This window comes from Triticum urartu, chromosome 5A (assembly GCF_056163025.1).
Source record: "Triticum urartu cultivar PI428250 chromosome 5A, HENAU_Tu73, whole genome shotgun sequence".
NCBI lineage: Eukaryota > Viridiplantae > Streptophyta > Magnoliopsida > Poales > Poaceae > Triticum > Triticum urartu.
In genome coordinates, this window is record NC_141877.1 from 19,638,539 (window position 1) to 19,710,627 (window position 72,089).

The window sequence follows — 72,089 nt, forward strand, 5'->3', positions numbered from 1 at the left end:
AGCTTGAGAGCTTTTCATGGTTTTCTTCCAATTTCCCATAATTGCTAGATAGCAACTCAAGTTGAGCCCAAAGCTCAACATTCTCCTTCAAAATGGATGCTTCACAAGAGATAGAGTTAGTAGCACAAGCATCATCATTAGCAACAAGAGGAGAAGATAACTTGGCAAGCTCTTTAGAATATGAAGCTTTAAGTTGAGCATGAGACTCGGTGAGTTTGATGAGCTCACTCTTAATGACCCTTGAGCCATTTTCGAGGTGCTCAAAGTCCTCAAGGAGTTTAGCATGTGCAACTTCAAGCTCCTCATTTTTAGTTTCAAAATCATTAGCCACCTCAAGAGCTCTATCACGAGATTCCCTCACTCTAGATAATTCTAGAGCAAAAGTCTCCTCAAGAGATTCCTTGGTGGTTTGTTCAAGTTCAAGAGCTTGAGAGAGGTCCGCAATTTCATTAGCGTAATCACGCTCATAACCTTCCATTTTATCAATGGTGACCTCATGCTCCTCAAGATCGAGATTCCAACTCATCAATATACTTCTTGCCCTCAATGGCAATGGACATGATTTCCATGAAGTTGGAACGAGCAATTTTATTTTTATGAAGAGCTTTAAAAACCATTTCCCCCTTAATTTCTAAGGCGGCAACATTATCATTCTCTTCATCATTATCCTCATCATCGTTAGTATCAACATCATCATAAAGAGACATATTGGGTTTCAAAGTAGGAGATACCTTTGAAGCCTTAGCCATAAGGAAAAAAGCAATAGATGATGATGTAGGATCCCTTGAAGCACCATTAAACACCACATCTTGTTCCATGTAGTGTTGGGTTTCCTCTACATTGTTAGCACAACAATTCAAGGAAATATATGTATTTTTATCATGGCAACAAGACATAGTACACATATCATCATGAGATTTAGTCAAGCAATTTCTACATGATATGCAAGGACTATCAACACAAGCATGTGAAACATTTGGAGTGCTCGAAGTGTTAAAGCCCAAAGAAGGATCATTGCAATAAGATAGTGATGAAGGATCATCCACAATAAGCATACTATCATCATTGCAATGACCAACACTACTCACCATATCATTACCTTGTGGCAAACCACATGTAGGTGAAGTAAAAGAAGTTGAGAAGACTATACGACCGGAGGTGGAGGGAGAACAATCATCCCCACAAATCTTGGACACACCATATTTATCTTGAAGCTTCGTCCACAACTCATGAGCATCCCGGAACGGCATGAGTTGAAATATAACTATATTGCTCAAAGCATCGAAAAGCACATTAGAAGCTTGAGCATTGAGATAAGAGTTTTTCTCATCCTCTAAAGATAATCTTTGGGGATCCTTTGGAGGAGAAAAACCCATATCTATAATTCGCTCTAAATTTGGGTCCATGACCCTAAAGAGATTAAGCATGCGAATTACCCAAACATCAAAATTTGTGCCATCGAAACTAAGAGTGTCAGAGAATCCTAATCCCCTAGTCGACATCTTTACTCTCTAGGCGGTTAAGCCTAACAAAGAGAGACGAGGCTCTGATACCAATTGAAAGATCGTGGATGTCGCCTAGAGGGGGGGTGAATAGGCGCTTTTAAAATAATTACGGTTTAGGCTTGAACAAATGCGGAATAAACCTAGCGGTTAATTTATCAAGCACAAAACCTACAACAACTAGGCTCACCTATGTGCACCAACAACTTATGCTAAGCAAGATAAACTACTAGGTGATAGCAAGATATATGACAAGAAACAATATGGCTATCACAAAGTAAAGTGCATAAGTAAAGAGCTCGGGTAAGAGATAACCGAGGCACGCGGAGACGACGATGTATCCCGAAGTTCACACCCTTGCGGATGCTAATCTCCGTTTGGAGCGGTGTGGAGGCACAATGCTCGCCAAGAAGCCACTAGGGCCACCGTAATCTCCTCACGCCCTCGCACAATGCAAGATGCCGTGATTCCACTAAGGGACCCTTGAGGGCGGTCACCGAACCCGTACAAATGGCAACCCTTGGGGGCGGTCACCGAACCCGTACACTTTGGCAACCCTTGGGGGCGGTCACCGAAACCCGTCAAATTGCTCGGGGCAATATCCACAACCTAATTGGAGACCCCGACGCTTGCCCGGAGCTTTGCACCACAATGATTGAGCTCCGAACACCAACAACCGTCTAGGGCGCCCAAGCACCCAAGAGGAACAAGCTCAAGGGTACCAAGCACCCAAGAGTAATAAGCTTCTCAACTTGTAACTTCCACGTATCACCATGGAGAACTCAAACCGATGCACCAAATGCAATGGCAAGGGCACACGGAGTGCCCAAGTCCTTCTCTCTCAAATCCCACTGAAGCAACTAATGCTAGGGAGGAAAATGAGAGGAAGAACAAGAAAGAGAACACCAAGAACTCCAATATCTAGATCCAAGGGGTTCCCCTCACATAGAGGAGAAAGTGATTGGTGGAAATGTGGATCTAGATCTCCTCTCTCTTCTCCCTCAAAAACTAGCAAGAATCCATGTAGGGATTAAGAGTTAGCAAGCTCGAAGAAGGTCAACAATGGGGGAAGAACACGAGCTCAAAGGATAAGGTTCATTGGGGAAGAAGACCCCCTTTTATAGGTGGGGAAAATCCAACCGTTATGTGCTCAGCCCGCACACGAGCGGTACTACCGCTCCACGAGCGGTACTACCGCTCAGGTGGAAGAAACAGGGAAAAGGAGCAACAAAACATGAACCTTAGGGCAGTAGTACCGCAAGAGACAGCGGTACTACCGCTGGGTTAAGCGGTACTACCGCTCCCTTCGGCGGTACTGCTGCGCAGAACGAAGGGTAAAGGGAAAGAGGGAACCGGGCGGTACTACCCCGGAGGAAGGGCGGTACTGCCGCTAAGGAGCGGTACTGCCGCACTACTGCCGAAGTGAGGTACCGCACAATCCGACACAGAAAAAGACCCCTCGAATCGATGCGGTAGGGACCTGGTAAGCCAGCGGTAGTACTGCTGCGGAGTCACCGCCGGTACTACCGCTGCGGAGCGGTACTGCCGCTTGTGACCCCTCAGCGGTACTACCGCTGGATGAAGGAAATATGCCCTAGAGGCAATAATGAAGTTATTATTTATTTCCTCATATCATGATAAATGTTTATTATTCATGCTAGAATTGTATTAACCGGAAACATAATACATGTGTGAATACATAGACAAACAGAGTGTCACTAGTATGCCTCTACTTGACTAGCTTGTTAATCAAAGATGGTTATGTTTCCTAACCATGAACAAAGAGTTGTTATTTGATTAAGGGGATCACATCATTAGGTGAATGATCTGATTGACATGACCCATTCCATTAGCTTAACACCCGATCGTTTAGTATGTTGCTATTGCTTTCTTCATGACTTATACATGTTCCTATGACTATGAGATTATGCAACTCCCGTTTGCCAGAGGAACACTTTGTGTGCTACCAAACGTCACAACGTAAATGGGTGATTATAAAGGTGCTCTACAGGTGTCTCCAAAGGTAAATGTTGGGTTGGCGTATTTCGAGATTAGGATTTGTCACTCCGATTGTCGGAGAGGTATCACTGGGCCCTCTCGGTAATGCACATCACATAAGCCTTGCAAGCATTGCAACTAATGAGTTAGATGCGAGATGATGTATTACAGAACGAGTAAAGAGACTTGCCGGTAACGAGATTGAACTAGGTATTGAGATACCGACGATCGAATCTCGGGCAAATAACATACCGACGACAAAGGGAACAACGTATGTTGTTATGCGGTCTGACCGATAAAAATCTTCGTAGAATATGTAGGAGCCAATATGAGCATCCAGGTTCCGCTATTGGTTATTGACTGGAGATGTGTCTCGGTCATGTCTACATTGTTCTCGAACCCGTAGGGTCCGCACGCTTAAGGTTTCGATGACAGTTATATTATGAGTTTATGAGTTTTGATGTACCGAAGTTAGTTCGGAGTCCCGGATGTGATCACGGACATGACGAGGAGTCTCGAAATGGTCGAGACATAAAGATTGATATATTGGACGGCTATATTCGGACACCGGAAGTGTTCCGGGGAAGTTTCGGATAAAACCGGAGCACCGGGGGGTTACCGGAACCCCCCGGGGGGTAATGGGCCTCATGGGACTAAAGTGGAGAAGAGGAGGGGCTGCCAGGGCAGGCCACGCGCCCCCTCTCCCCCTAGTCCGAATTGGACAAGGAGGGAGGGGCGGCGCCCCCCCTCTCCTCTCTCCCTTCCTTCCCCCTCTCCTACTTGGACAAGGAAAGGGAGGGGAGTCCTACTCCCGGTAGGAGTAGGACTCCTCCTGCATGCGCGCCTCCTACTAGGGCCGGCCGCACCCCCCCTTGGATCCTTTATATACGGAGGCAAGAGGCACCCCATAGACACAAGTTGATCCACGTGATCATATTCTTAGCCGTGTGCGGTGCCCCCTTCCACCATAGTCCTCGATAATATTTTAGCGGTGCTTAGGCGAAGCCCTGCGACGGTAGAACATCAAGATCGTCACCACGCCGTCGTGCTGACACAACTCTTCCCCGACACTTTGCTGGATCAGAGTCCGGGGATCGTCATCGAGCTGAACGTGTGCTAGAACTCGGAGGTGCCGTAGTTTCGGTGCTTGATCGGTCGGGCCGTGGAGACGTACGACTACATCAACCAAGTTAACACTTCCGTTGTCGATCTACATGGGTACGTAGGTCACACTCTCCCCCTCTCGTTGCTATGCATCACATGATCTTGCGTGTGCGTAGGAAATTTTTTGAAATTACTACGAAACCCAACAGTGGTATCAGAGCCAGGTTTTATGTGTTGATGTTATATGCACGAGTAGAACACAAGTGAGTTATGGGCGATATAAGTCATACTGCTTACCAGCATGTCATACTTTGGTTCGGCGGTATTGTTGGACGAAGCGGCCCGAACCGACATTACGCGTACGCTTACGTGAGACCAGTTCTCCCGACGTGCTTTGCACAAAGGTGGCTAGCGGGTGACAGTTTCTCCAACTTTTGTTGAACCGAGTGTGGCTACGCCCGGTCCTTGCGAAGGTTAAAACAGCACCAACTTGACAAACTATCGTTGTGGTTTTGATGCGTAGGTAAGATTGGTTCTTGCTTAAGCCCGTAGCAGCCACGTAAAACTTGCAACAACAAAGTAGAGGACGTCTAACTTGTTTTTGCAGGGCATGTTGTGATGTGATATGGTCAAGACATGATGCTAAATTTTATTGTATGAGATGATCATGTTTTGTAACCGAGTTATCAGCAACTGACAGGAGCCATATGGTTGTCACTTTATTGTATGCAATGCAATCGTGCTGTAATACGTTACTTTATCACTAAGCGGTAGCGATAGTCGTGGAAGCATGAGATTGGCGAGACGACAACGATGCTACGATGGAGATCAAGGTGTCGCGCCGGTGACGATGGTGATCACGACGGTGCTTCGAGGATGGAGATCACAAGCACAAGATGATGATGGCCATATCATATCACTTATATTGATTGCATGTGATGTTTATCTTTTATGCATCTTATCTTGCTTTGATTGACGGTAGCATTATAAGATGATCTCTCACTAATTATCAAGAAGTGTTCTCCCTGAGTATGCACCGTTGCGAAAGTTCTTCGTGCTGAGACACCACGTGATGATCGGGTGTGATAGGCTCTACGTCAAATACAAGGGTGCAAAACAGTTGCACACGCGGAATACTCAGGTTATACTTGACGAGCCAAGCATATACAGATATGGCCTCGGAACACGGAGACCGGAAGGTCGAGCGTGAATCATATAGTAGATATGATCAACATAGTGATGTTCACCAATGAAACTACTCAATCTCACGTGATGATCGGACATGGTTTAGTTGATTTGGATCACGTAATCACTTAGAGGATTAGAGGGATGTCTATCTAAGTGGGAGTTCTTAAGTAATATGATTAATTGAACTTAAATTTATCATGAACTTAGTCCTGGTAGTATTTTGCAAATTATGTTGTAGATCAATAGCTCGCGTTGTTGCTTCCCTGTGTTTATTTTGATATGTTCCTAGAGAAAATTGTGTTGAAAGATGTTAGTAGCAATGATGCGGATTGGATCCGTGATCTGAGGTTTATCCTCATTGCTGCACAGAAGAATTATGTCCTTGATGCACCGCTAGGTGACGGACCTATTGCAGGAGCAGATGCAGACGTTATGAACCTTTGGCTAGCTCAATATGATGACTACTTGATAGTTTAGTGCACCATGCTTAATGGCTTAGAATCGGGACTTCAAAGACGTTTTGAACGTCATGGAGCATATGAGATGTTCCAGGAGTTGAAGTTAATATTTCAAGCAAATACCCGAGTTGAGAGATATGAAGTCTATAACAAGTTCTATAGCTAAAAGATGGAGGAGAATCGCTCAACTAGTGAGCATGTGCCCAGATTGTCTGAGTACTACAATCGCTTGAATCAAGTGGGAGTTAATCTTCCAGATAAGATAGTGATTGACAGAATTCTCTAGTCACCATCACCAAGTTAGTAGAACTTCGTGATGAACTATGATATGCAAGGGATAACGGAAACGATTCCCAAGCTCTTCATAATGCGGAAATTGACGAAGGTAGAAATCGAGAAAAACATCAAGTGTTGATGGTAGACAAGACCACTAGTTTCAAGAAAAGGGCAGAGGGAAGAAGGGGAACTTCAAGAAGAACAGCAAGCAAGTTGCTGCTCAAGTGAAGAAGCCCAAGTCTGGTCCTAAGCCTGAGACTAAGTGTTTCTACTGCAAAGGGACTGGTCATTGGAAGCGGAACTACCCCAAGTGATTGGCAGATAAGAAGGATGGCAAAGTGAACATAAGTATATTTGATATACATGTTATTGATGTGTACTTTACTACTGTTTATAGCAACCCCTCAGTATTTGATACTAGTTCAGTTGCTAAGATTAGTAACTCGAAACGGGAGTTGCAGAATAAGCAGAGACTAGTTAAGGGTGAAGTGACGATGTGTGTTGGAAGTGGTTCCAAGATTGATATGATCATCATCGCACACTCCCTATACTTTCGGGATTAGTGTTGAACCTGAATAAGTGTTATTTGGTGTTTGCGTTAAGCATGAATATGATTTGATCATGTTTATTGTAATACGGTTATTCATTTAAGTAAGAGAATAAATTGTTGTTCTGTTTACACGAATAAAACCTTATATGGTTACACACCCAATGAAAATAGTTCGTTGGATCTCGATCGTAGTGATACACATAATCATAATATTGAAACCAAAAGATGCAAAGTTAATAATGATAGTGCAACTTATTTGTAGCACTGCCGTTTAGGTCATATTGGTGTAAAGCGCATGAAGAAACTCCATGCTGATGGGATTTTGGAATCACTTGATTATGAATCACTTGATGCTTGCGAACCATGCCTCATGGGCAAGATGACTAAGACTCCGTTCTCCGGAGCGAGCAACTGACTTATTGGAAATAATACATACTGATGTATGCGGTCCGATGAGTGTTAAGGCTCACGACAAGTATCGTTATTTTCTGAACTTCACAGATGATTTGAGCAGATATGGGTATATCTACTTGATGAAACATAAGTCTGAAACATTTGAAAAGTTCAAAGAATTTCAGAGTGAAGTGGAAAATCATTGTGACAAGAAAATAAAGTTTCTATGATCTGATCGTGGAGACAAATATTTGAGTTACGAGTTTGGTCTTCAATTAAAACAATGTGGAATAGTTTCACAAACTCATGCCACATGGAACACCACAACATAATGGTGTGTCCGAACGTCATAACCGTACTTTATTGTATATAGTGCAATCTATGATGTCTCTTACCGATCTACCACCATCTTTTGGGGTTATGCATTAGAGACAGCTGCATTCACGTTAAAAGGGCACCATCTAAATCTGTTGAGACGACACCGTATGAATTGTGGTTTGGCAAGAAACCAAAGTTGTCGTTTCTTAAAGTTTGGGGTTGCAATGCTTATGTGAAAAAGTTTCATCCTGATAAGCTCAAACCCAAATCGGAAAAGTGTGTCTTCATAGGATACCCAAAAAGTTACTGTTGGGTACACCTTCTATCACAGATCCAAAGGCAAGACATTCGTTGCTAAGAATGGATCGTTTCTAGAGAAGGAGGTTCTCTCGAAAGAAGTGAGTGGGAGGAAAATAGAACTTGATAAGGTAATTGTACCTTCTACCTTATTGGAAAGTAGTTCATCACAGAAATCTGTTCCTGTGACTACTACACCAATTAGTGAGGAAGCTAATGATGATGATCGTGTAACTTCAGATCAAGTTACTACCGAATCTCATAGGTAAACCAGAGTGAGATCCGCACCAGAGTGGTACGGTAATCCTGTTCTGGAGGTCATGCTACTTGACCATGACCAACCTACGAACTATGAAGAAGCGATGGTGAGCCCAGATTCCGCAAAATGGCTTGAGGCCATGAAATCTGAGATGGGATCCATATATGAGAACAAAGTATGGACTTTGGTTGACTTGCCCGATGATCGGCAAGCAATTGAGAATAAATGGATCTTCAAGAGGAAGACGGACGCTGATAGTAGTGTTACTATCTACAAAGCTAGAATTGTCGCAAAAGGTTTTCGACAAGTTCAAGGTGTTGACTACGATGAGAGTTTCTCACTCGTATCTATGCTTAAGTCTGTCCGAATCATGTTAGCAATTGCCGCATTTTATGAAATCTGGCACATGGATAAATAAAACTGCATTCCTTAATAGATTTATTAAAGAAGAGTTGTATATGATACAACCAGAAGGTTTTGTCAATCCTAAAGGTGCTAACAAAATATGCAAGCTCCAGCGATCCATCTATGGACTGGTGCAAGCATCTCGGAGTTGGAATATACGCTTTGATAAGTTAATCAAAGCATATAGTTTTATACAGACTTGCGATGAAGCCTGTATTTACAAGAAAGTGAGTGGGAGCACTACAACATTTCTGATAAGTATATGTGAATGACATATTGTTGATCGGAAATAATGTAGAATTATTCTGCAAAGCATAAAGGAGTGTTTGAAAGGAATTTTCCAAAGAAAGACCTCGGTGAAGCTGCTGACATATTGAACATCAAGATCTATAGAGATAGATCAAGATGCTTGATAAGTTTTTTTCAATGAGTACATACCTTGACAAGATTTTGAAGTAGTTCAAAATAGAACAGTCAAAGAAAGAGTTCTTGTCTGTGTTACAAGGTGTGAAATTGAGTAAGACTCAAAACCCGACCACGACAGAAGATAGAAAGAGAATGAAAGTCATTCCGTATGCCTCAGCCATAGGTTCTATAGAGTATGCCATGCTATGTACCAGATCTATTGTATACCCTACACTGATTTTGGCAAGGTAGTACAATAGTGATCTAGGAGTAGATCACTGGACAGTGGTCAAAATTATCCTTAGTGGAATAAGGATATGTTTCTCGATTACGGAGGTGACAAAAAGGTTCGTCGTAAAGGGTTACGTCGATGCAAGTTTTGACACTAAATCCAGATGACTCTAAGTCTCAATCTGGATACATATTGAAAGTGGGAGCAATTAGCTAGAGTAGCTCTGTGCAGAGCATTGTTGACATAGAAATTTGCAAAATACATACGGATCTGAATGTGGCAGACCCGTTGACGAAACTTCTCTCACAAGCAAAACATGATCACACCTTAGTACTCTTTGGGTGTTAATCGCATAGCGATGTGGACTAGATTACTGAATCTAGTAAACCCTTTGGGTGTTGGTCACATGAAGATGTGAACTAATCACATAAAGATGTGAACTATTAGTATTAAATCACATGGTGATGTGAACTAGATTATTGACTCTAGTGCAAGTGGGAGACTGAAGGAAATATGCCCTAGAGGCAATAATAAAGTTATTATTTATTTCCTTATATCATGATAAATGTTTATTATTCATGCTAGAATTGTATTAACCGGAAACATAATACATGTGTGAATACATAGACAAACAGAGTGTCACTAGTATGCCTCTATTTGACTAGATCGTTAATCAAAGATGGTTATGTTTCCTAACCATGAACAAAGAGTTGTTATTTGATTAACGGGATCACATCATTAGGTGAATGATCTGATTGACATGACCCATTCCATTAGCTTAACACCCGATCGTTTAGTATGTTGCTATTGCTTTCTTCATGACTTATACATGTTCCTATGACTATGAGATTATGCAACTCCCGTTTGCCAGAGGAACACTTTGTGTGCTACCAAATGTCACAACGTAAATGGGTGATTATAAAGGTTCTCTACAGGTGTCTCCAAAGGTACATGTTGGGTTGGCGTATTTCGAGATTAGGATTTGTCACTCCGATTGTCGGAGAGGTATCACTGGGCCCTCTCGGTAATGCACATCACATAAGCCTTGCAAGCATTGCAACTAATGAGTTAGATGCGAGATGATGTATTACGGAACGAGTAAAGAGACTTGCCGGTAACGAGATTGAACTAGGTATTGAGATACCGATGATCGAATCTCGGGCAAGTAACCTACCGATGACAAAGGGAACAACGTATGTTGTTATGCTGTCTGACCGATAAAGATCTTCGTAGAATATGTAGGAGCCAATATGATCGTCCTGGTTCCGCTATTGGTTATTGACCGGAGACGTGTCTCGGTCATGTCTACATTGTTCTCGAACCCGTAGGGTCCGCACGCTTAAGGTTTCGATGACAGTTATATTATGAGTTTATGAGTTTTGATGTACCGAAGTTAGTTCGGAGTCCCGGATGTGACCACGGACATGACGAGGAGTCTCGAAATGGTCGAGACATAAAGATTGATATATTGGACGGCTATATTCGGACACCGGAAGTGTTCCGGGGAAGTTTCGGATAAAACCGGAGCACCGGGGGGTTAATGGGCCTCATGGGCCTAAAGTGGAGAAGAGGAGGGGCTGCCAGGGCAGGCCGCGCGCCCCCTCTCCCCCTAGTCCGAATTGGACAAGGAGGGAGGGGCGGCGCCCCCCTCTCCTCTTTCCCTTCCTTCCCCCTCTCCTACTTGGACAAGGAAAGGGAGGGGAGTCCTACTCCCGGTAGGAGTAGGACTCCTCCTGCGCGCCTCCTACTAGGGCCGGCCGCACCCCCCCTTGGATCCTTTATATACGGAGGCAAGAGGCACCCCATAGACACAAGTTGATCCACGTGATCATATTCTTAGCCGTGTGCGGTGCCCCCTTCCACCATAGTCCTCGATAATATTGTAGCGGTGCTTAGGCGAAGCCCTGCGACGGTAGAACATCAAGATCGTCACCACGCCGTCGTGCTGACGCAACTCTTCCCCGACACTTTGCTGGATCGGAGTCCGGGGATCGTCATCGAGCTGAACGTGTGCTAGAACTCGGAGGTGCCGTAGTTTCAGTGCTTGATCGGTCGGGTCGTGGAGACGTACGACTACATCAACCAAGTTAACGCTTCCGTTGTCGATCTACAAGCTTCCGTTGTCGATCTACAAGGGTACGTAGATCACACTCTCCCCCTCTCGTTGCTATGCATCACCATGATCTTGCGTATGCGTAGGAATTTTTTTGAAATTACTACGAAACCCAACACTGGATACCACGGTACTACCGCTGGGACCCTGACAAAACCACACTCAAGAAAACAAGAACTGCCATAACTTCTGCATATGAGCTCCGAATTGAGCAAACTCAAACTTGTTGGAAACAAGACGACGAGTAGCATCAAAACAGCGACTGGTTATAGTAAGAAGAGGCAGGGGAGGTATGCCTAACAAAAAGAGGAGAGAAACCTCCAACCGAGAAGAATCGGCAAAACCTCCAACAACGAAAACATCATAGAAGAAGCATGTGAACTCCGTTTTCGATGAACTCAAGCTTGTCAACAAGATGACCATAAGCTCTAAGACTCTCAAAGAGAACCAAATAAGAACCAAGAAAGATGATGCAAGGATGCAATGGTTTGAGCTCTCAGTGAACGATACGATTAAGCTACTCATCGAGAGCCCCCCTTGATAGTACGGCAATCGATCCTATAACCCGATCTCCCAACTACCATCATGAGACCGGTAAAATAGAAAACCTATCAAGGGCAAACCTTTGCCTTGCACATGGTCCACTTGAGTTAGATGATGACGATCTTGACTCCCTCAAGTTGGACCACCTTTCTTGATTGGGTTGACTCGATGAAGACTAGTTGATTGCTCCCCCATACTCCACTATGGGTGAGCCACTCTTCCGCACATCTTCACAAGTCCATTGTCACCACAAAGGACGACAAGCTTCAAGCATTTGATCCCTTCGTGATGCTCCACTTGAACTTGCACACCGCAACCTTTCTTGATTGTGTTGACTTGATGAAGACTAGTTGATTGCTCCCCTATACTCCACTATGGGTGAGCCACTCTTCCGCACATCTTCACAAGTCCATTGTTACCACAAAGGACGGCAAGCTTCAAGCATTTGATCTCTTCGTGATGCTCCACTTGAACTTGCACACCGCAACCTAACCCCACAAAGAACCCTCACGAAGACCATGGGTTAGTACACAAAGCGTAATTAACAATGCTTACCATATCATGGGATCACTTGATCCCTCTCGGTACATCCTCTATACTTTGTGGGTTGGTCAACTTGATTCACTCTTTGACTTAGTCTTGATCAACTTCTCACAAGACCACTCTTTAGGTAATTCCTTGAATAGCACCTTGGTCGACACAAACTCTTCTTGAAACCAATACATGTACTCCAAGAAAAGTCTATGGACAAAAACCTTCAAATATAACTCAAGGCAACCATTAGTCCATAGAGATTGTCATCAATGACCAAAACCAAACATGGGGGCACCGCATGTTCTTTCAACAACCATGCCTCTCGCGGAAGAACAACCGTACCTCTCGTGAAAAAAACCTGAAAACATGTTTTTTTTACATTTTTGAGAGGCACGGCCGTGCCTCTCGTGAAAGCACAACCGTGCCTCTCTCGGGAGGAAAAAAACAAAAAACATGTTTTTTCCGTTTTCGAGAAGCACGGCCGTGTCTCTCGCGAAAGTAAAAAAAGCAGAAACACGTTTTTTTGTTTCCGAGAAGCACGGCCGTGCCTCTCGTGAAAGCATAACCATGCCTCTCTCGAAGAAAAAAAAAACAAAAAACACGTTTTTTTCGTTTTCGAGAGGCACAGCTGTGTCTCTCGTGAAAGCACAACCGTGTCTTTCTCAGAAGCAAAATCATGCCTCTCGCGGAAAAAAAGAAACAAAAAACGTGTTTTTTTTCGTTTTCGAGAGGCATGGCCGTGAATCTCGCGAAAGTAAAACCGTCCCTCTCACGAAAAAAAAATGAAAACACGTTTTCTTGTGAAAAGAAAGTCGATTTTTTGGTCCAATAGTTAAGGAAGACCGATGAAAAACCGAAACATCGAAAAAACCCCCAAAAAACTGTTTTAAAAGCCAAAAACGCGTGTGAAAGAATAAAAAACCAAAATCTAAAAGGAGCCTAGTGCGCGACACGTGGCGTACGGCTGAGAGCGCGCCAAATAACACTGATTGTTACGAGGCTCCCGAAGAAGCGCTCGTTAACTAGCGGCTCTCCATAAGTTCACGACATGTACGATAGTGACATATAGGGGAGCTACTATACGGCGCTGCAGGCGCCCATTTGCGTTCCTGATGCTCAAAGACGTGGCGAGTGGGCCGGCCCAGAAAACGCACAGAGCAGTGAACGTAAATCTCACAAAAAACAACAAAAAGAAGAGATCCTTACAGGTTTCGAACTCACGTGCATCCACTTCACATACAAGACCGAGTAGCGAGTCGAGCTACCTGACGTTAGTCACAGCGGCAAGAGCATGATAACAATGTCGTCACGCTATTTTATTGCATAGAGCCATCCATCTATTATATCACTTAAGTTTTTTGAATTATTTAGAAAAAAACCTGAATTTGGGAAAGTTCATCGATTTTGCGAAAAGTTCACAAACATGAAAAAAGTTCATTGATTTTCAGAAAAAAAACATCGAATTTGAAAAAAAGTTCACCAAATTTGAAAAAAAGTACATCGAATTTGAAAAAAGATCATCAGATTTGAAAATTTTCATCGATTTCGAAAAAAGACTTAAAATTTGACAAAAGTTCACCGAATTTTAAAAAAAATTCACCAAATTTGGAAAAAAGTTCACCGATTTGAAAAAAGTTCATTGATTTTCAAAAAAACAGGTTCATCGATTTTGAACATTGGTTCATGATTTTTGAAGAAAATTCGATCAATTTAGCAAAAGGAAAAAAATAATTAAAACCGAACAAAAAGAAAAACGAAAAAGGAAAAAAGAAATAGAAGTACGAAGAAAAGACTAAAGAAAATCTAATTTAGCATATGAGGTGAGGCCGGTGGGGTGGTTAGTACAGGGAAGTAACGACCGGGAGGTCACTGGTTTGAATACGATGGGATCTGGCCAGCTCGCGAAGGGAAAGTGTAGTGAACAAAAATTGACAGAAAAGAGCAAAAAAAGAGTTGCTTCAAACATCAACCCCGCATCGCTCGTGAAGTTAGGCCTTGTTCAACCTTAGCGAACCACCATAATAATTGGACAACTGTGATTTTAATAGCGCTAACAGTACATGAACTACTATAGCCGTGTGATTTATTTATCATTTAGATTTTTTATCATTTTTTAAAATTGTTAATTTAAAATCGTTCATTGATGTTGAGACAAAAGTTAATAAACTTTAAAAAGGTTCATCGATTTTGAGAAATAGTTCATCATTTTTTAAGAAAAGTTCACAAACATAAAAAAGTTCATCAATTTTGAAAAAAGTTTAAAAAGTTCATTGTTTTTTTTAAAAGTTCATCACTTTCGACAAAAGTCATCAGTTTTGAAAAAAGTTCATCAATTTTGAAAAATGTCCACAAATTTGAAGGAACAATTCATCAATCTTGAAAAAAGTTCATCGGATTTGGAAAAAGTTCATCGAATTTGGAAAAAAAGTTTATCAAAGTTGAAAAAAGTTCATTGAATTAGAAATTTTTTCATCAAATTTTAAAAATGTTGATGGATTTGAAAAAACATCAAACATTTAAAAAGGTTCATTGATTTTGAGACAAAAGTTAATAAACTTTAAAAAGGTTCATCAATTTTGAGAAATAGTTCATCATTTTTTAAGTAAAGTTCACAAACAAAAAAAAGTTCATCAAATTTTAAAAATGTTTAAAAAGTTCATCGTTTTTGAAAAAAAAAGTTCATCACTTTTGACAAAAAGTTCATCACTTTTGAAAAAAGTTCATCGAGTTTGAAAAAATAGTTCATCGAGTTTGAAAAATGTCCACAAATTTGAAGGGACAATTCATCAATCTTGAAAAAAGTTCATCCGATTTGGAAAAAGTTCATCGAATTGGAAAAAAATTATCAAAGTTTAAAAAAGTTCATTGAATTAGAAAAAATTTCATCAAATTTTAAAAATGTGGATGGATTTGAAAAAACATCAAACGAGGAAGAAGGAAAAATAGAAAAAGTAAATAGAAAACAGAAAAAACAGAAAACAAGAAACAAAAAAAAGATAAGATAAGATAATAAGTAAAGGAAGTGATAGAACTTAGCACATCAAGATTGTGTGGTGGGGTGGTTACCAATGTGCACCTTGAACCAACGAGTCCTTGGTTTGGTTCCTAGATATCGCTGAATGTTTGCCCTTTCAATACGCGAACGAAAGGGCTAGAAACCGGTGCCTGCAGCGTCAAATATGTTTTGCCAGCATAGAGATACAAATGCTTCAAGACAAAAAGTAGGTTGAGGCATCTATATTGATGTTTTCTCCCAATGCAAGCTACTACTAGTGGGCATCATCAAATAATAGAAAAAATAGACTCCCACTACACATGCGTCCTTACTCTTCACTTCAACTTCTTCAGCGGACCACACTTTTTCTTCCCAAGCATCCGCCTCCTGCAGAGGATCCCACTGCTCCATCCAAACCTACTTTTTCTAACATCTGATCCTACATGACGTATGGGGCATCACCCTGGGCTATGCATTGTGCATGCCCTCATAAGCCCTAATGAATGAGAGATCTGACTTATGAGAAAAGCTGGGGAGGAGGTAGCTTATTTTTTAAAGCCGGTAAAAGAACTGGCCCTTGTTATCGTTCGGCTCGGTGACATGTCATTCCTTGTTTGGAGGTCCAAACAGTCCTAACAACATTTACAGTCGGGCGCCTCTCAAACAAACCTCAAATGTTCGAAAGGACGGGCGGACCGCTGACTGACTGGTCGAAAAAAACAACCCACCCGGGCATCTTAAACCGACCTCAAACGTCCAGTTTCTCCTGCTAGCTAGTGTCTGCTACTAGTTTTTGTAGAACACTCACTGGGCTCTAAGGGATCACAGGTCGGTCCCATCGTCATGGTGGCCTGCCGGGGTGGCTGACCTGGGCTGTTGAGCTCTCAGATAGGCCTTGATGTTCGACTGTATTGTTGTTGCTGTTCGGCTCTGACATGGGCCAAGCTAACAATCCTAACCCAACATTGAAAAGGAGGAATGTATTTAAAAGAAAATAAACTCCGCGAGGGGCTATATCTCACTTACTGCAAGACCGCCCACACAAGACGCCCCACCTGTGTCGGTCCAATTAGCTCCAGTTTTAAAAGCCTTCTATCCCTCCAGTCCACAATCAGCAAACTTTCTGCTGGTTCTTTTTTATTTTCCTATGTTAGGTTTCCAGTTTTGTCGCTTTCTCTATTTCTCTTTTTCATTTTCAAATTCATAATTTTTTTAATCAACCAAGTTTTAGTGAACGGGAACTTTCATGATCAATTTTTTAAAAGTTGTGTCAATGCATTCCTATATTTTTTTATTTACATTTTTATTAAATTTCAACTACCATTTTTAAGCATCTAAATATTTCTGTTAAATGGTACCAATATATTTGAAATGCCACAAACATTTTATTAAAATGTGTAAACAATTTCGTTTTTCATGAAAAAGTCCTAATGTGTGAAACATTTTCAAAAATTTCAAGACTAGTTTTTAAAATTGCATGGGCACTACTTTGAATTCCATGTAAAAAGAATTAAAACTTGTGGACACTTTTTTGAATTGCATGAAAATTTAACATAAAAACTAAGTTTCTAGAAAATATATATTTTGATGAATAGGGAAAAAATAAATAAGTAAATAATAAGGTGGAAACAAATGTGTGTACCTTGTGCTATACGCTGGTTCAGGTGAGCGCTAGGTGAGCGCGAACTTGGGCCTGACCCTTTTATCTTGCGTTGTAGGGAAGCATCATGTTCGCCTCACAACAAGCGAGGTATAGATGCTCCAGCATTTTTTTTGTCTTTCGAGAGCATTAAATAAAATATTACAGAAAATTTTCTTTGCTTTGTTCCTTTAAAGCCAAATGGATAGATAGTGCCACAAAACAAGATTCATATTTCTAATGTTTGTTCTTCACTTCTCCTTCTAACCGGGGTGCTGGGCTGGGTTGGGGCTGGGCTGGTGATAGTTTGTTGGGCTTGTTGACAACACATGAGGTGCCCTTCCCCATACTAACGGAAAGGGGCCGCGGCCTCACAGGTCAAGAGGCAACCGCGCGCACGATGCCTCGAACGGTGGCTCATGATGCAGCTGGCGCGATGCTATTGAACGAATAGCAATGACTGCTGGACGAACAATATGTAATTAACACCACCTGCTTGTGAATAAAAAACAGTTGGCTGAATTTATATAAAATTCAAATAGTGGCAAATTCTTTCTGGGTGCTTAGAAGTCTTCGGTCGTTGACAAAATCCTTTATATTGCAGACAAATAGTTGATTCGTTCTATTGAAAAGACAATTTGTTAATCAAGTATCACAAACCAGTAAAGTATCATACGAAAACTCAAAACAGAAGCAAGCAGCAAGCGACAGAGAACCACCCTGCAAACAAAAAAAGCAAGCGAGATAGAGAGAGAACAGATCGTGCGTCCTCGACTTTATAGAGTGCAACCAACTCATGGAAGAATTGAGATAATGACTCCTCCCCTGCCCTCCCTTCTTCTTTTTTGGAGACCACAAACAAAGAATTGAGATAATGAGGCTCGAACACAAGCTACACTCCTTACGGGCCTACCCAATAGGGTGACACCCCGTTCTCACCGGTCACTCCAACCAAGGATGGATGCATGCTTGCAAATCGTGCTTCATCATGACCGTCCAAGCGAAAACAATGGCCACCCTAACTATGTAGAAGCAAATTTTCAAACCCTTTTTCTTGTTTTCTTACATGTCATTTTATTTTTGCGAGTGCCCTTTTCTAGATTACTAAAAAAGACATAATGTCTCATCTTCTCGATGTCACCATAATATGAAAAAGGAATGGCACAATTAGGATTTCTATAATGAACCAACACAACATAGGCAACTCAGGAACACATGCTTTTGCAAACAAAACCAAAAAAACTCATGCATACATATACCATCACAATTTTATCTATGTTTCAAATCTTTCGAAATATATGCAATTTTCATGTCTAATAAATATCTTATAAAGACTTTTAATTCGGACGGGGATACAAGTTTCTCTTTCCCTGAATGTTCAAGACTCACAACTACATAACAGTTCATTCTTGTGTTGTTGCCAGCAAAGAGAACCAAAGAAAAGGCTTAATAGTATTTCATTCCTTACTTTTCTGTCACGGTACCACAAATACAAAGATTGCAAGCCATTAATACTACGGTAATGAATCTTCCACATAGGTAGATGGATCATCACCTGCAAGCACGATGAATAATACAACTAGATTGGCAATGAACTAAGAGATCGACATCCATCCATGCATACGATGCGTCAATGGATAGTTTAACTCGGACAGACTCAGACCCTCACTCTCGGACTCGCACTCGTACTCAGAACTCGATATGGATCTTGTCTTCTTCTCTTCAATATGGGAACCCCATGTTCGTCCCGGCCGCCTGCCGCATCATCTCTGTCCCAGCGGCTATCCCCATAGGTGGCGGCATCTCCATATCAGCAAGGAACTCCGGCGGCGGCATCGCCATAGTCACCTGGTGCTTCTCCGTCCCGGCGGCGAACTCTGGTTGAGGCGACATCACCATAACCATCTGTTGCATCTCCATCCCAGCGCCAAACTCGGGCGGTGGAGGAACCGACACAAGAATCTGCTGCATATTCATGTCGTAGGCCAAGCTCGGCGGAGGCATCGCCATTGGCATATGGTGCATATCCATCCCTATGGAGAATCCTTGAGTTGGAGGCATTGCCATATGCATCTGCTGCATCTCCATCCCAGTGTTGGTGCTGGTGCTACCAAACTCAAAGGTACTTCCACCGAAGAGCTGTTGTGGCAGTGGCATCCCAGGCACCTGGAGCGCGCGAAGGATGTTCTCCATTCCGAGATTCAGGAGTACCTGGTTTGCGCATTCAGAGACAGCGACCCGCACCGGCATTAGCTTGGTGGTGAAGGCCATCATCTCCTCCCCCATGTCACCTAGTTTGGGGTTAAGCCACACCGCAATCTGGTCCCCCACAGCGCGCTTCTTTGCCATGGCCTCCTCCATGCACTCTTTCCGCATCTTCACCTCCTTGAGCTATGTGCATAACTCACCATGCTGCAGGTGCAACTTCTTCAGCTTCTTATTGTCGGTGGCGCTCAGGACTCCCGTCGCGCTGCCCGCTAGGAAGCGGTCTATGACGGCCTCAGCAGAGGGGTGACTGAGGGAGTCCTGGATTAGGGGGTCTCCGGACAGCCGGACTATCTCCATTGGCCGGACTGATAGACTATGAAGATACAAGGTTGAAGACTTCGTCTCATGTTCGGATGGGACTCTACTTGGCGTGGAAGGCAAGCTAGGCAATACGTATATGGATATCTCCTCCTTTGTAACCGACCTTGTGTAACCCTAACCCTCTCCATTGTCTATATAAACCGAAGGGTTTTAGTCCGTAGGACAACAATCACAACATACAATCATACCGTAGGCTAGCTTCTAGGGTTTAGCCTCTCTGATCTCGTGGTAGATCCACTCTTGTAACACCCATATCTTCAGTATTAATCAAGCAGGACGTAGGGTTTTACCTCCATCAAGAGGGCCCGAACCTGGGTAAAACTTCGTGTCCCTTGACTCCTGTTAGCATCCGGCCTAGAGGCACAGTTCGGGACCCCCTACTCGAGATCCGCCGGTTTTGACACCGACATTGGTGCTTTCATTGAGAGTTTCGTTGTGCCGTCGCCACAAGGAAGGATGTCTCGTCCCGTCTTCAAAGACGGCTATCGCTGAGGGAGTTCTGGCTATCGGCCAAACTCTCCGGCTAGGTGGTTTTCTTATGATCGCCTGTTCGGCCGCTGCGCCGACGATGACTTCTCGGGTCATCGAAAGCAATCTTCACATCAACTCGGAACTCGCCGAGCAGTTAGATCCAATGGAGATCTCTTCCCTGAACGAGCTCTTGGATCGTATCGCCGCCCTGGGAGTCGCTACAGACTACGATCAGATTGGACCTAAACCCGATCTAAGAGAAATTAACTCTCCCAGGTCACCCATCACGTTGCAGTGGTGGAAGAACAATGCGGCAAAACTTCATCTATCTTAAGGACTAGCTACGTCCGGATTCCCGATCCTTCCAAGCCGGATACCCGCGGAGGGGAGGATGTCACTCAAGGCCTGAACCCAGAATCGGGCAGCGGGCCAGATTTACCGAAAAACATCCAAGAATCCAAACTTTCGAGTCCGGAAACTCCTTGGCCACTGAGCCTCAGATTGGGTGAGGATTCAGATTCAATTCCACCCACCCACCCAAACATACGCGGTCTATCCCAAATTAGGCAAGAGCCAGCAAAAACAGTACACCATTACTGGGCCAGATTCCTCCTGGTCAAGAACAGGATAAAGGACTGCCGCGAGGAAGACGCAATTTCACTCTTCTGCAATAATTGCACGGACAAGGAAATCCTCAACGCCATAAGTCGTCGCGAAATCACTCGCTTTGCCGACTTGGTGTCCATAGTACGAAAGTACTGTGCGATGGAAAGCGTCTGGAAAACCGAAATAAAATTTTGGGATAATCCGGCCCTGAATACAAACCCAGTCCGAAATAAAAGGGTGCATTATCACAACACACCTGGGTTAACTACCAAAAAGCAAAAGCCCTCTACGGGGTAAGGAACCGTACTGGAGGGATGGCTCAACGGACCCTGCAAAATTCATAGTACAGCGGATGCGATACCAACGCACAGCCTTAGAGCATGCTGGATACTCCGGCAGGTAGCCAAAAGTGGTGAGTACCTACTCCTCCCAAAAACCACAGAGCACCACCCTGAGGACAACAGTACGGTCTTAACGGTCTTCGAGACCTTCGCGTCAAATAAAAGACGGAAGCGAACACTCCGCAGCACGTCCGAAATCTGCCACATAGCAGAAACAAATCCTTGGAGCGACACGGCTATTACCTTCAATGCCAGTGACGAACCTAAATTCCGAACAGCCCGAGTACCAGCCGCACTGGTCCTCAGTCCAATCGTGGACGGCTTTTGACTGACCAAGGTACTCATGGATGGCGGCAGCGGATTAAACCTCATCTAGGAGGAAATTCTTCAAAAGATGGAAATAGACTGGAGCCGCATTAAGCAAAGTAGCACAACCTTTAGAGGAATCATCCCCAATCGGGAAGCACGCTGCGCCGGAAAAATCACACTAGACGTGGTATTCGGCACGTCGGATAATTACAGGTCCGAAGAAATTACATTCCAAGTGGCCCCGTTCAGCAGCGGATACCACGGTCTATTAGGGCGGGAGGCGTTTACAATCTTCCAAGCCATACCCCACTATGGGTACATGAAGCTCAAAATGCCCGGGCCCAACGGAATCATCACTCTTGTTAGTGATCCGGACATAGCACTCTGCGCCGAAAATAAGACAGCTGCACTGGCCCTTGAGGCACTATCCGAAGCCCTAGCGGCCGAAGAACTAACTACGCTGCGCTCCACGGTGAACAGGGACGACGTGATACTCGATAAAAGATCCAAGGCCACCTCCTTTAAACCGGCGGACGAAATAGTCAAATTCCAAGTCCATCCAACGGACCCTACAAAAACAGCTTCCATCGGGGCACAACTAAACCCTGATGTTGACGCCGCACTGCGAGAGTTCCTACGCGAGAACTGGGACATTTTTGCCTGGCACCCTTCAGACATGCCAAGAATCCCACGCAGGCTGGCTGAACACAGCCTAAATATCCTAAAAGGATTCAAGCCAGTCAAGCAGGCTCTTCGACGTTTCTCCGAGCCTAAAAGACAAGCCATGGGAGAGGAACTAGCCAAGCTATTGGAGGCCGGATTCATCAGAGACATAAAACATCCAGACTGGCTAGCAAACCTGGTGATGGTGCCAAAGAAGGACAAATCCTGGCGCTTGTGCGTCGATTTTAAGGACCTTAATAAGGCATGCCCAAAGGATCCCTTCCACCTCCCCCGCATCGATCAAATCATCGATGCTACCGCAGGACACGATTCATTGTGTTTCCTCGACGCATACTCCGGATAGCATCAAATCAAAATGGCAGAGCCAGACCAAGCCGCAACGGCATTCATCACACCATACGACCCATTCTGCTTCAACACAATGCCCTTCGGGCTAAAAAAACGCCGATGCAACATATCAGCGCATGATTCAGACATGCCTGGCAAACCAGATCGGTAAAACAGTGGAGGCATACGTGGATGACGTGGTCGTTAAAACCAAGCATGTCGAAACCCTAGTACACGACTTGAGGGTCACATTCGACAACCTCCGAACATATGACATCAAGCTCAATCCGGAAAAATGCGTTTTCGGCGTACCAGTAGGAAAGCTCCTGGGATTCATCGTCTCCAGCAGAGGTATTGAAGCTAATCCGGCCAAAATCCGAGCGCTGTCACAGTTGGCTACCCCAACTGACCTCAAGCAAATACAAAAATTAACTGGATGCATGGCGGCTCTAAGCCGCTTTATCTCCCGCTTGGGAGAAAAGGCATTACCCCTTTATCGCCTCTTACGACGCACCGAACACTTCGAGTGGACGGACGCCACCACGGCCGGACTGAACGAAATAAAAGCCATATTGGAAACAAACCCAGTCCTGGCCGCGCCAAACACTGGCAAACCAATGCTATTATACATTGCGGCAACTCATCAAGTAGTAAGCGCAGTGCTTGTCGTCGAGCAAGAAGCGGACGGACACAAATTTCCCCTTCAAAAGCCAGTTTACTACGTGTCCACAGTCCTTACCCCATGCAAATCATGGTACCCGCATTATCAAAAGATAGCGTACGCGGTATTTATGGCATCCCGGAAGCTACGACACTACTTTCAAGAGTGTTCGATAACGGTAGCCTCGGAAGTACCACTTAACGATATTATAAACAACCGCGACGCGACGGGCCATATTGCCAAATGGGCCATTGAGCTCCTCTCGTTCGACATAACTTACAAACCACGGCGAGCTATTAAATCGCAAGTTTTGGCTGACTTTGTCGCTGAATGGACGGAAACCGAACTCCCTAAAGAGTACGACACATATTCAAACTGGATCATGCACTTCGACGGCTCCAAAATGCTGGCTGGTCTGGGGGCTGGCGTCGTTCGACATAACTTACAAACCACGGCGAGCTATTAAATCGCAAGTTTTGGCTGACTTTGTCGCTGAATGGACGGAAACCGAACTCCCTAAAGAGTACGACACATATTCAAACTGGATCATGCACTTCGACGGCTCCAAAATGCTGGCTGGTCTGGGGGCTGGCGTCGTTTTGACGTCCCCAACAGGAGACACCATTCAATACGTACTGCAGATAATGTATACAGACTCCAACAACGCAGCCGAATATGATGCTCTTCTCCATGGTCTCCGGATGGCAGTATCCATGGGCATTCAACACCTAGAGGTGCGCGGGGATTCAAACCTCGCGATATCCCAAATAAATGGAGATTTTGATGCCAAGGATCCAAAAATGGCCGCTTATCGCAATGTCGTCCTAAAAATGTCAGCTCGGTTCGAAGGGCTCGAATTTCACCATGTGGCTCGAGAAAACAATCAGGCGGCGGATATCCTTACCCGCATTGGCGCCAAACGCGACGTGGTCCCTCCCAACATTTTTCTGGAAAGGATGTTCAAGCCATCCGTAGCATGGGAAGGGGACACCGGTAACAACAGTCCGGACCCAGCCAAAATACCCGATACCGAACTCCCTGACACAATCGGAGGCTCCGCCACCGAAATAACACAATCAACCCACGAAATAATGGTCATTATTGCCCCATGGACAGAACCATTCCTGGCCTACTTAACTAGACAGGAACTCCCGGAGGACCAAAATGAGGCATGCTGCATAGTGCGGCGATCAAAGGCCTACAGGGTCCACGAGGGAGAATTGTACAATAAAAGCGCTACCGGAGTCCTCCAACGGTGCATCTCCGAAGAGGAGGGACGGAACCTTTTGGCAGAAATTCATGCAGGACTCGTCGGTCATCACGCCGCAGCCCGAGCTCTTGTGAGCAAGGCCTTCCGTACAGGATTCTATTGGCCAACGGCCCGGGCAGACGCACAGGACTTAGTCCAGCGCTGCGCCGGTTGCCAGCTCTTTGCAAATCAAAGCCATATGCCACCCACCGCCCTCCGAACAATCCCCATTACATGGCCCTTTGTGGTCTGGGGGCTCGACATGGTTGGACCCCTTAAAGGTGGAACCCACAAGAAAAAATACTTATTGGTTATGGTGGATAAATTAACCAAGTGGATAGAGGCCAAACCGGTTAAAACAGCCGAATCCGGACCGGTGATAGATTTTATATCCGGGGTTGTACATCGCTACGGCGTCCCCCACAGCATCATCACTGAGAACGGCACGAACTTCACGGCTGACGAGGTAAAACTCTGGTGCAGCAAAATGGGCATCAAGCTCGATTATGCTTCAGTCTACCACCCACAAACCAACGGTCAAGTCGAACGAGCAAATGGTCTTATAATGAGCGGCATTAGACCCAGACTAGTGCGCTCCTTAACAGAGTCTGACACGCACTGGGTTGAGGAGCTCGACTCCGTACTCTGGGGGCTGCAGACCACGCCGAATCGTAGTACCGGATACACACCATTTTTTATGGTGTACGGCGCAGAGGCAGTCCTGCCCTGTGACATAATTCATGACTCACCTCGAGTGCGCATGTACGAAGAAAGAGAAGCCGAGCTCGATCGGCAGGACAGTCTGGACACCTTGGAGGAAGAGCGCGACGTAGCCAAAGCCCGTTCTGCATTTTACCAGCAACAGGCTCGCAGATACCAAAGAAGAGACGTACAAGCCAAAACTTATAACGTTGGCGAACTAGTTCTCCGGCTGCCGGATAAGAAAAAGAACAAGCTAGAGCCCAAATGGGAAGGTCCCTTCATCATCGACCAAGTTCTGACCGGCGGAGCGTACTGACTGCGGGATGCATCGACTAGTCGAATCGAGCCGAACCCATGGAACGCAGCCAGGCTCCGAAGATTCTACGCCTAGCATCGGACTTTATGTTAGTCCCCTCCCTTTGTCCATTTTCTGCATATGCATCGTCTGTCTTGTTTCCCTTTCTTTCTTTTATTCCTCTAGACCTTCACGGGTCACCTTGTGCCTCACTTGTACATTACAGAGGCGCTAGCTGCACTATCTACACCTGGGGGCTTCTTTCACAGAAGCTTAAATTATTTACCTGGGCATCACGCCCAACACATGCGTTATACTTCCGCATGTACCTTTTTTCACCATTATATGCATCGATATGACTTAAGTTTTGGCCAAGCTGGGTTGCCTGGCTCTTGTATTTATGCCCTACGTTCCCGTTAATTCGGCTAGGGCATAAGGGGAGCACCTCTGCGATTGTTACCGCCGGGTCAGCCGGACGTGTACCTCAGACTGGGTGAAGCCGAAAGCTAGCGTTCTTAAGAGAATATTCGGTCGGTGAACAAAAGATGACTTTCTATTTATTAACCATATCTGCCCCCAGACGTTTTTACTGCGCTTCTTGTCGCAGTCCGGACATGCACTTTAGGGCATGCCTACCCAGGGAAAGGAACCCTTAACGGAACTATTCTCTCTGGAAGATGTTTCTTACTACCCATGTAATATAACATAACTAGTTGGGCACTTGTCTGATAAAGCACTAATGACCCCTACGCCTGGTCTCCACGCATGCCCCGGTTCTTATATAACCGAGAGGGTATTCGGATACACTCCGGACTGTCGGGTCCCGAGGTTGAAGCGAAAAGGTCCGCCACGACAAACGATCTACAATCCGGCTAGAAGACATCATATATGTCACTTTACAATTACATAGTCAATTTGATTGGTTGAATTCCTCTTCAATGCCCTCCAATAGGCTGTCTAGTCTACAGTCCTGTTGGGAATACTTTGCGGCCAATTCTACTTGGCCGTACACTAAATTCACAGGGATCTCCTTGCCGTCAGGCCCCATAGGTCCGACTTCGGCCATGTGGTTCGGGTCAGCCTTCGTGTACCGTGTCTTCACCATTGCCCAAGCCTCCCTGGCGCCCTGACGGCAGGCCGATATCTTCCATAATTGGAAACGCCGCCGTGCTCCCTTCAGCTTTTCTGCAAGCTCTCCAAGGCCTTCGGGTATGGAGACGGACGGCCACAAGGCCTGGGCAACGCCTTGCATCACCTGCCGAACTCGTTCGTGTAACTGTGCGAGCTCGGGAAGAAGATCACCCGATGAACTAGGCATCTCCTCGGCAGGACGTCCTGTCAGCATACCTACAGACATAACCCTGTCAGCCAGCTTCCTCGCCGAACTCTTTTTCAAAGTTCATTCAAGCACTTACTAAATATGCCGCATCGAAGCCACCGATTCTCCTTAACAGAATCCGACAGTTGGGCACGAACATCTTTCAGTTCCACGCCCAGCTTGGTGTTGGCATCTTGGAGATCATTCTTCTCCTGCCTCACCCTCGTTAGCACGCTCTCACCAGCCTTCAGTTGGCGTATGAGCTGTTGTTTATCTGGATTCACTCCAGCGTCATCTGCAATTTTATCGTCAGATTTGCATATAAAGCCGCACTCTAATATGATACTTATCATTTGACGGATATGTTACCAGTGGGGGTCTCCTTGGGTGTAACATCCCTAGCCTTGCTATGCACTTGGACTAGCTTGGTTGTTGCATCATGTCTAAATTTCTTTTAAACTTGAAATGGGGATTGTTCAAACCCTAGCACTAAATCAATCCATCTAGGCTTGCTTAAAATCTTTTTCAATAAACCCAAAATGTCCCTAAGAAAAGTTCATGATTTCTGGTTAAGGTGAAAACCTGTCCCAAAAATGATGAATATATTTTTAGGTCATCTTTGGATTTTTGAATTAACACAAAAGTATTTGAATTGGAGCCGTTTAAATGCTATATATATTTTAAATGGTCCAAATATTCTAAAGTTATTTGTGGAGCCCTGAAATAATTCAGTTAACCTCCAAAATAATTTTCAGAATTATCTAAAATGATTTAGTTCCTAAACTAAATCAGAACAAAGAAAACAAAATAGTAAAAGAAAAACAGGAAAAGGAAAAGGCTTACCTGGCCTTACCTGGCAGCCCAGCTGGCCTGGCACTGCTGGCCCAGCCCACCAGGGGCTCGCGTGTCTTCTTCCTCCTCTGCCAGGAGGACAAACGGGTGCGTGGCGAGCGCCGACGCTGCCCTGGCCACCTCCTGCTTCGCACTGGAGGCTCGTCGTCCTCCCTGACCCCGTGCCCAGTGATGCCCGAGCCCCCCTCTCACTTCTCCCTCGCTCTAGCCCCTCCCCCTCTCGTTTCTGTGCTCACCGAGAGGAGCCCGTCACCGCCGTGCTTCGCTCGCGTGGCCGCCGTCCCCAAGCGCCACCGCCTTCCCAGAGCTCCACCATCCCGCGCTACCCTCTCTCGTCGACCCACGCAAGGCAGGGAGCAGCAGAACGTCGCCCCCATCATTCCCATCGCCGCCTCTGCTTCGTCCCCGCCGTCGTCGATTTGCCGGCCACAGCGCTTCCCCGGCCTCTTCTTCGACTCCACCCGAACAGTGGTGAGCTCGCGAACGAAACCCCTCTCTCACCCCGGCCTCGCACGTCCTCTAGTCGCCGTTTCCGCAAGCTCCCGAGCTCGCCACCGCTGGCCATGGTGCTGCCGCGGCTAGAGCTGCTGCAACCCGCGTCCGGGCCTGCCAACGAGCTCCGCACCCTCCCAGGAGACGAACACCACCACAGTTCCTCCTCCCATGCTTTGTGGCGTCGTTCTCATCAACGCCCGTGGCTCTCCCGCCGCCAATCCTCAACGCCGGCGAGATTCCGGCCACCCCACGCCCTCTAGCTTGGTCCGTTGGATGGGGGCGAGAAAGGGGCATCTCCTGGTGCCCTCGGTGCATCGAAATACTGCCGGAGCAGTGTTTCCGGCGTGCCTCCGCCGCGCTGGATGGTCGCCGGCGGACTAACCCCGGCCGTGCTGACGTGGCCAGGTTAATTAGGCGTTAACCACCTCTTAATCAAACCCAAGAGTCACAAACAGCCGGGCCCCACCTCATAATTAACCACAGGGTTATTCCCTGCTTTAATTAAGCTAATGCTTTGACCCGCCACCTCAGCATTGACCTGGCCCCACTAGTCAGCCTCTGTTCTTGCCCTGTTACACTGACGTGTGGACCCCACACATCAGGTTTGACCTGGACCGTGCCCTGTTGACCTGCTGACGTCATGATGATGCAGTGCTGACGCAATAAAGTTTTCTGGAATTAAAATAAATCAGAAATGATTTATAAATTTCAGAAAATACCCCAAACTTCTAAAAATCATAGAAAATCAACCGTAGCTCAGAATTAAATAAATTATATATGGAAAATTATCAGAAAAATTCAAGGAATCCATCTGTACCATTTTCATGCATGTTTGAACAATGTTTGTCCTCTGTTTTGGACAAAACAAATAAAAGGCATTTAAATAATCATATATGGAGTTGGAATTTGAATCATGTATTCAAACCAATTTCATTTAAATCATAGCTAGATGCATTAGCTCAAATCACAGCATATTGCCATGTCATGATCATGCATCATATTGTGGCATTGCATTGATTGTGTTCTTTCTCAGTTGCCGGTGTTTGTCCCCTCTCGATAGACGTGGTTCCGACGATGTGATCGATGACACCGATGAAGAACTATACTATCTTCAGAAGTGCCAGGCAAGCAAAACCCTCTTGTTCATTCCGATACAATCCCTCTCTCTCGCTCCTGCTCTCTTTTATTGCATTAGGACAACAACGATTCAACTGTTACATGCTGCGGTAGTTGAACCCCTTTTCCTCTGCATGACCTGTCATTGCCACAGTAAAATAGATGAAACCCACTAGCATGAGTAGGAGTTGTTTGAGCCCTGATGTGCCTACTCATTCGTGCTTATATGTCATGCCTGCTACTGCTTTGAGTTGAGTCAGGTCTAATTCACCGGGGATGAATTGGAATGTGGTGAACATGTCCTACTGTTGAGAGCTAAGTGTGTGAACATGATTTGATAAAGGTAGCGGTGAGAGGCCATATAGGAGTACATGGTGGGTTGTCTCATTGCAGCCGTCCTCAGGAAATGAGTTCTGTGTTTGTGATCCATGAACAGTTACTACCACACATTGGGTTCCGGTAACTCGGCCCCTCTCGGCTTATTAATCAACTCGATCTCTATCCAGGAGTTGCAACTAGTTTCTGGTGTTTGTAGGTAGTGTTAGTAGTCTACCAAGTGGCACCCGGTACAGGTGGGCTTGGGACAGACTAGGCACAGTGGCATGGTGTACCAAGTGGCACCCGGATGGTGGGCTTGGGAACCCTGCACACATCGTTTGGGGCCGTGAGCGACACCCGGCCGGATCTCCTTGCGGATGGAACCCGAATAGGTGATAAACCTGGACTAGAGACTTGTTGGTTAGTCAGGTCGTGGCCGACTCCCTCGCCGGGCTTCCGCTTGAAGGTTGCCAAGATACACGACGTGTACATGGTGGTAAGTGGCGAGAGCGTGTGTGAAGAAGTACACCCCTGCAGGGTTATCATTATCTATTTGAATAGCCGGATTCCTCGGATATGGAAACTTGGACCCCTTGCATAGTTCATAGACAAGTGAAAGTGGATAATTTAAAATGCGCAAGATAAGCGTGAGTGCTATGGATGGCGTTCTCGTAGGAAGACGGGAGCGGATCCATATTGGTGTATTGATATGGTGAATATGTGGACTCGTGTGCGCCACCACAAAGAGTTATTTGCAGTCGTAGTTCAGGATAGCCACTGAGTCAAAGCTGGCTTGCTGCAGTTATACTCCACCACCTCTTTGTTGATACCGATGCATATGTAGCTAGTTTTGATGTAAGTCTTGCTGGGTATATTTGTACTCACGTTTGCTTAAATTATGTTTTGCAGAGAGACGTCAGTATCACTAGTAGTTCTGCTTGGACTTCGACATTTAGCTTGCTACCTCAGCTACGATCTTGTACCCTTGGGAGGGTCTTGTAGATAGTCAGGCTTCTGAGCCTTCTTCATTTGTAGTTGTCTGTACTCAGACAAGTTAAGCTTCCGCATGTGCTTGTTGCTTGTATGCTCTGTATGTTGGGTCATGAGACCCATGTTTGTAATATCTCGCTCCTTGGAGCCTAGTGAATAATACTCTGAGTCGTAGAGTCTTGTTGTGATGCCATGTTGTATTCCACATATTGAGCATATTGTGTGTATGATTGAAATGCTTGGTATGTGTGGGATCCGACAACCTAGTTGTTTATCCTTAGTAGCCTCTCTTATGGGGAAATGTAGTCTTGTGCTTCCATGAGCCATAGTAGTCCGCTACAGCCCGGTTCACCGGAGTCCTGCTAGCCCAGCACTACTGCTCCGGAACACTTGACTGGTCGGCATGTGATTCACTTCGTTCCTGTGTCTGTCCCTTCGGGGAAATGTCACGCGGTGACATCTGGAGTCCTGCCTAGCCTGCTATAGCCCGGTTCACCGGAGTCCTGTTAGCCCAGTGCTACAGCCCGGATTCGCACGCTGCTGACCGACATGCTCGATGTTGATTCATGTATGCCTGTCCTCGTAAGTTAGTGCCACTTTGGGTTCACGACTAGTCATGTCGGCCCGGGTTCTCTATCATATGGATGCTAGCGACACTATCATATACATGAGCCAAAAGGCGCAAACGGTCCCGGGCCATGGTAAGGCGACACCCATGGGAATACCGTGCGTGAGGCCGCAAAGTGATATGAGGTGTTACAGGCTAGATCGGTGTGACTTAGAATCGGGGTCCTGACATTGGGCTCCCCTGTGGCGGACAGTGCGGCCTGAAGTTGGGCTTTGCACTCTTCCAGCTCCTGGGACAGTTGAGTATTCTTTTCTGTAAGAACCTACATAACAAATGATCCTTAAATCAGTTATCCTAACTGCTTCAAGTCTCAGGGGCTACTGATATATATAATCATCAAATTTTCTCACCCGTATGTCTTTTACATACTGCTCCGTGGCTCTGGCTTGTATGTCATGCCTGCTACTGCTTAGAGTTGAGTCAGGTCTGATTCATCGGGGATGAATTGGAATGTGGTGAACATGTCCTACTATTGAGAGCTAAGTGTGTGAACACGATTTGGTAATGGTAGTGGTGAGAGGCCATGTAGGAGTACATGGTGGGTTGTCTCATTGCAGCCGTCCTCAGGAACTGAGTTCTTTGTTTGTGATCCATGAACAATTACTACCACACATTGGGTTCCGGTAACTCGGCCCCTCTCGGCTTATTAATCAACTCGATCTCTGTCCAGGAGTTGCAACTAGTTTTTGGTGTTTGTAGGTAGTGTTAGTAGTCTACCAAGTGGCACCCGGTACAGGTGGGCTTGGGACAGACTAGGCACAGTGGCACGGTGTACCAAGTGGCACCCGGATGGTGGGCTTGGGAACCCTGCACACATCGTTTGGGGCCGTGAGCAACACCCCGGCCGGATCTCCTTGCGGATGGAACCCGAATAGGCGATAAACCTGGACTAGAGACTTGTTGGTTAGTCAGGTCGTGGCCGACTCCCTCGCCAGGCTTCCGCTTGAAGGTTGCCGAGATACACGACGTGTACATGGTGGTAAGTGGCGAGAGCGTGTGTGAAGAAGTACACCCCTGCAGGGTTATCATTATCTATTTGAATAGCCGGATTCCTCGGATATGGAAACTTGGACCCCTTGCATAGTTCATAGACAAGTGAAAGTGGATAATTTAAAATGTGCAAGATAAGCGTGAGTGCTATGGATGGCGTTCTCGTAGGAAGACGGGAGCGGATCCATATTGGTGTATTGATATGGTGAATATGTGGACTCGTGTGCGCCACCGCAAAGAGTTATTTGCAGTCGTAGTTCAGGATAGGCACCGAATCAAAGCTGGCTTGCTGCAGTTATACTCCACCACCTCTTTGTTGATACCGATGCATATGTAGCTAGTTCTGATGTAAGTCTTGCTGGGTACATTTGTACTCACGTTTGCTTAAATTATGTTTTGCAGAGAGACGTCAGTATCACTAGTAGTTCCGCTTGGACTCCGACATTTAGCTTGCTACCTCAGCTACGATCTTGTACCGTTGGGAGGGTCTTGTAGATAGTCAGGCTTCTGAGCCTTCTTCATTTGTAGTTGTCTGTACTCAGACAAGTTAAGCTTCCGCATGTGCTTGTTGCTTGTATGCTCTGTATGTTGGGTCATGAGACCCATGTTTGTAATATCTCGCTCCTTGGAGCCTAGTGAATAATACTCTGAGTCGTAGAGTCTTGTTGTGATGCCATGTTGTATTCCACATATTGAGCATATTGTGTGTATGATTGAAATGCTTGGTATGTGTGGGATCCGACAACCTAGTTGTTTATCCTTAGTAGCCTCTCTTATGGGGAAATGTAGTCTTGTGCTTCCATGAGCCATAGTAGTCCGCTACAGCCCGGTTCACCGGAGTCCTGCTAGCCCAGCACTACTGCTCCGGAACACTTGACTGGTCGGCATGTGATTCACTTTGTTCCTGTGTCTGTCCCTTCGGGGAAATTTCACGTGGTGACATCTGGAGTCCTGCCTAGGCTGCTATAGCCCGGTTCACCGGAGTCCTGTTAGCCCAGTGCTACAGCCCGGATTCGCACGCTGCTGACCGACATGCTCGATGTTGATTCATGTATGCCTGTCCTCGTAAGTTAGTGCCACTTTGGGTTCACGACTAGTCATGTCGGCCCGGGTTCTCTGTCATATGGATGCTAGCGACACTATCATATACATGAGCCAAAAGGCGCAAACGGTCCCGGGCCATGGTAAGGCGACACCCATGGAAATACCGTGCGTGAGGCCGCAAAGTGATATGAGGTGTTACAGGCTAGATCGGTGTGACTTAGAATCGGGGTCCTGACAGCTTTGGTATCAGAGCATGACTGCCTGTAGGATTACCAAGCCAAGATGGTCGAAGTCGTGTCTAGAAATGCTTTAGTTATGTAAGGGAATTGATTGTGGAAGGGAACGTAAGGCTCTTTTTACTCCTTATCCTCATGACCTTGTGATCTGAGTCATCTTATCTTTTCTACGGGGTTAAGAACTAGGCTTCTCTTCTGTCTCTCAGGATGACGTGTTACTAAACCGTAGTGGCCTAGGATTGTTGAGTTCAAGCCCTAGTTCAGTTCCTACTACTTCCATATGTTCATAACTGGCCTCAGAACCTTGATATTGTGATGTTGAGTGGTTATGCCACCATTTTTGCAGGATGTCTCAAATCTTCTCGAGCATTTACAACCGTTGTGCTGTCCGAGTCATTACATGTTTCTAAATAATTTGATGCATTTGCAAATCCTTCCTCCGTTCCCGATGTCCTTTTGGTCAGAATAAGCACACTAGCTAGTGAGTTGAGGTACTCTGTTGCCTCGACATATATGTTGGAGCTATTATTATGACCCTAGGTGTCTTAGAGAGTCACCTAGTAATCTAGCAATGCTTTGTATTCCCAATGTGATGATTCTGGCTATTGCTCTCGAAAGCATCCCGTGATGCCATTTAGTAGTAGGTATTCTACTCTTGGGTTCCTGACCCAAGATTCACTCATCCACTTACTTTCTGTTGTTAGTATTTGCTAGTTCCCATAAGATATTAGTAACCTTACGATAGTCCTCGAGGTCCATGGTATCTCATTCTTCCAATACCATGAACCAGCCAAGGCATAAGTTCTCTAAACGAAAAGATCACAACAAGAGTTCTCTTGACGAGTTCTTCATTCGATAGTTGTGACTCTGCCAGTTCTATCATTCTGCATGGGTTATCCGGAAGAAATATGTTGAACTCGTTTGACATACTAACCCATGAATCCACAACTCAAAAAGTTATATGTTCCTTGAGTTGTTCTCTTTAGTTGTATTCTGACCCACGTCTATCATTTGATAGTCAAGAATAGTTGTGCATTCATGTTATCGATGCCTATTATTTTTGTGGTCCGTCAAGCCATTCTATTTCAGAATGACTAGGAGAAACAAACTCCAGTACCTCATCCATATCTAGGATTGGGTCAAAGTATTTGTATTTCGCAGATCAAAATGCCAATCCAGCTTTTGATTCTGTTCTACCCTGAAGTATTACCGTCTTATGTCAAGAATGTCATGGGAATTGCACGCCATCCTATGAACTCTTGATACAGTGATACTTCTTGCCATCATTATTCATTCCTTGGTCCTCATGTTATTGTAACCAGAACACCGACAAGTGAATCGTGATGTGTGACATCAATACTCCTAGCAACCCCGTTGCTTGGTAGTTAATGGACAATAAACTCATTCTTAGCATGTTGGTTATTGAATCATCATTCTAAGATTGATCGTGCTACCTAGTCCTTATTTCCGGAGCACTATTCGATCAATGAGTTAGGATTGTGTCAAATCCTTGCTCTATTGGTCACATCATCTTGCCTCGCAAAGCAAGATTATTCTCGAGCTTAGTAACATATCGGTGGTTCGTGATTTTCCAAATATCTTCTCGGAAGTATCACCAGGTTGTCACCTGACCGCTATGTTGAGTTCGTGATCAAGTTGGTTTCTTATAAACCACCCCTTCTCCAAGAATCCGTGTTGGTTACCCCTGAGCTAGTTGGTTAAGCTAAACAACAACTTGGAGAGTTGGAAGATAAAAAGCTTTGCCGAATTTGGTTCTTTCTGAAGGGATATCCTTGTGTGTGTGTGTGTGTGTTGAAGAAAGATGATATCTTCACCAATTGGTCCTCGTGATCAGTTGTTGAATCTATTGTCTTGTCAAACTTTGACTTGAGTATGGGCTATCGTCAAGTCAAATCAGAACCAACGATATTCGTAATGTTGTCCTACTCGTGGTTGACCCCTTGAGCATACACCGTTACATCTTTTGGTCTGACCAATGCTATCACCGTGTTCACATGATAGTGGAAGTCCAGTGATATGGAAATTCCGATGAGTTGCTATTGAGTCCATCAGCAGCATCTTGTCTCCCCCATGATTCGTGTTAAACATTAAGCTAGTGTTGGAAACTTTGTAAACAATGCCCTCATGTTCCGTTCATGAAGCATATGTTTGGATGAAAGTAGCGACTTCCTCTAAGTTCACGTGCAATCGATGCAAGTTGTCGACGTGAATTCGAGAAAGCTTGTTTTTGCTTCCTCTGGAATCATCCCGAGTCGGTCATGCACGTGCGAAGTATTCTGTGGTCTGTTAGACTGATCATCTTCGTTCCATATGAATTCCGTAGCACACCAAGCCACTGATTGATTTGTTCTAGGAAAAGAAGTTAACTGCTAATCCATGGTAATGCACAAGACTTCGATATCCTCGATGATGGTTTCCACCTGAACTCGATAGTGTTTTATTATAAGACTACTATGTGGTCATGCTTGTCTTGGACAACATGCTCACATGTATGTAGCAGAACCAACTCATGTTTTTGAGCTTGCTATCGTAGTTCATTTCCCGAGAATCTCGCAACGTCATCTCGTCGATTTGCGTTGCAACTCTTCTTTTCAGACATGTTGAGTCTGAAGCATCCTGTTTCTAACCAGATCTAAATCTCAGGCAGATATGATGGTTGGAACATTCCCAACATTTGCATTTTGTTCCCAGCTTGCACCCCGTTGTGCCAATTTTCCATGGGCTGCCCTTCTCAGTAATTGATGTTCAGGATCATCTTCGAAAGTGGTCCTACCATGGGTCCCATCCATTTCTGATGATAGGCAAAAACCATCCATTACGTTGTCTTCAACAAGGTAGTCCACATCTTTCGTTCTAGTCCGAGTATGTCATCCTTTCGAACTCCTTCAAATGATCGTTTGTGATTGCCTTAGGCTGGTATAAAGAGTTCCAATGATCTCAATATCACAAGTAATTCTTTTGCCACTTGAGGGAATATATCTATGAGTCACCTTCTCTAAGGTGCTCTGTTATGGAATCATGGCAATTATTTCCTCGCTACTTTGAACTCTTGTACCATCTTACTCAAGCGTGGAATTCTTGCCTACCAAATTGAACTTTCGTCATCTGTTTCCTTCCTTCCCACCTGACGTGAGTTAGCGTCTCAGCTCATGAGATGTTTCAACGTCTCACTCCATGAGTTGATCTTGAGTTGCTCGTTCTTTGAGAAGATCGATTCCTGTAGAGTTTCTTGTGTCGTCACTGTGTTGGACAAAGATCTCGAAAGTAAAGACGTCAAGATCAATTGAAGCAGTGAATCAACATCCTCGAGAAGGGCAAATGGATCATGAAGATTGTGATAGTTTTGTGACCCCCTTTCCTCTTACCTCACGTCTTTAATCTCGGGACGAGATTCTTGTTTAGTAGGGGAGAGTTGTAATATCCCTAGCCTTGCTATGCACTTGGACTAGCTTGGTTGTTGCATCATGTCTAAATTTCTTTTAAACTTGAAATGGGGATTGTTCAAACCCTAGCACTAAATCAATCCATCTAGGCTTGATTAAAATCTTTTCAATAAATCCAAAATGTCCCTAAGAAAAGTTCATGATTTCTGGTTAAGGTGAAAACCTCTCCCAAAAATGATGAATCTATTTTTAGGTCATCTTTGGATTTTTGAATTAACACTAAAGTATTTGAATTGGAGCCATTTAAATGCTATATATATATATATTTTAAATGGTCCAAATATTCTGAAGTTATTTGTGGAGCCCTGAAATAATTCAGTTAACCTCCAAAATAATTTTCAGAATTATCTAAAATGATTTAGTTCCTAAACTAAATCAGAACAAAGAAAACAAAATAGTAAAAGAAAACAGGAAAAGGAAAAGGCTTACCTGGCCTTACCTGGCAGCCCAGCTGGCCTGGCACTGCTGGCCCAGCCCACCAGGGGCTCGCGTGTCTTCTTCCTCCTCTGCCAGGAGGACAAACAGGTGCGTGGCGAGCGCCGACGCTGCCCTGGCCACCTCCTGTTTCGCGCTGGAGGCTCGTCCTCCTCCTTGACCCCGTGCCTGGAGACGCCCGAGCCCCCCTCTCACTTCTCCCTCGCTCTAGCCCCTCCCCCTCTCATTTCTGTGCTCACCGAGAGGAGCCCGTCGCCGCCGTGCTTCGCTCGCGTGGCCGCCGTCGTCCCCAAGCACCACCGCCTTCCCAGAACTCCACCATCCCGCGCTACCCTCTCTCGTCGACGCACGCAAGGCAGGGAGCAGCAGAACGTCGCCCCCATCGTTCCCATCGCCGCCTCTGCTCCGTCCCCGCCGTCGTCGATTTGCCGGCCACAGCGCTTCCCCGACCTCTTCTTCTACTCTGCCCGAACCGTGGTGAGCTCGCGAATGAAACCCCTCTCTCACCCTGGCCTCGCACGTCCTCTAGTCGCCGTTTCCGCAAGCTCCCAAGCTCGCCACTGCTGGCCATGGGGCCGCCGCGGCTAGAGCTGCTGCAACCTGCGTCCGGGCCTGCCAACGAGCTCTGCACCCTCCCAGGAGACGAACACCACCACAATTCCTCCTCCCATGCTCTGTGGCGTCGTTCTCATCAACGCTCGTGGCTCTGCCGCCGCCAAACCTCAACGCCGGTGAGATTCCGGCCACCCCGCGCCCTCTAGCTTGGTCCGTTGGATGGGGGCGAGAAAGGGGCATCTCCTGGTGCCCTCGGTGCATCAAAATACTGCCGGAGCAGTGTTTCCGGCGTGCCTCCGCCGCGCTGGATGGTCGCCGGCGGACTAACCCGGACCGTGCTGATGTGGCCAGGTTAATTAGGCGTTAACCACCTCTTAATCAAACCCAAGAGTCACAGACAGCCAGGCCCCACCTCATAATTAACCACAGGGTTATTCCCTGCTTCAATTAAGCTAATGCTTTGACCCGCCACCTCAGCGTTGACCTGGCCCCACTAGTCAGCCTCTGTTCTTGCCCTCTTACATTGACATGTGGACCCCACACGTCAGGTTTGACCTAGACCACGCCCTTTTGACCTGCTGACGTCATGATGATGCAGTGCTGATGCAATAAAGTTTTCTGGAATTAAAATAAATCAGAAATGATTTATAAATTTCAGAAAATACCCCAAACTTCTAAAAATCATAGAAAATCAACCGTAGCTCAGAATTAAATAAATTATATATGGAAAATTATCAGAAAAATTCAAGGAATCCATCTGTACCATTTTCATGCATGTTTGAACAATGTTTGTCCTCTGTTTTGGACAAAACAAATAAAAGGCATTTAAATAATCATATATGGAGTTGGAATTTGAATCATGTATTCAAACCAATTTCATTTAAATCATAGCTAGATGCATTAGCTCAAATCACAGCATATTGCCATGTCATGATCATGCATCATATTGTGGCATTGCATTGATTGTGTTCTTTCTCAGTTGCCGGTGTTTGTCCCCTCTCGATAGACGTGGTTCCGACGATGTGATCGATGACACCGATGAAGAACTATACTATCTTCAGAAGTGCCAGGCAAGCAAAACCCTCTTGTTCATTCCGATACAATCTCTCTCTCTCGCTCCTGCTCTCTTTTATTGCATTAGGACAACAACGATTCAACTGTTACATGCTGCGGTAGTTGAACCCCTTTTCCTCTGCATGACCTGTCATTGCCACAGTAAAATAGATGAAACCCACTAGCATGAGTAGGAGTTGTTTGAGCCCTGATGTGCCTACTCATTCGTGCTTGTATGTCATGCCTGCTACTGCTTTGAGTTGAGTCAGGTCTAATTCACCGGGGATGAATTGGAATGTGGTGAACATGTCCTACTGTTGAGAGCTAAGTGTGTGAACATGATTTGATAAAGGTAGCGGTGAGAGGCCATATAGGAGTACATGGTGGGTTGTCTCATTGCAGCCGTCCTCAGGAAATGAGTTCTGTGTTTGTGATCCATGAACAGTTACTACCACACATTGGGTTCCGGTAACTCGGCCCCTCTCGGCTTATTAATCAACTCGATCTCTATCCAGGAGTTGCAACTAGTTTCTGGTGTTTGTAGGTAGTGTTAGTAGTCTACCAAGTGGCACCCGGTACAGGTGGGCTTGGGACAGACTAGGCACAGTGGCATGGTGTACCAAGTGGCACCCGGATGGTGGGCTTGGGAACCCTGCACACATCGTTTGGGGCCGTGAGCGACACCCGGCCGGATCTCCTTGCGGATGGAACCAGAATAGGCGATAAACCTGGACTAGAGACTTGTTGGTTAGTCAGGTCGTGGCCGACTCCCTCGCCGGGCTTCCGCTTGAACGTTGCCGAGATACACGACGTGTACATGGTGGTAAGTGGCGAGAGCGTGTGTGAAGAAGTACACCCCTGCAGGGTTATCATTATCTATTTGAATAGCCGGATTCCTCAGATATGGAAACTTGGACCCCTTGCATAGTTCATAGACAAGTGAAAGTGGATAATTTAAAATGCGCAAGATAAGCGTGAGTGCTATGGATGGCGTTCTCGTAGGAAGACGGGAGCGGATCCATATTGGTGTATTGATATTGTGAATATGTGGACTCGTGTGCGCCACCACAAAGAGTTATTTGCAGTCGTAGTTCAGGATAGCCACCGAGTCAAAGCTGGCTTGCTGCAGTTATACTCCACCACCTCTTTGTTGATACCGATGCATATGTAGCTAGTTTTGATGTAAGTCTTGCTGGGTACATTTGTACTCACGTTTGCTTAAATTATGTTTTGCAGAGAGACGTCAGTATCACTAGTAGTTCCGCTTGGACTTCGACATTTAGCTTGCTACCTCAGCTACGATCTTGTACCCTTGGGAGGGTCTTGTAGATAGTCAGGCTTCTGAGCCTTCTTCATTTGTAGTTGTCTGTACTCAGACAAGTTAAGCTTCCGCATGTGCTTGTTGCTTGTATGCTCTGTATGTTGGGTCATGAGACCCATGTTTGTAATATCTCGCTCCTTGGAGCCTAATGAATAATACTCTGAGTCGTAGAGTCTTGTTGTGATGCCATGTTGTATTCCACATATTGAGCATATTGTGTGTATGATTGAAATGCTTGGTATGTGTGGGATCCGACAACCTAGTTGTTTATCCTTAGTAGCCTCTCTTATGGGGAAATGTAGTCTTGTGCTTCCATGAGCCATAGTAGTCCGCTACAGCCCGGTTCACCGGAGTCCTGCTAGCCCAGCACTACTGCTCCGGAACACTTGACTGGTCGGCATGTGATTCACTTTGTTCCTGTGTCTGTCCCTTCGGGGAAATTTCACGCGGTGACATCTGGAGTCCTGCCTAGGCTGCTATAGCCCGGTTCACCGGAGTCCTGTTAGCCCAGTGCTACAGCCCGGATTCGCACGCTGCTGACCGACATGCTCGATGTTGATTCATGTATGCCTGTCCTCGTAAATTAGTGCCACTTTGGGTTCACGACTAGTCATGTCGGCCCGGGTTCTCTGTCATATGGATGCTAGCGACACTATCATATACATGAGCCAAAAGGCGCAAACGGTCCCGGGCCATGGTAAGGCGACACCCATGGAAATACCGTGCGTGAGGCCGCAAAGTGATATGAGGTGTTACAGGCTAGATCGGTGTGACTTAGAATCGGGGTCCTGACATTGGGCTCCCCTGCGGCGGACAGTGCGGCCTGAAGTTGGGCTTTGCACTCTTCCAACTCCTGGGACAGTTGAGTATTCTTTTCTGTAAGAACCTACATAACAAATGATTCTTAAATCAGTTATCCTAACTGCTTCAAGTCTCAGGGGCTACTGATATATATAATCATCAAATTTTCTCACCCGTATGTCTTTTACATACTGCTCCGTGGCTTTGGCTAGACCATTTTGAGCGGCACGGAGGTGCGCATCTCCCGAGTTGAAGGCATCTAAAGCCTCTTGGGAGAAACAAGCGTCACGAAGAACAGTCCGGCGACGCCTATGGTTCATGGAACTTTCCACCTCGGATTGGGTGGCGGACAGTCTATTCGTATCCTCTGTCGAAGGAGCCCCCGGTGCACGCCTTGTACTCGTTCCCACCCCTGAGTCCGGCCTTGGAGCCTGGCTTGTGGAGGCGCGGTTGGTAGCCTCTCCGGGTATAGTCCGGCGAGCGCTCTTTCTCCTAAAAAGAAGGCATGGGCGTTAATATGCCTCTGTAAATAATGTCTTGCGATAAAGACGGCGCGCTATACCGCTACGCCGGTGCCTCAATCCGGACTGCGGATCTTTTCAGCCTGCCTGGCCTAGCGGCCCCTTGTTGGCTAGTTGCCATAGGCTCGGCCTTCTGCCCCGAGGACCTCCCCTGCAAGACACGACTATTATACGGCAATGAAAAAAAAGAGCACAAGGACGGATCCCTTTTTAAGTGCTAGGATTTCGGTCTCAGTCACCTGTGAGGTTGGAACTAGCCTAGGGTAATCGACCGTAATGGCCACCAATGTATTGTCATTACTCCCTTGGTAAAAAACCCCGTCGATCAGCTCCACGGATATGTTCGGATCCTCCTAGGAGGCCGGGTCAAGGGACCGTCCAGGGTCCTCGGGCTGTGGAGGTGGGCTGTTTATCTCCTTTGCTGCCTGGCGCAGCTCCTGCGATAAAATCGCTAGCATGAATACTTTAACTACGGGAATATGAAACGGACGGGCGAGAAACAATCTCCGCTTACCCAGCTCGGAGGATTATACATGGAAAATCTGCCCTGCGGGTTGATATGGAGGAATTCCTCCTCTTCTCCCTTGTACAAAGTGGACAAGATCTTTATTAGATCAGCAGCCGATCCCAGCCCTTTGCGGCCATGGCGGGTGGCGTCATCCTCCCCGTTGAAGTCCCACATGGGGTGGCCTCTGTACTGGAGCGACTACACCCCCCGCATAATGCATATAGCCATGACCTCGATCATGGTCAATCCGGATCGAGCTAAAGAGCTTATCCGGCTCATCAGATAAAGAATGTCCCGGTCGTCTTCCTCCAGGGGGCTCCGTGGATGCCAGCTCTGGCGCTTCTTCAAAGGAGCGTTGTCAAACTCAGGAAGGCCGATCCGAATAGGGTCCGAAAGGGGGACATCTTCTATATAAAACCATTCTGAAGGCCAGTCTTCGGACGTCTTCTTCGGGGTCCCGGATAGGTATCCGGTTCCAGCGATACGCCACACTTCGGCTCCGCCCACTTGATATATTGATCCCTTCTTAGAACGGGGCACAAGGCAGAACAGCTTCTTCCACAGAGCGAAATGAGCCTCACAGCCCAAAAATAACTCGCAAAGGGCTACGAATCCCGCGATGTGCAGTAGGGAGGCAGGCGTAAGGTTGTGCAACTGGAGGCCATAGAACTCCAGAAGCCCTTGGAGAAACGGATGGATTGGGAATCCGAGCCCTCTTACTAGATAAGGGACAAGGCACACCCGCTCTCCCTTGGAGGGATTGGAACGGTTCTCCGCTTGCTCTCCGCCATTATAGGTGGCCAGCCCGGCTCGAACCGGGACCAGGTACGCTAGGGAAGAAATCCCTTGGACTAAAGCATCACCAATTTACTGTGCGGGATGGAACATCTCTCCCAATCTCCAGGCTTGGAACTAGGGGTGCGAGAGGAGGAGCTGCGTCGACTGGCCATGGTGGAATGGATCTCTGTCGGGCACGCTCCGATGAAGACTCGGCAAGGGAGGATGATGTGATTTGGATCTGAATCCTCGTCTTTTTAAATAGGCGGCTCATTTACATAGCTAGGGGGTAAATGTGAAAACACCCTGGCTCTTCGTATTCGCTCGACACGTGGAAAGTGGCCATTATTGGGCGTAGAAGCCAAGAAGTATGAATCATCACAAGGAACCGGACATTATTTCGACAGGTACACAGAATTTGGAGAAGGAACCCGCCTTGCAATGCCGAAGACAACTGCGCGCCGGACTCATCGTCATTGAAGCCTGGTTCGGGGGCTACTGAGGGAGTCCTAGATTAGGGGGTCTCCGGACAGCCGGACTATCTCCATTGGCCGGACTGATAGATTATGAAGATACAAGATTGAAGACTTCGTCTCGTGTCCGGATGGGACTCTACTTGACGTGGAAGGCAAGCTAGGCAATACGTATATGGATATCTCCTCCTTTGTAACCGACCTTGTGTAACCCTAACCCTCTCTGGTGTCTATATAAACCGAAGGGTTTTAGTCCGTAGGACAACAATCACAACATACAATCATACCGTAGGCTAGCTTCTAGGGTTTAGCCTCTCTGATCTCGTGGTAGATCCACTCTTGTAACACCCATATCTTCAATATTAATCAAGCAGGACGTAGGGTTTTACCTCCATCAAGAGGGCCCAAACCTGGGTAAAACTTCGTGTCCCTTGCCTCCTGTTACCATCCGGCCTAGACGCACAGTTCGGGATCCCCTATCCGAGATCCGCCGGTTTTGACACCGACAATGACCAAAGGAGAAAGCATTGCCACCGGGTGATTGGGCAATGGCGGCTACCTCGGCGCCGCACATCACCGCCAGCTCATTGGCTTTGTTAAACAGACCCTGACGGCGCTTGGCGAAGCACACCTGTCGGGCGCCCTCCTTCTCGACCCGCCGCATGATGGTCTTCTGCCGCCCATTCCCACCCTTCCGCTTCGGCGCCATTGCTCGCTCAAAGAAAGGAGGAGGAGAGTAGGTATAGATTTGTGTTTGTCTACATCTCAGGGCCGTACGTGCTTATATAGAAGCCGAGAGAAGATGATGAGGATTGAGGAATCGTCGGGAGAGGCTAGCCCGGGCGTTAAAACAATTGGCAACTCATGATTGGGCAGAGGTATTGTTCAGTATTCTCTGTCCTTCACCTGTCACGCGTATAAGCATAACTCGACCAGTACGATCCAATATTTCAAATAAGGTTTTTTATTGCTTCCTTCCATTTTGTTGCGTGTTTTTATTAGGTAAGGATTAAGAATGAGCCCGATGAGATCTTTCCTCATCACCTGTCTATTTTAGTAGGAAACGAATTAATCTTGGCCCAGAAAAAGAAGGGTCTTCTACGTTTGTGTCCCTAACTCGAACCTACTACTCAGATTTATCCCTAATTTTGAAGTGTGCTCAAATTTACCCCTATGTCGTGAGGGCATCTCCAATGCAGGGGCGCCTGTATGGGCGCTTGTGTAAAAAACCTCTCCCTAATAATAAAGTACGGATTGACTCCGTGGGTTCACCGTCACAATGCACTTTCTTCCCGTGATTTTACGCTTTCACTTTGAATTTTAAAACTTATTCGAGGTGGTACTAAATTTCTAATGGTCCAAAAATCTATTTACGAACTTACACTTGGTCGTTGCATTGGGTCTCGGCGCGCCTGGGCCGCGGCCCATCAGACCCGTCCGACCTGAAGAGGCAAAAATAGGAGCTGGCGTGGTGGATCGAACTCCCCACCTGAGGTACTAACACAAAGCCCAAATCCATCTGAGTTACATTATTGTTGTTTATAGAAAAGACTATTTCTTAACTTATTAAATAGTCCCACCTCGCTTGTGTATACTGCATCAGAACAACTTATATACGCTTATAATTTGATGTCAATTAGCCTCCTGAAGAATCAACGGACAGAAAGAAAAGTCATAAAAGAGGGAATCAATTTCGATATGGTCCAGGAAGGAAAGTTATAAAGAGGGCATAAATTCTCATATATGAGGAAAAAGGAAGGAAGGATGTGGAAATATAATATGGGCCAATTGGAGAGACATGGAAATAAAAATCTTAGAATGTTGTCACACAAGGAAGGAGATGGAAATTAACATATGAAGGACCAGTGAGGCGAGAAACAATGGGCTATACATGAATTGCGTTCCAGGTCGGCCAGCTGCGTGGCCGTGGCCATGGCGCCGCTGTAGCTCCGGCGACGCAAGGCAGGCAACAGGGGGCGGCGGCGGCTGCTGCTGATGAGGTACGCGAGATCATACTGCCTGCATTTAGGGACTGTCAAACATGCACAACAGCCGTGCATAGCTGGTAAACCTGCATGCAAATTCAAGAAAAAAAATCCAATACTACTGACTCATGTAAAACGTACAACGGCCATGCATTAATTGATAGACCTGCCTAGAAAAGCAAAGATAAGAAAAAATCTATTTTCGCAAAAAGGTAAGTAAAATTCTCATCGTGTAAAAAAGGTAGCTATTTTGATTTATATGTTTCTTATTATTATTTGCTCCCAGTCAACAATATGTTTCCTTTGCCGAGGTGACCGGTGGATCGGTGGTGCCCCAGTTGCATCAATGACATGTTTTACTATATACGCCAAATCAACGAGGAGGGCCTCACGATTTTAAGGTGCTCGACAAAGCATGTGCCGCCTAGCAGAAGTCGGCCATGCTAGACCTGCTGGCACGGTGGCACCCTTCACCATCGCACGAGGAAGAGGACCCATTGTTCAGTGTTTACTCTATAGCGACGCACGAGCGTTATGCCATAGTATGATCACAAGCACATCACTTTAGATTGATCATGTTAGTCGTGAACGGATGGACAATATAAGCATCATTGGCGATGGTGACACGGAGGAGAAATGGTAACATAATAGAATAAGTTGCTAAGCGCATATGAGGATTTATTTCTCCTGTCAATATATTCTTCCACTCTATATGTTACCAGTGCCGTTGGTGTGAAATACAGAGAAGGGAGGAAGGGATGGAGAGTTGAAAGAGTACGACGACGGTGCATCTTGCTTGAACTGGGTGAAGGAGGGGCCACGTATTGTTCGCTCCACACGTCGGCTATGGAGAGAGAGGGAGAGAGAAGCATGTGACCATGTCCTTAGTCATTCCATACCCCATGTTCATGTGGCTACTCCCCTCTGTCGTACCATCTCTCCCCCGGCTTTGCATGCTCCAATACTGGTCCTCCTTGAGGCTGTGATGTTGGTGTCAAGGGAAGTATGGCTGCGTTGATGCAGTCGGTTTACTCCTACTGTTGACGACAATGTTAACAAAAGAGCATCAATCATTGTAAACTCTTTATTTTCTAACCGGCCATCTTATCTTTGAAGTGGGCAAGTATAAAATATGAATTTATATTAAGACAATGAAGAATTTAACGGATTAAAAGATATAGCTCAATATTTCATCACGACAGATAAACTTCTCAATATCACATGAATTTTGAAATTTACTTTATTTCCGTTGCAACGCACGAACTCTTTTACTAGTAAAACTAAATTATCATGGAGCACCGGTGTAAAAGTCTGGTCTTCCAACGCAGGAGTGCTAGATTGGGCGCTTATCTATATTTTTTTTCCTTCCGGACGACATTCTCAAGCGCCGGCCTCTCCAACGCAGGAAACAAGCATCGGTGCCCACCGATCCAACCGAACACGAACCGGTCAGCTGCGCCAGTCCTCACTCAGCTCACTCTGCTCTCAGCTCAGCTCCCTCTGCTCCCTTCTCTCGAACTCTCCACACCCTTGACCCTCGTCAGATCCAGCGAGCCGGAGGAGAACTCCAGGCCGAACTCCCACACCCTCAGATGTCGGCCACGGTAAACGGCGGCGCGGGGGCGGAGTAGGCAGCAGCCCGCGTCTTCCTTCCCATGGAGACGAGACCGGCGCAGCTGTCGGCGAGGCCGACGGACATGAAGAGGGCGGTGCGCGAGCGGATGAGGCAGCAGCAGCCGGGGCTTCCCACATGAAGACGAAGCCGGAGGAGCTACCGCGGCGCTGACGGACGGGAGGGGGAGGGAGCCGTGGAGCAGAGGAGGCAGCAGCCGCGCCTTCCCCCATGGGAACGAGGCCGGAGGAGCTCTTGGCGATTGATGTACCAATTGCTGCGCGCAGGCGTACAATATGCGCGTTCAAGATGAACAAGCTTACCCGACATCTGAGGTAATTCCCTACCGATTGCTGTACCAATCGCTGGTAAATTGAGTTGACTGCTGCCGAGATGCACACATGTGATGTGTGTATGGTGATCTGAGTCCGTCATGTTCTTCCTGAGGGAAATTTTAATTATCGTAGGAGAATAATGTGTGTTGATATACAGTTTTGACAGGTTCCAAACTGACTGATCCTGAATTCACATAGTCCTAAAAAGAAATTTAGGGAGTAGAGCTTCGAATAAGAACAATAATTTCCTATATAAATCATGGCTGTTTGACTTGACAGTACATCGCATTCCACACATGTGTGAAACATGAGCAGGATTGTCTTGTGTGTGACCAGATAATTTTGAGATGTGCGTTGCAACTGGAACCTGCAAGTAGGACTATATATAATGAGATAGCTTGACTGCATGCATGATTTAGTCAGCACTGCATGCATGATTTAGTCAGCACTGCATGCACGATTTAGCTAGTCCGTATGACTGAATGAATGGTTGTAGTTAATTGATTTTTTTTCTTGCTAACTCACCGTGCTTTCAGGTTTGAACATCGGAACTTTCCCCCCTGTTGAACCAGTTTCACATTCACATGCATTTCATTTTTGGCATTTTTTTATTGTAAGTATTCAGGTCCCATGGAGAATTATTATAGATATAAATGATCTCAATATTTTATTGTAGATTTTTTTTGTGCGTCAAGAGAAAGAAAACACATTTTTTTTGAACCAAGAAATATATTTTTTGTGTAGCTGCAAAAGAAAATCAGGTGAGTTAGTTGCGTATAGATGGCTCCGTTCAGCAAAGACCAGCTGAGGTAGTTGAGCCGTTGCAGATTTGTAGCGCTCCAAGGAGCGCCCGGTGCCAGATTGGTACGGAGATCGATGCCAGCCCAAATCCTGGGATTGAGGGGGGGGGGGGGGGGATTTGACCAATAAGCGCCCCCGTTGTACATGCCCTGAGGTGCCTTTATAGAAATGCTCTTTCATGCCGTTACTGTCCGGTTAAAGGGCTTTGACCGTCTATGGAGCATTTGCTGGACATTTTTACCCCTGAAAAAAAATAAAACAGAAATTAAAATTAAAAAAGAAGAGAGGGTGAGCGCTTACCTTTTGGCCCAACTGCACACCGCAACGCCCAGCCCATCTCCCTAGTCATCGTCTTCCTCAGCTCGTCAACTGCGCACGCATCGATGAGTGCCACCGTCGACCACTGTTCGAAAGCTGCCACCATAGTAGCTCTAGTGTAGGGCTACTTCACGACGTCCACAGCCCTATGGAAAACCCTAGCTAGCTTTCCCTCCCTTCCCTCGCTCTCCTCCCCTTAGCCACATATGAGAACGGCCGTCGCCATGACCTTTGTCGTCGCCGCGTTCATCATCCTCACAAACAGCTGAAAATCTGTCTAGGAGACGTGCACGCCTCAAATACGTCTCCTCCCAGGAGTAGCTCAAGCAGGACCTCTCCAACACGACCGAATCGACCGTCTTCCTCGTCTGCGGCCACCGGAGCGTCATCGTCGATTCGTTTCCCCTACGCTGCTATACCATAAATCAATGTCACCATCGTGCTCATAGCGCCCCTAAGATGCCGCTCCCTAAACCACTGAATCCATGCCCGCTTGCTCGAATCCGTCGAGCACCGCCATCGGTAGCCGCCCAGCTCATCATTGCGGTTGATTCCGCCTTCCCCAGCATGCTCTATTGGTACCATTGCATGTGCATCATCGCGCTCGTCTGACCTGTACTCTCCGTTAACCAAATGGTTCCTGGAGTTGCGATTCCGGCCATCGCCGCCGTGGCTTTGGTCACCGGAGTGCACCGCTGTTCCAAACACTGCCTGGGTCACAGACGTGTGGGCCCAGGTCGTCAGCTAATTAGATTAAACTTAATTAAACTATTAGATTAGGTACTCCACCCTTCCATCTATATAGGGCCTAATGCGTTTTCCGAGGCTAACTTTGACCAAATGTTAGAGCAACAATATATGACATGCAACTTACACAAAGCATGTCGTCAAATTCGTATGTGAAAGGAGATTTCAATGATATAATTTTCACATTATGCATGTCATGTACTATTAATCTTGTCAATAGTCAAAGGCCGTCTTGAAAAACGCATTAGGCCCTATATAGATGGAAGGAGGGAGTATAGTTTTTTCAATTAACTTAGATTTATATATATATATATATAGTTAATGTAAAATTAAATAGCCTATGACAAGTGGGCCTAATCCCTTGTTGGCCCACTCGTCATACACCATGGCTATGGTTTTTTACTTTCCCTTTTCTTTTTTCCTATGGATGAGGGGGCCCACACGTAAGTGAAAGTGAGAGGAGAGAGGGTTGTTTCCTTTAAAAAAATCTATGGATAACAGGGCCCACCCGTAAGTGACACATGTGTACAGGGGCAAAATGTCCAGCAAACGCCTCGTAAACGGTCAAACCCCTTTAACTACACGGTAGCGGCATGAAAAGGCATTTCTATAAGGGCACCTAATGGCACTGGGGTAAATTTGAGCACACTTTAAAATTAGGGGTAAATCTGAGTAGTGGGTTTGAGTTAGGGACACAAATGTAAAAGTCCCAAAAAAGGAATGGCGTGTGTCACACACGGACACGTTCGTTATGCCTATGATCCCATGGCTGTGAAGACCTTGACTCTCTCCGAGGGCATGCCCTCCTACACCATGACACCGCATGTTTGGTTCTCTACAGCGACCCTGGATATACAATGCACACTTGATTTCATCATGAGGACGAGTCTGCGGAGGAGAGTGATGAGTCCAAATTATGTGATGACTTTGATGGTTATTTTGTGCCTACATGGTAGGCTATGTAGAATTTTATCGGTTTCGCACACTACTTTTTGTTTGTATTTCATGGTAACGCATTTTGGAGCAAATAAAATTTTATGGAAGGAATCTCATGAAATGGTGGTGGAATCATGTTATTTAATGTGATAATCCATTACCAGGAAAACTTAAAGCAAATGGACCCACAGAGGAGCGCTTGCGATGCCTCCAGAGCAAAAGACGGTCAACCATATGAGCGTACCCGCTCGTATGGGTGGTTGTATGATGCGCTAGGGCCCCTGCCTCATCCACTACTTTACCCGTGAGATAGGATTGGGAAGCAGATGAACATAGACACCAGAAACACATCCACAAGGCAGAACCCTAGTCTCCGGGGCGATCCAGAGGAGGAATTGTCAAGGAGGATATTGCCACCTTCACGAAGCGCACGGGATGTCAACATCATGACCACTATCATCATCATCTCTATTGTCATCAACATCATCATCCACATCCATCTCACTACAACATCAGGAACCCTAGTGGATCATCTTGTGTGTTATGTGTGTGATCCATGATCCATTCATCAGTAAATGCCTTTGCTCCTAGGTTTTGCACCACTCGCATACGTCCTAACCGCACGGTTCGGATGTGTTCTGTCATCCAATGCAGTACTGTATCGGTTCGTTCCAATGCTGTACTGTATCGGTTCGTTTGGTGGCCCGGATGTACCTTTTTCATTGTTGGGGGGGGGGGGGGAGGGGGGAGGGGGAGTGGAGATGCTCTAACAAGCCTATCCCAAGTTGAAAAGGAGGTTTGATGCACCTGTAAAATTCGTTCGCAGATGTTACATCTCGCTTATAGCAAGACTAACATATGTCTTATTGAAGGTTTTATCCCCTAGCTCCAGCTACTTGGCTGGCCCATTTTTTTCTCGTTCGCTGGTTTCGATCAAGTTTGCTTGCTTCGTTCGATGGGTTTCATTCGCCAGGGTTTTTTGAATTTTGTTATTTTCCTATTTTTCTGTTTCTTCCCTAGTTTTCCTGGTTTTTCTTTGTTTCTTCACCGGTTTTATTAGTTTCTTTCTTGTATTTTTTATTTTTCATTGTTTTTCTTTGTTTCTTTCTTGGTTTTTACTGTTTTTTCTTTGCTTTACTTTTTTTGTTTGGTTTTCACCAGTTTTTGTTATTCTTCATTTTTATTTGTTTCATTCTTGGTTTTTATTTTATTTTTCTTTTTTATTCATTCTACATTTCTCGTATATGCCAAGAACATTTGTCTAATACATGTTTAACATTTTCTTAATTCAAGTTTAACATTTTTTAATGTATGGGCAACATTTTTCTTTGCATATTTTTCACATTTGTCAAAATGCTTGATTAACATTTTTCAAATATAAAATTAAATTGTTTAAAATACAGTACAAGATTACAATTTTGAATTCATGGTCAACATATTTTCTATACACATTTAACATTTTTAAAATGCTTGATTAATATTTTTAAATTCTTGTCTAACATTTGACCAAATGTTGATTAACTTTTTGTAAACACGTGATCAACTTTTTTCACACATATTGTATATTTTCTGTATACATTTTTCATATACATGAGAAACATTTTCTCTATACACATTTTAAAAAATTCAATTATTTGGTTAATGTTTTTTTAAACATTTAATATAAGGTGCTTTTTCAAATATATTTATTAGAATACTTGAAAGTATAAAATAAAGTTTAAATAAAAGAAAAAACAATATAAAAACATGAAAAAGAAAATTCAAGGCCATGGCCTCCCGTGCGCTTGTGCCGGCCCATCTGGCGCTTCCCACGCGAGGCTTCCCTACGTCCCGCTCTAAGCGAGACATAGGAGCCCCCAAATTCCTGCGTTTCTTTTTCTTTGAAAACCGAGTTCTTAGATGCTCTGCCATTTTCCTTTGCTTCATTCCTTTTTTTTAAGATCCAGCTTGGCTGTCGTTCATTTCATGAGCAGACAGATGGTGGAAAACAAGTGTTGATCAAGTGATCAGTGGTGCAGAAAGAAAATGGGTGACAAAACCAGCCTAGGGTTTCCTATGCTAGCACCGGCAGTACAACGAGTAATCACTCAGGGCATGTCCCCAAAGGGGTGCTCGATGCAGGCTGCTTCATTCCTTTGATGGACTAGACAGATTGATATAGTATTCACCAAAGGAAAATCCCATATTCCTATGTTTTTTCTCCACCAAAGAGTCAACAAATGCTAGTGGGTATGTCACCAAGACGGCGTTTCAAACTCATCACAGCCACTTCGTGTTCTTGGTGATGCCTTTTGGCCTCTCCAACGCCCCGGCGACCTTCCAGACTCTGATGAACGACGTCCTCCGTTCCTATTTGCATCGCTTTGTGCTCGTTTGCTATGATGACATTCTTATCTACAGCGCCTCGTGGGCAGAGCACCTTCAACACGTCGCCATCGTCTTCAACAAGCTTCGAGCGCATCATCTTCATCTTAAGTGCTCGAAGTGCTCGTTCAGGACGCCTTCAGTCGCCTACCTCGGCCACGTCATCTCGGCCGAGGGGGTTGCTATGGACGCCGACAAGGTGGCGGCCGTTGCGGCCTGGCCGACACCGCACTCAGTGCGGGCTCTTTGCAGCTTCCTGGGCCTCGCGGGGTACTACCAAAATTTATCCGGGAGTTCGGCCTCATCGCGTCCCCACTCATGCGCCTACTGCGTCGCGACGCCTTTGCCTGGGACAGGGAGGCAACCGCGGCATTCGAGGCTCTTAAGGGGGCCCTCACGACGTGTCCTGTCGTGGAATTGTCACGGCAGATGTCCTTAGTGTCAGGACTTAGTTGCGAGGCCAACGCATCTATGTGGTTGCTGTTGGGGAACGTAGCAGAAATTCAAAATTTTCCTACGTGTCACCAAGATCTATCTATGGAGAGACCAGCAACGAGGGGAAGGAGAGTGCATCTACATACCCTTGTAGATCGCTAAGCGGAAGCGTTCAAGAGAACGGGGTTGATGGAGTCGTACTCGTCGTGATCCAAATCACCGATGATCCTAGTGCCGAACGGACGGCACATCCGCGTTCAACACACGTACAGCGCGAAGATGTCTCCCACGCCTTGATCCAGCAAGGAGAGAGGGAGAGGTTGAGGAAGACTCCATCCAGCAGCAGCACAACGGCGTGGTGGTGGTGGAGGAGCGTGGCAATCCTGCAGGGCTTCGCCAAGCACCACGGGAGAGGAGAAGTACTTGGGAGAAGGGGAGGGCTGCACCAAAGGCAGAGATCAGATCGCGTGTATTGGGCAGCCCCTAGGCCTCATATATATATGGGAAGGGGAGGAGGGTGCGCCTCCTCTAGGGTTCCCACCCCTAGAGGGGCGGCAGCCCCAAACCCATCTATGGATGGCGGCCACAAGGGGGGAGGAGAGGGAGGCGCAGGGAGTATGGGCCTTAGGGCCCATCTGCCCTTAGGGTTTGCCCCCTCTCCCCTTCTAGGCGCATGGCCTTAGTGGGAGGCGCCCCAGCCCACCTAGGGGCTGGTGTCTTCTCACACTTGGCCCATGTATGCCTCTGGGGCCCATGCCCCCCCCCGGTGGACCCCCGGACCTCTCCGGTGGTCCCGGTACATTACCGATGAACCCCGAAACCTTTCCGGTGACCCAAACAGGACTTCCCATATATAAATCTTTACCTCCGGACCATTCCGGAACTCCTCGTGACGTCCGGGATCTCATCCGGGACTCCGAACAACATTCGGTAACCACATACAAACTTCCTTTATAACCCTAGCATCATCGAACCTTAAGTGTGTAGACCCTACGGGTTCGGGAGACATGCAGACATGACCGAGACGTTCTCCGGTCAATAACCAACAGCGGGATCTGGATACCCATGTTGGCTCCCACATGTTCCACGATGATCTCATCGGATGAACCACGATGTCAAGGACTTAATCAATCCCGTATACAATTCCCTTTGTCTATCGGTACGATACTTGCCCGAGATTCGATCGTCGGTATCCCGATACCTTGTTCAATCTCGTTACCGGCAAGTCTCTTTACTCGTTCCGTAACACATCATCCCGTGATCAACTCCTTGATCACATTGTGCACATTATGATGATGTCCTACCGAGTGGGCCCAGAGATACCTCTCCGTCACAAGGAGTGACAAATCCCAGTCTCGATTCGTGCCAACCCAACAGACACTTTCGGAGATACCCGTAGTGTACCTTTATAGCCACCCTGTTACGTTGTGACGTTTGGCACACCCAAAGCACTCCTACGGTATCCGGGAGTTGCACAATCTCATGGTCTAAGGAAATGATACTTGACATTAGAAAAGCTTTAGCATACGAACTACACGATCTAGTGCTATGCTTAGGATTGGGTCTTGTCCATCACATCATTCTCCTAATGATGTGATCCCGTTATCAACGACATCCAATGTCCATGGTCAGGAAACCGTAACCATCTGCTAGTCAACTAGAGGCTTACTAGGGACATGGTGTTGTCTATGTATCCACACATGTATCTGAGTTTCCTATCAATACAATTCTAGCATGGATAATAAACGATTATCATGAACAAGGAAATATAACAATAATCAATTTATTATTGCCTCTAGGGCATATTTCCAACAGTCTCCCACTTGCACTAGAGTCAATAATCTAGTTCACATCGCCATGTGATTAACACTCACAGGTCACATCGCCATGTGACCAACATCCAAAGAGTTTACTAGAGTCAATAATCTAGTTCACATCACTATGTGATTAACACTCAATGAGTTCTGGGTTTGATCATGTTGCTTGTGAGATAGGTTTTAGTCAACGGGTCTAAACCTTTCAGATCCGTGTGTGCTTTACAAATCTCTATGTCATCTCCTAGATGTAGCTACCACGTTCTATTTGGAGCTATTCCAAATAATTGTTCTACTTGGAGCTATTCTAAATTGTTGCTCCATTATACGTACCCGGTATCTCTACTCAGAGCTATCCGGATAGGTGTTAAGCTTGCATCGATGTAACCCTTTACGATGAACTCTTTTACCACCTCCATAATCGAGAAAATTCCTTAGTCCACTAGTTACTAAGGATAACTTTGACCGCTGTCCTGTGATCCATTCTTGGATCACTCTTGTACCCCTTGACTGACTCATGGCAAGGCACACTTCAGGTGCGGTACACAGCATAGCATACTGTAGAGCCTATGTCTTAAGCATAGGGGACGACCTTCGTCCTTTCTCTCTATTCTGCCGTGGTCGAGCTTTAAGTCTTAACTTCATACCTTACAACTCAGGCAAGAACTCCTTCTTTGACTGATTCATCTTGAACACCTTCAAGATCATGTCAAGGAATGTGCTCATTTGAAAGTACCATTTAAGCGTTTTGATCTATCCTTATAGATCTTGATGCTCAATGCTCAAGTAGCTTAATCCAGGCTTTCCATTGAAAAACACTTTCCAAATAACCCTATATGCTTTCCAGAAATTCTACGTCATTTCTGATCAACAATATGTCAACAACATATACTCATCAGAAATTCTATAGTGCTCCCACTCACTTCTTTGGAAATACAAGTTTCTCATAAACTTTGTATACACCCAAAATCTTTGATCATCATCAAAGCATACATTCCAACTCCGAGATGCTTACTCCAGTCCTTAGAAGGATTGCTGGAGCTTTGCATACTTATCAGCATCTTTCAGGATTGACAAAACCTTCCGGTTGTATCACATACAACCTTTCCTCAAGAAAATCGTCGAGGAAACAATGTTTTGACATCCTATCTGCAAGATTTCATAAATAATGCAGTAATCGCTAATATAATTCCAACAGACTCTTAGCATCGCTATGAGTGAGAAAATCTCACCGTAGTCAACTCCTTGAACTTGTCCGAAAACATCTTAACGACAAGTCGAGCTTTCTTAATGGTGACATTTACCATCATTGTCCGTCTTCCTTTTAAAATCTTTCTGTACTTAACAGCCTTACGACCATCGAGCCGTTCTGCCAAAGTCTACACTTTGTTTTCATACATGGATCCTCTCTCGGATTTTATGGCCTCGAGCCATTTATCGGAATCCGGGCCCACCATCGCTTCTCCATAGCTCGTAGGTTCATTGTTGTCTAGCAACATGACTTCCAAGACAGGATTACGTGCCACTCTGAAGTAGTACGCATCCTTGTCATCCTACGAGGTTTGGTAGTGACTTGATCTGAAGTTTCATGATCACTATCATAAGCTTCCACTTCAATTGGTGTAGGTGCCACAGGAACAACTCCCTGTGCCCTGCCACACGCTAGTTGAAGAGATGGTTCAATAACCTCATCAAGTCTCCACCATCCTCCCACTCAATTCTTTCGGGAGAAACTTTTCCTCGAGAAAGGACCCGATTCTAGAAACAATCCCTTATTGCTTTCGAATCTGAGACAGGAGGTATACCCAACTGTTTTGGGTGTCCTATGAAGATGCATTTATCCGCTTTGGGTTCGAGCTTATCAGCCTGAAACCTTTTTCACACAAGCGTCGCAGCCCCAAACTTTTAAGAAATGACAGCTTAGGTTTCCCTAAACCATAGTTCATACGGTGTCATCTTATCGGAATTCCGTGGTGCCCTAGTGAATGTGGTTGTCTCTAATGCCTAACCCATAAACTATTGTGGTAATTCGATAAGAGACATCATGGTATGCATCATATCTAATAGGGTGCAGTTATGATGTTCGGACACACCATCACGCTACGGTGTTCCAGGCTGTATTAGTTGTGAAATAATTTCCACAATGTCTTAATTCTGTGCCAAACTCATAATTCAGATATTCATCTCTATGATCATATCATAGATCTTTTATCCTCTTGTCACGACGATCTTTCAACTTCACCCTGAAATTACTTGAACCTTTCAATAATTCAGACTCGTGATTCATCAAGTAAATATACTCAACATCTACTCAAATCATCTGTGAAGTAAGAACATAACGATATCCACTACACGCCTCAGCACTCATTGGACTGCACACATCAAAATGTATTTCTTCCAACAAGTTGCTTTCTAGTTCCATTTTACTGAAAACGAGGCTTTCAGTCATCTTGCCCATGTGGTATGATTTGCATGTCTCAAGTGATTCAAAATCAAGTGAGTCCAAACGGTCCATTTGCATGGAGTTTCTTCATGCATATACACCAATAGACATGGTTCGCATGTCTCAAACCTTTCAAAAACGAGTGAGCCCAAAGATCCATCAACATGGAGCTTCTTCATGCATTTTATATCGATATGACTTACGTGGCAGTGCCACAAGTAGGTGGTACTATCATTACTATCTTATATCTTTTGGCATGAACATGTGTATCACTACGATCGAGATTCAATGAACCATTCATTTTAGGTGCAAGACCATTGAAGGTATTATTCAAATAAACAGAGTAACCGTTATTCTCCTTAAATAAATAACCGTATTGTGATAGACATAATCCAATCATGTCTATGCTCAACGCAAACACCAATCTCGATGGTAGAGGGAGCGTGCGATGCTTGATCATATCAACATTGGAAACACTTCCAACACATATCGTCAGCTCACCTTTAGCTAGTCTCCGTTTATTCCGTAGCTTTTATTTCGAGTTACTAACACTTAGCAACCGAACCGGTATCTAATACCCTGGTGCTACTAGGAGTACTAGTAAAGTACACATCAACACAATGTATATCCAATATACTTCTATCGACCTTGTCAGCCTTCTAATCTACCAAGTATCTAGGGTAATTCTGCTCCAGTGGCTGTTCCCCTTATTACAGAAGCACTTAGTCTCGGGTTTGGGTTCAACCTTGGGTTTCTTCACTAGAGCAGCAGCTGATTTGCCGTTTCATGAAGTATCCCTTCTTGCCCTTGCCCTTCTTGAATTTTTACTTTTGTGGTGTCAAACATCGCGAATATCTCAAGGATCATCATATATGTCCCTGATATATTATAGTTCATCACGAAGCTCAAGCAGCTTGGTGGTAATGACTTCGGAGAACCATCACTATTTCATCTGGTAGATCAACTCCCACTCGATTCAAGCGATTGTTGTACTCAGACAATCTGAGCACAAGTTCAACAATTGAGCTTTTCTCCCTTAGTTTGCAGGCTAAGAAAATCGTCGGAGGTCTTATACCTCTTGACGTGGGCACGAGCCTGAAATTCCAATTTCAGCCCTCGAAACATCTCATATGTTTCGCGACGTTTCAAAAACCGTCTTCGGTGCCTCAACTCTAAACCGTTTAACTGAACTATCACGTAGTTATCAAAATGTGTATGTCAGATGTTCGCAACATCCACAGACAACGTTCGAGGTTCAGCGCACTGAGCAGTGCATTAAGGACATAAGCCTTCTATGAAGCAATGAGGACAATCCTCGGTTTACGGACCTAGTCCGCATAATTGCTACTATCAACTTTCAACTAAATTTTCTCTAGGAACATATCTAAACAGTAGAACTGAAGCGCGAGCTACGACATAATTTGCAAAGATCTTTTGACTATGTTCAGGATAATTAAGTTCATCTTATGAACTCCCACTCAGATAGACATTCCTCTAGTCATCTAAGTGATTACATGATCCGGGTCAACTAGGCCGTGTCCGATCATCACGTGAGACGGACTAGTCAACATCGGTGAACATCTTCATGTTGATCGTATCTACCATACGACTCATGCTCGACCTTTCGGTCTTCTGTGTTCCGAGGCCATGTCTGTACACATGCTAGGCTCGTCAAGTCAACCTAAGTGTTTTGCGTGTGTAAATTTGTCTTACACCCGTTGTATGTGAACGTTAGAATCTATCACACCCGATCATCACGTGGTGCTTCGAAACAACGAACTGTCGCAACGGTGCACAGTTAGAGGGAACACTTTCTTGAAATTTTAATGAGGGATCATCTTATTTACTACCGTCGTTCTAAGTAAACAAGATGTATAAACATGATAAACATCACATGCAATCAAATAATAGTGACATGATATGGCCAATATCATATAGCTCCTTTGATCTCCATCTTGGGGCTCCATGATCATCTTGTCACCGGCATGACACCATGATCTCCATCATCATGATCTCCATCATCGTGTCTCCATGAAGTTGTCACATCATCTATTACTTCTACTACTACAGCTAACGGTTAGCAGTAAAGTAAAGTAATTACATGACGTTTATGTTGACACGCAGGTCATAAATAAATTAAGACAACTCCTATGGCTCCTGCCGGTTGTCATACTCATCGACATGCAAGTCGTGATTCCTATTACAAGAACATGATCAATCTCATACATCACATATATCATTCATCACATCCTTTTGGCCATATCACATCACATAGCATACCTTGCAAAAACAAGTTAGACGTCCTCTAATTGTTGTTTGCATGTTTTACGTGGCTGCTATGGGTTTCTAGCAAGAACGTTTCTTACCTACGCAAGGACCACAATGTGATATGCCAATTGCTATTTACCCTTCATAAGGACCCTTTTCATCGAATCCGATCCGACTAAAGTGGGAGAGACAGACACCCGCTAGCCACCTTATGCAACTAGTGCATGTCAGTCGGTGGAACCAGTCTCACATAAGAGAACGTGTAAGGTCGGTCCGGGCCGCTTCATCCCACGATGCCGCCGAATCAAGATAAGACTAGTAACGGCAAGCATATTGAACAAAATCAACGCCCACAACTACTTTGTGTTCTACTCGTGCATAGAAACTACGCATCGACCTAGCTCATGATGCCACTGTTAGGGAACGTAGCAGAAATTCAAAATTTTCCTACGTGTCACCAAGATCTATCTATGGAGAGACCAGCAACGAGGGGAAGGAGAGTGCATCTACATACCCTTGTAGATCGCTAAGCGGAAGCGTTCAAGAGAACGGGGTTGATGGATTCGTACTCGTCGTGATCCAAATCACCGATGATCCTAGTGCCGAACGAACGGCACCTCCGCGTTCAACACACGTACAGCCCGACGATGTCTCCCACGCCTTGATCCAGCAAGGAGAGAGGGAGAGGTTGAGGAAGACTCCATCCAGCAGCAGCACAACGGCGTCGTGGTGGTGGAGGAGCGTGGCAATCCTGCAGGGCTTCGCCAAGCACCACGGGAGAGGAGAAGTACTTGGGAGAAGGGGAGGGCTGCACCAAAGGCAGAGATCAGATCGCGTGTATTGGGCAGTCCCTAGGCCTCATATATATAGGGGAAGGGGAAGAGGGTGCGCCCCCTCTAGGGTTCCCACCCCTAGAGGGGCGGCAGCCCCAAACCCATCTATGGATGGCGGCCACAAGGGGGGAGGAGAGGGAGGCGCAGGGAGTATGGGCCTTAGGGCCCATCTGCCCTTAGGGTTTGCCCCCTCTCCTCTTCTAGGCGCATGGGCCTTAGTGGGAGGCGCCCCAGCCCACCTAGGGGCTGGTGTCTTCTCACACTTGGCCCATGTATGCCTCTGGGGCCCATGGCCCCCCCGGTGGACCCCCGGACCCCTCCGGTGGTCCCGGTACATTACCGATAAACCCCGAAACCTTTCCGGTGACCAAAACAGGACTTCCCATATATAAATCTTTACCTCCGGACCATTCCGGAACTCCTCGTGACGTCCGGGATCTCATCCGGGACTCCGAACAACATTCGGTAACCACATACAAACTTCCTTTATAACCCTAGCGTCATCGAACCTTAAGTGTGTAGACCCTACGGGTTCGGGAGACATGTAGACATGACCGAGACGTTCTCCGGTCAATAACCAACAGCGGGATCTGGATACCCATGTTGGCTCCCACATGTTCCACGATGATCTCATCGGATGAACCACGATGTCAAGGACTTAATCAATCCCGTATACAATTCCCTTTGTCTATCGGTACGATACTTGCCCGAGATTCGATCGTCGGTATCCCGATACCTTGTTCAATCTCGTTACCGGCAAGTCTCTTTACTCGTTCCGTAACACATCATCCCGTGATCAACTCCTTGATCACATTGTGCACATTATGATGATGTCCTACCGACTGGGCCCAGAGATACCTCTCCGTCACAAGGAGTGACAAATCCCAGTCTCGATTCGTGCCAACCCAACAGACACTTTCGGAGATACCCGTAGTGTACCTTTATAGCCACCCTGTTACGTTGTGATGTTTGGCACACCCAAAGCACTCCTACGGTATCCGGGAGTTGCACAATCTCATGGTCTAAGGAAATGATACTTGACATTAGAAAAGCTTTAGCATACGAACTACACGATCTAGTGCTATGCTTAGGATTGGGTCTTGTCCATCACATCATTCTCCTAATGATGTGATCCCGTTATCAACGACATCCAATGTCCATGGTCAGGAAACCGTAACCATCTGCTAGTCAACTAGAGGCTTACTAGGGACATGGTGTTGTCTATGTATCCACACATGTATCTGAGTTTCCTATCAATACAATTCTAGCATGGATAATAAACGATTATCATGAACAAGGAAATATAACAATAATCAATTTATTATTGCCTCTAGGGCATATTTCCAACAGTTGCTTGAGAGGGGTTGAGCGGAACGAGAGACGCGATGTTTTACCCAGGTTTGGCCCCTCACGGTGGAGGTAAAAGCCTACATCCTTCTTCATTGATATTGATGATAATGATCACGATTACAAGAGTGCTCTATCTCAAGAGCTATTGTCTAAACCTAACTTGTCCAACTTGTGGAACTTGTCAATCTTGTGGGGAGCCTTGCCCCTCCTTATATAAGTTGAAGGGGCCGGCCTACATGTAGAGTCCTAGTAGGATTAGGGCTAGTCTCTTTTTCTATTACAAGACGGATAGCAATCCAGGTCTTATTCAAACTGTTTAAGTCGGCCTGGTGGGCCACCTCCCATGATGGGCCGCGGCCTACCTTCATGAGGATACCCGTGTCCCATATCCACGACAGTAGCCCCCGAGCTTTCGGGTGACTCGAAGAGTCGGGCGGAAGGTCTTGATTTTGTTGATGCTTTTGTCTTCCTTGAACGTGGAGCTTTTTTCCGGGTCGTTGACGTAATGGATGCCGAAATGTGGATGAAGAGATTGCCGGGTCATGAAGCGTCGACGTTGATGTTGTCGGGTTGTCCTCCGAGGCTGGATTCTGTCTCCAAGCTGGGTCTTCCCTAGCCAGGTCTTTCCGAATTTTTCCAACTCCCGTAGTATGTATATCATTTGTAGCCCCCGAGCGCCGGGTTTGTTTAGGCCTTTAACAATCCGGTGGTCTGTGAACTTGTGTTTTGGTAACGAACAAAGTCCGTTTTTTCATAAATTCTGGCTTGATAGCCCCCGAGGCTCGAGGCGACACCAGGAGTTGTCTTGAGGCTCTTTGTTCCTGAAATAAAACACATGAATGCATTACATCGTTCGTGATGTATAAAACAAAATTAAATAATAATTTCGATGAATTTGTCAACTTGTGTTCAAGTTGTTAATCGTTCGACTCGACTAAGTAGGCTTTCGCGTGGACTTTTTTCATGGAATATGATATGTTCAGGGTCGACAAAGTCCATGATAGGCATCAGAGTCGATTGACAATACCATACCCACTACTTGGTCGGTTACAAGTTGCATCTGACTTAGTAAAGAACGAACATAAAATTATTTTGCTGATATGTAAGGCACCCATGTTTGAACTGTGCATCGTGGCAAATAGTCCTCTTTCATAACCTTACGACTCAACTTTATGAGAAGAAACGATAGCCCCGGAGATTAACTCAAAGGTGCCGGATATATTTAATTGACTGAAAAAAATGAAATTTAAATATAAAAGTGACTTAGCTTGTTTTTATGATGTGGCATAAGCCAGCGGACCGTTGGGGTCGACCGCAACGAGGCAGTAGATGATCCCGCGTAGGAGTCCCAAATCGGTAACCCAGCTGACGGTTCGAGCCGGCGGCGCAAACTGGAATTTTTGAAGACGTGTAGCCGAAAAAACCGCCAAACAGGAGAATAGATGGCACAGTGCAAGCCAGCTTGGTTGATGTTGATTAAGCTCTCCTGTCAGGGCGCGCTGGGAGCGGCAATTTGGCCATTATTGAACACCGAATCCTGTTGCAATTTTTACTAGTTTGGTACTTGCCCGTTGGACTCCTATTCCATTATTGTAGGCAGATTGGCTTTTGATCCATCGTATATGCACGCACTGCCATGGGTATCTCCTTCGCCGTACCTTTCATCAGCATACTAACCTCCAGGCCTTGTACACCTTGAAACCATCAATGCTGTGGTAACTGAAAAAACTATCACAATCAACACGTGTTTGGATGTCAGCCTTCATCGGCGACTTGCATGAGAGGTGAGACGAGGCTGTCGAGGCATGGCGGCTCTGAGGCCAGACTGAGCGGGAGCGAGGGGTGGGCGGTAGGGGAGTAAACTTGTCGGTGGCTCAGAGGCAGCCCTCCGACGGCGGAGAGCCGGTGGGTCGGAGAACTCTTGAAGGGGAGGGCGCAGTGGCAGCCTGCATCGACGGTGACACGGGGCCGGCTCGTGGTCGGAACGGCGCGCGCCGGCGGCTCAGAGAAGGAAGGGGCCCAGCTGTGATTGAGGCCGTCAGGCGAGACCAAGGCACTACGAAACCGCGGCGACTCGCGGCCATCCGAAGGAGAGCCGAGGGCGGAGCAAAGTCGCAGGTGCTGAGCAGGTCGAGGCGCAGCTGCAGCCGTAGCAGAGATGGAGACCGTGGAGATGTCAGAATCCGAGTCCAATCCGGGTCTTCCTCCACATCGTGGTTAGTTTGATCAATCCGTGTCCGGGTCGCCGCTGGTCTGGAGACCCATGTTGATCTGATCCTATATCTGTAGTAGTCCTTGATCTCTGTGTTGGGATTAGTACACCCTTTGACGTGATGGCTGTCCGATTCACTTTCCTGATTGCCACCAATTATGACTTTTCTCTCTTGACGTGAAGTGTATTAGTCGATGTGCTAGTATACATCGTTTGTGCGAACATAACAGTGGATTGCTTCCAATAACTGTGGATTTCCTTCGCTTGTTTTGCGATCGGAAAGATCTAGAAACAATGGACGCAAAAACTTACACAGATCCTTCCAAACAGGCTATTTTTCATTGCAAACTTCTCGATCCTTGTGAAAGATCCCTTTAAGAACTCAACACCACCGTGCGCCAGCTCCACGGTGGACGCCAACTGTCGTGGAATTGTCACGGCAGATGTCCTTAGTGTCAGGACTTAGTCGCGAGGCCAACGCATCTATGTGGTAGCTTGAGAGGGGTTGAGCGGGACGAGAGACGCGATGTTTTACCCAGGTTCGGCCCCTCACGGTGGAGGTAAAAGCCTACATCCTGCTTCATTGATATTGATGATGATCACGATTACAAGAGTACTCTATCTCGGGAGCTATTGTCTAAACGTAACTTGTCCAACTTGTGGAACTTGTCAATCTTGTGGGGAGCCTTGCCCCTCCTTATATAAGTTGAAGGGGCCAGCCTACATGTAGAGTCCTAGTAGGATTAGGACTAGTCTCTTTTCTATTACAAGACGGATAGCAATCCAGGTCTTATTCAAACTGTTTAAGTCGGCCTGGTGGGCCACCTCCCATGATGGGCCGCGGCCTACCTTCATGAGGATACCCGTGTCCCATATCCACGACATGTCCCGTTCTTCGGATGCCTGACTTCGACCGCCCATTCGTCGTGGACTGCGACGCCTCCGATGTGGGGTTTGGCACCGTCCTTCATTAGGGCGATGGACCTCTCGCGTTCTTCAGCAGGCCCATCGCTGCGTGCCATCTTAAGCTCGCAGCTTATGAGTGGGAGATCATTGGCTTGGTGCAGGCGGTGCACCATTGGCGGCCCCATCTTTGAGGCCGGTCATTTCGGATTCGCACGGATCACTACAGCCTCAAGTTATTATTAGACCAGAGGTTGTCTACCATGCCGCAACATCAGTGGATCAGCAAGCTCTTTGGCTTTGACTTCACCATCGAGTATCATCCGGGCCGCCTTAACAACGTGGCCGATGCCCTGTCTCGCCGCGACGCCGACCACGACGCAGCCGTCGGTGACTCCGAGGGGGCGACACTCTACATCCGCTCGGGGCCCTCTTTCGCCCTCTTTGTCGACACCCATCAAGCCATCGCGGCCGCGCCGGACGCTCAACTTCTCCGGCAGCGACTTGCTGCTGGCGACCTAGAGGAGCCGTGGTGCCTAGCAGATGGGCGCCGGATCTTCGTGTCGGACCACGACGACCTCCGTCTACAGGTTCTGCTGCTGGCATACTCGGCCGGCCACGAGGGTATGCAGAAAACCCTCTATCGTCTCCGCGCCGACTTCTACATCCCCAGTGATCGGGCCCTGGTCCGGGACCAGGTGCGGTCTTGTGAGACGTGCCAGCGCAACAAGACGGAGACTCTGCGGCCGGCTGGTCTGCTACAGCCCATGGAGGTGCCCTCTCAAGTCTAGGCTGATATCTCCATGGACTTCATCGAGGGCCTTCCCAAGGTGGGCGGCAAGTCCGTCATCCTCACGTTGGTCGACCGCTTCTAAGTATGCTCACTTCATCGCGCTCGGCCATCTCTACACTGCCGCGTCCGTGGCCTGTGCCTTCTTCGACGGCATCGTCCGCCTCCACGAGTTTCCCTCTTCGATCGTTAGCGATCGGGACCCGGTGTTCACGGGGCATGTATGGCGCGATCTCTTCCGGATGGCGGGCATGAAGCTCCGCCTGAGCATGGCTTTCCACCCTCAGACGGACGGCCAATCCGAGGTGGTCAACAAGGTAATTGCCATGTATTTGCATTGTGTCACAGGTGATCGTCCTCGTGCTTGGGTGGATTGGCTTGCGTGGGCGGAGTACTGCTACAACACCTCCTATCACTCCGCCCTGCGCCAAGCCATTTGAGGTGGTCTACGACCGACCGCCCCCGCCTATCCTGCTGGTCGACCCGGCGACGGCTCGGACGGAGGCGGCGGACGATCTTCTTCGCAGCCGCGATGAGATGTTGGCGGAGGTCCGGCAACGCCTCCTTCAGGCCCAACAGCTGGCCAAGCACTACTACGACGGCTACCATCGCGAGGCGGAGTTCGCGGTGGGCGATTCGGTGTGGTTGCGTCTTCTTCACCGCTCTACGCAGTCCCTGGGCCCGCGCGCGAAGCGCAAGCTGGGCCCTCGCTACGTCGGGCCATTTGCCGTATTGGAGTGCATCGGGAAGGTGGCCTACCGCCTTCAGCTTCCGGTTGGTGCTCGCGTCCATGATGTCTTCCATGTGGGGCTGCCGAAGCCTTTCCATGGGGAGCCACCGGCGGCCACACCCGCACTTCCTCCGACCTCCGACGGACGCCTCCTTCCAGGACCAATGAAGGTGTTGCAGGCCCAGCTATGTCGCGGAGTGTGGTCTTGTTGATCCAGTGGGATGGCCTTCCGGAGGAGAAGGCCACTTGAGAGCAGCGCGGCGAGTTCTGCCAACACTACCCGACTTCCAGCTCGAGGACGAGCTGTTTACGCAGGCGGGGAGAGATATTATGACCGGGGTAACTTATACCCGGAGGAGTCCGGCAGGTTTAGTTAGAGGCTTAACCCACAAATTATCTTATTTTTATTAGCATCGTGCTTATATAAACAGATGTAAGACTCTTTTGGAAAATCAAGCAATAAGACTATTTTTGTTGCTCGGCTCCCAAAGGAGCTGGAACCCTAACCTAGCCGCCGCCTCTTCCACCGCATGTAACGGCGCGCCGGCCGCCACGGTCCAAGCCTCGCCCGCCTTCCTCCTTCCCCTACAATCTCCGGCCTAGACCCGGTAGAGCCCTAGCTCCTACCAACTGCATCCACGGCAATTGCAAGGAATCAATCTCAAGCTCGGTTCTTTTCCTGATTAGCTACGAGGAAGAATGGAAAAATGCTGCAGTTGACATGGCATCAGACTCGGGGAAAGGAGTGGGACTCTTGGCCGTGCAACCGAGCTTGAGACTGAGCCAACGAGAGCAGATCCCCTTGCGAGGATGAGTTGCGAGGGAACAGCCCGAGCAGATCCCCTTGCTATGGAGTCATTTCTGTCCTGAAGGCTGCCACTGCTGCTTTTTAAGTTCATCATGACCTTGCAAAGGAGATATCTGAAAACCCAATAACCACGAACAGACAGTCGTCAGGTACTCAGGTATAGGACGGTCTATTGCTGCTGTGTGTCTGTCATCAATAAGTTTTCTGAATTCTTAGCAGCTTGTCTTCTCCAACAACTTGAATCTGTTGCTGTTGTGTGCCTCAGTGTCTGCTGTGGGTTAGTACTTAGTACTACCATGGAAGCTTACGACGCATGGAAAACGCACACATTTGCTCTCATTTCCTCTTGGATGCAATGCAACTATTGGTTTACTGATTGGTCTGGATGTACGCAGAGGCTGATTGCAGGAAAACTGTTTCCTCATGACCTTGCAAAGGAAATAACTGGAAGCCCAACCATTGACCATAACACCAGAATCCAAGGATCCTTTTCCTCTTGCAGATATGTTGTCAACTCCAAGAACATGAATCCACTAATGCAGATATTCCCTCTTATGGTGATGTGGTTGGTGTTAACGCATTTATTTATTTATTGATTGATTGGTCTGAACGTATGCATCGCTATAAGTAATCACTGTGCACAAAAAAAGAGAGTGACCAATCAACTCAGGCACTGTGATGATTTGATGGTGTAGGCTCCCCCGGAGTTGAATGCCTGGTGCCGACAAGGTTTCCATTCCATTTGATGCTCCATGGGAGCCCTACTATCGTCATCGGAGGAGTCCCAAGTGATCCGGAGTCGAGAGTGGACCTAGCCTTGACAAGCTCGCCCTGTGCGTTGATCCTAATACAGAAGTGGGTCACACCCACAATGCGACCGAACCTATTTGAAGAAAAAATTACCGTCATGTCTAACATTTGTAAAGTGAAGGGGGACCTAAGTGTGAGGTCTTCATATGCACCCCTACCGATTTTTTTTTTCACAACCGCTAACCATCAATAACGTAAGGGCATCTCCAGCCGCGTCCCAGGAAGGCCTCCCCAGGCGATTTTTTCGCGCCGGCGCCGAAAAAACGGCCCAGTCGTGCCCTCAGGAGCCCGATTTTCGCCGGCTTGGGCCGAAAACAGCGCCGGCGGACCCAGGCCGAACCCGGCGCGCTGGGGGGCGCCCGGGGGCGCCGGGGCGAGCTGTTTTGGCGCGAAAAAGACGCGGGCCAGCCGCGTCAGCGACTCGGTGCCTCGTCTTCCCCCAACGGCCTCGGTTCCCGCGGGGAATCAATGGCAAGGCTGACCGGCGGCAGCCTTGCCATTGATTCCTCACGGGCGGCGCGTTCACGGGACGGCGCGCCGACGCCTCCACTCCCTCGCACGCGTACACACGGGCGCGGCCCGGCTATAAAAGCCGGCGGCCTCCACTCACCTGCGCCCACACCAGCCCCGCCCCTCGCCGCCGTCCAGCCCTTCCTCTCCCTACCTCTCCCCGAGCGCCGCCCTACGCTGCTTCGAGGAGCGCCGACGCGGCCGCGAGGAAGGCGGGGTTGTCGTCTTATGCGACAGCGACAACGACGACGACGCGCCGCTGCCTGTTCGCCATGGCGACGCCGGGCAGGGGTCCAGCAGGGGCGCCCGCGTCAAGGAGGAGAAGGCCGACAACGACGATGATGGCGGCGACGGCGGCGACGACTTCAACCGCTTTCTTTTTTTTAGATTAGGTTAATGTAATGTTTGGACGAATTTCGCCGAAATTTGCCATGTTTGGCCGAAATTTAACTAGTTTTTATCATAACTTCGCCGAACGTTCTTTTTTTTGTTTTTTAATACGCGCCTGGGGGCGGCCCTGGGGCCGACTCGCCCCAGGGCCATTTTTTGCGCCGGCTCACCCCCAGGCGGCGCTTTTAGACGCCCCCTGGGGGGCCAACGGCTGGAGATGCCCTTATCTCCTATGGCCTCGACGGCGGCAAAATGCTGACATGTCTCTAGTATTATGCAATGCTTAAAATTAAGTAGGAAAATAAGTATACGAATAAGAGCTAACATCTCATTAACAGGGAAACATGTCTTATCTTAAGTACAAGAAGATTAATTGGGATTATCTCTTACCTCAGCAATCATCTTACATATGGACACGACATCGCAAAGAGAAGTCAAGAGTCTCGGAGATCACTGTAATGTACATAATGGCTGATCGCGAAGAAAAAGTATGTACGGTGCATATACATATTCTTAACCATGCGCATAGCCACTTGCCATATAGGGTGGCATGATGGGAAGAAAGTTCATGTTCATTCTGTGCTTCAAGTTCTTTTCCACACAATTATCTGCGCAACTGAAGTTGCAGAAAAACAAGTATCATAGAGGCTGATTCCAGGAAAGTTGTTTGATAGTTCATCACGATCTTGCAGACCAAATGCCTGAAACCCACCACTGACAGACACAATTTACTGCTACTCAGGCACAAGGATCCTCCTTTCCTTCTTACGAAGTTACAAGCTACACCAAGGAGCACGCTGCCGACAGTCACAGACTACAAGACACTTTTTTGGAAAAAAATTGTTTCGTATAGTGTTATCGAAATATCACAATAGTCAATGTTATATTTTAGTCGCACTGCACAAAAAGTTCAGCCTGAAAGTAAGTACAAACAACTTCCCTCGGTGAACACATCACCTTGGGTATGAATTGGATAATTCAGAGGATAGAGCCGGTGAGAGACCCAAGTGTTGTATGTTCCTGGTCTGATGGCGGAGCTGACCGGACGACTCTTCTTTCTAAGCCGAGATGTAGTGCCACGAGGAGGTATGTGGATGATGACTTTGCTCCGAAGGGAAGACTTTGCGCCTAAGGGTGTATGTGCGACGAATTTATATGTTATGCGAACATCAAAGTGTATGTGTAATGAGCATTGCATGTGTATGTGTTATGTGAATATTCATCATTGACCGACCCTCGTGACACGGATGGTCGGTGGTACTTTGCCGCCCCTTTGATATTCATCAGCGACCAGCCTGCCGATTAGTGATGACTAGCCATTTCTCACAAGTCATTTTGGCCAGTCAGTGAGGTAGTCATCAGTGACGAAAAACCATCGACGGCTCACCGGCTAGTGAGTGATGGTAGTTTTTGGCCTATCAGTGATTGATGACTGGCTTTGTAATAGTGTCCAGCTTTGATTGGTACCTAAAATCCTAAATCGGCACATCAAATCTTCACAAACACTTCAGCCTCATGCCCATCCATATGAAAAGACAAAACATATGACATTGTTGCACTGCAATTCGTATGTTTTATGTAACATCATATCACATAATCTCATTGTCTACAACATTAAATAGTGACGAGATTGGGCGTCGCCATATCCACAAATGTCCACTGGTGCTCGACCAATCATCTTCCTCAATCTCCTGGTTCGCCAACCATCCAAATCGAGTACCGTTGGTGTAATGGGTCCAATCTAATTTGAACAAAAAAAAGTTCCCGTGAGCCTCACAAGAACAATAATTGTGCAAAATAATTGCCCAATTGAACAGTGAAGTTCCATGGAGAAATGACTCTTCTATATTTTATGAGTGTCTTGTTGCAGGTAGTATAGTAAATGCTTACCATGATCTTTTGTTTTCCTTCAACATTCCATGGTATTAAATAGATTGAAAATGCATATACATATAATAAATATTCAGAGATACGAGGGTTGGAGAGGTCGGCTGCATTTTTGCTGTTTCCAGAAAACTGTTTTGAAATTTCACCATGACCTTCCAAGGATCGTTTTCCTCTTGTAGATATTTTGTTGATTCTTACTCCCTCCGTCCTTGAAAGAGTGTACTTCCAATTTTGTTGGAGAGTCAAACTATTTGAAAGTCTGACCGAGTTTGTGCAAAAATATATCAATGTTTGTGAAACCAAATAGGTATATGATGAGAATATATTATATCATGAATCGAATGCTACTAATTTGACGACATAAATATTGGTGTATTATTATATAAATACAGTCAAACATAAAAAAGTTTGACTTTTCAAGAAAGTTGGAAGTACACTCTTTGAAAGACGGAGGGAGTAGCAATATTTCTGCTTACTGTTGTGTGGTTGGTGTTAACGCGCACATTTATGTTGATGCAATTGCTGATTGATTGGTGTGAGTGTATGCATATAACTAATCACTCTACACAAAAAGAAAAGAGGACTAATCAACTCAGGTACTGTGATGGTTTGATGGTGTAGGCTCCCCCAGTGTTGAATGCCTGACGCCGACAGGATTTCCATTCCATTTTTCAGAAGAGACATAGCTCCATGGGAGCCCTACTATCGACATCGGAGGAGTCCTAGCCGACCCGGAGTCGAGAGTGGACCTAGCTAGTCTTGACAAGCTTGCCCCGTGCCTTGATCCTAACATACAAGTAGATCACACCCACAATTCGACATTACCTATTTACAAAACACTTCAGTGTAAGGTCGTCGTATACGCCCCTACTAAAAAAATTCCGCAACCGCTAACCATCAATAACCTTTTCTCTTATTGTATTGACGGCGACAACAATGCTGACATGTCTCTAGTATTATGTAATGCTTAAAATTAAGTACGAACAAAGATTATGCGAATAAGCGCTGACATCTCGTTAACAAAGAAACACGTCTTGCATGGAGCTCCGGTGAAGATATCAAGTCATGCCTGACCGACAGGTGCTACGCTTTGTCATGCTTGGTCGGTAGGTGCTACGCACGACAGATGTTTCAAGGACTTCAAGCTGTGTCGGCTGATGATACTTGGCAGCATGGCGCTGAGGTGTATTAGTGGCGACCGCGACGTGCTCAGCTGTTTGCGCGCAGGGAGGAGGTGCCGTTGGGCGCCATGGTGGCGTCGACGATAGCTAGACCGAGCAAGGTTGATGCATCAGTACAGTTCTGAAGATGGGGCGGTGGCAATTGGCGGCGGCGGCCTTTGAGAACACGCCGGACCAGTGTGTGTCCCATACCTGGCAAGTGGCTAGATTGGGGTCTTAGGTCTTAGATGTTAGGCTTGATTGCGATGTCTGTTTGGAATTAGGCCCAGGCTATCTGCGCCCTTCATCA

The 72,089-nt window shown here is 46.5% G+C and overlaps 1 pseudogene; it reads right to left on the reverse strand.

The window, feature by feature from the left end:
- Positions 1 to 18,931: 18,931 nt before the first annotated feature.
- Positions 18,932 to 44,047, reverse strand: LOC147967575 (uncharacterized; annotated as a pseudogene).
- Between the last annotated feature and the right edge of the window lie 28,042 nt (positions 44,048 to 72,089).